We start from the raw sequence: 70,519 nt of genomic DNA, 5'->3' as shown, positions 1-70,519 counted from the left end.
CTGGTGGTACAGTAGATAAGAATCTGCCTGCCAATGCAGGGAACACAGGTTCGATCCCTGGTGGGGGAAGATCCCACACACCAAGGAGCAACTAAGCCTGTAGGCCACCGCTACTGAAGCCCATGAGCCTAGACCCTGTGCTTTGCAACAAGAAGAACCACCGCAATGAGGAGCCCATGAATCAAAACTGCAGAGAAGCCCCTTCTCGCTGCAACTAGAGAAAGCCCTCGAACATCATTGAAGACTTAGCACACACACACAAAGATAATAATCTTTGCTTACTGTGATTAATGTCTTAACTTTTGAAGGTGAACTAAAAGTTATCCTGAGTGTAAAATGTTTTTCCAGTGTGTATCAGTGTTATTCGCATGTTACCCGTATTATAATTGACTTAATCTAACAAATGTCCAGAACTTAGGTTATTTTTTAAATGTCAGTGTAATGCACAGAGAAAATGAAGTACAGTTGAGCCTTGAACAGCATGGGGGTTAGAAGCAGCAGCCACCCTCCACTCAGCGGAAAACCCATGTATAACTTATAGTCAGTCCTTCCAAGTTCACAATGAGGATTCAACCAACTGCAGATCATGTAGTGCTATTGAAAAAAAAAAATTCCCATATAAGTGGACCCACACAGTTCAAACCCATACTGTTCAAGGATAAACTGTACCTCTTTTTGCATGTACTTAAGCTAATGAGGTAAAACGCTGGCTGGAGACCTTCCTACACAAACAATATAGCATAGACATTCATGCCTGCTCAGTATGTGTGCTCAGTGCTCAATCATATCTGACTATTTGCAACCCCATAGACTGCCAGGCTCCTCTGTCCATGGAATGTTCCAGGCAAGAATACTGGAGTGGGTTGCCATTTCCTACTCCATTGTCATTTCCTACTCCACAGGATCTTCTCGAGCCAAGGATCGAACGTGTGTCTCCTACATTGGCAGGCAGATTCTTTACCACTGAGCCACCTGGGAAGCCATAGGATAGGCACAACACATCAAATATATTTCATTGCCTGACTAGAATATATATACCTGTCAGAAGGAGGATGACAATACTCTAGGGCAAGATCAGATAAGGAAAAAGTCTGACAAGGCTGTAAAATCACTGTTGCTTAATAAAACCCATTCTATTGTTTAGTATGCCAATCAGCTGATGCTTTATCAATTTGACCCAGGAGTTCACTTTAGATCAGAGTTCTTCAGTTTTTTTTGTTATATTAAGAAGATATCTTCTTTTTTGTTGTTCAGTCACTAACTCATGTCAGACCGTCTTTGCAACCCCATGAACTGCAGCACACCAGGCTTCTCTGTCCTTCATTATCTCCCTGAGTTTGCTCAAACTCATGTCCTTTGAGTCAGTTATGCCATCCAACCATCTCATCCTCTGTCAGCCCCTTCTCCTCTTAACCTCAGTCTTTCCCAGCATCAGGGTCTTTTCCATTAAATCAGCTCTTCACATCGGAGAAGGCGATGGCACCCCACTCCAGTACTCTTGCCTGGAAACTCCCATGGATGGAGGGGCCTGGTAGGCTGCAGTCCATGGGGTCGCGAAGAGTCAGACACGACTGAGCGACTTCACTTTCACTTTTCACTTTCATGCATTGGAGAAGGAAATGGCAACCCACTCCAGTGTTCTTGCCTGGAGAATCCCAGGGACGGGGGAGCCTGTTGGGCTGCCGTCTATGGGGTCGCACAGAGTTGGATACGACTGAAGCGACTTAGCAGCAGCAGCTCTTCACATCAGGTGGCCAAAGTATTGGAGCTTCAGCTTCATCATCAGTCCTTCCAAAGAATATTCAGGTTGGTTTCCTTTAGGATGGACTGGTTTGATCTCCTTGTATTCTAAGGGACTTTCAAGCATCTTCTCCAGCACCACAGTTCGAAAGCATCAATTCTTGGACACACGGCCTACTTTATGGTCCAACTCTCACATTCTTACATGACTGCTAGAAAAACCATAGCTTTGACTGTATGGACCTTTGTCAGCAAGGTGATAGCTCTGCTTTTTAATATGCTGTCTAGGTTTGTCATAGTTTTTCTTCCAAGGAGCAAGCGTCTTTTAATTTTTTTCTTAATTATCTTTTATTTATGTATTTATTTTTTAGCCATACCACATGGCTTGTGGGATCTCAGTTCCCCGACCAAGTACTGAACAGGAACCCAGGACACTGCTTCAGAATCTTAACTGCTAGACCACCAGGGAACTCCCACAGGAAGATATCTTCATGCTTCAGGGACCTAGGACCAGGAATTCCCTGACAGACCTAGGGAATAAAGGACCCAGAACCAATGTGCATACAGTTGGAAAATTAGTACAACACATACTTTTTTAATGTTTTAAAGTTAACAGACACTTACATATCACTTTCTGCTGCGCATGGTTCTAACCCAGTTTACAGAAGTGGGCTATGCCATGTGCTCAGTTGTGTTCGCCTCTTGGTGATGCTGTGGACTGCAGGCTGCCAGGCTCCTCTGTCCATGGGATTCTCCAGGCAAAATACTGGAGTGGGTTGCCATGCCCTCCTCCAGGGGATCTTCCCGACTCAGGGCTCAAACCCGTGTCTCCTTTGTCTCCTGCATTGCAGGTGGGTTCTTGACCCACTGAGTCATCCAGGAAGCCCAAAGGAGGGCTGAGGCACAGCTTGATATTGCATGGCCAATAAGTGGCAGACTTCGGATTCAAACTCAAGTAGCTGTTCCAGAGTTCTTGCTCCTTAAGCTCTATGCTTTCTTCCCTCTCCCTGGTAGCTATTCTGATTTGAAGTTACAGGAACAAGACCTTTTTTGATATATTAGCCACATCACTTGTAGAATCTCTCTACAAGAATGTCACTGAGAAGAGGCTAGTGGAAGGCTCTTAGCCATACTCCAAAGTCATGATTATGTCTTGAAAGATATACTTTGGAAATCCAGTGGCCATAAACTATAATCACAGGCTATCTGGCAATGTTTTTAGAAATCATTGTTATATCAATTCTATAATTTTTATTTTCTTAATTTAGTTGTGTTTACTTCTCTTATTTTGGAACCACTGGTGATGATTCCTTCAAATTGAGTAAGGGCTGTATCACTTCTAAGTAAAATTGTGAATATTGACCTCCTGTAGCTATTTTCATACACATTCCTTACCTGTGCTATCGATAAACAACATAAGGAAAGACCACGTAAGGTATCAAAATAGTCTTCAACAATGTTTCTGCTGCTGCTGCTGCTGCTAAGTCGCTTCAGTTGTGTCCGACTCTATGTGACCCCATAGACGGCAGCCCATCAGGCTCCCCTGTCCCTGGGATTCTCCAGGCAAGAACACTGGAGTGGGTTGCCATTTCCTTCTCCAATGCATGAAAGTGAAAAGTGAAAGTGAAGTCACTCAGTCTTGTCCGACTTAGCGACCCCACGGACTGCAGCCTACCAGGCTCCTCTATCCATGGGATTTTCCAGGCAAGAGTACTGGAGTGGGGTGCCATTGCCTTCTCTGAATGTGTTTCTAGTACCTATGATTTAAGTTACTTTGAAAAACTATCTTAAGGCATACCTTTGTAGTATACATGACTTCTATATGTATAGATGTTGTGATAACTAGTCTTTTTGCTTTTAGTTTTTAACATTAAAGAAACCAGATGACCTCATTTTGAACTGATTCTGAAAGATTTTCTTTAAAAAGATCAATATATTTTGGTTTAAAATAAGAAAGGGGGCTTTCCCAGTGGCTCAGTGGTAAAAAATCCACCTGCCAGAGCAGGAGACACGGGTTTGATCCCTACTCCGGGAAGATCCCACATGCCGTGGAGCAACTAAGCCCATGTGCCACAACTACTGAGCCCGTGCTCTAGAGCCTGGAAGCCACGACTGCTGAAGCCTGAACCCATGCTGTGCAGCAAGAGAAGCTGGCGCACTGCAGCTGGAAATAACCCCCAACTGCCACAAGCAGAGAAAAGCCTGAGCAGCACTGAAGACCCAGCACTGCCAAAAGGAGATAAATTAAAATTATTTAAAATTAGTGGTTACATTTTAGAAGGATAAGCTATTATGGAGGAGCTTATATTCCCTTTATTGTTTTTTGTGCATATGTGTATGTTTTATTTTAGGCCATGCTCTGCAGCATGTGGGATCTTAGTTCCCTGACCAGAGATTGAAACCATGCTCCTTGAATTGAGAGCACAGAGTCTTAACCACTGGACCTCCAGGGAAGTTGCATATATTCCCTTTATTGTTGCTATTCATTTTGAACACGTTTAAACTGCACAATAAACAAAAGCCCACTTAAAAAATAGCTCAGAAGAGTTTCTGTAATTTCTATATGTATTAAATCTTGTTATACTAAAGGCCTAGTATTTTGATTTGGGGTTAAATTTAATTGGACCAAATATTGCTGAACCATTAGATGGGCTTATGGAGGTTTAGATTGGGCTAAAAGTCTTGTCAGTAATGGTATTTGACTTGTGAATAGTGAAACCTCTACTAACCATTTCTCAATGTTTGAGTTTTAAGATTTATATTTAAGAAGACTTGCTTTATACATATAATCTATAAGTGAAGCTTTGAGATCATCTTATAATTAGGCAAAGCTTAGAAAAAAGGACATTGGGAAGCAGCTCATGTCTGGAGGCAATTGAAAATTATGAGTCTAGTTCCTTTCTTAAGCATATTAAGAAATTTGACTCAGATGGCTCAATTTCTTCATCTGCAAAGTAAGTACAGTGATATCAATACACTTCCCCAGAGAATTATGAGGAAATAATCACCTTCTGTCAGGAATTGTAATGCATTCTTGGAAACCACGAGGTCCAGAATTTTATTCATATTTGTTGTGTTGCCCCTTGAAAGCAAGAATGTAAATTAAAACCATAACTGTCTTTATTCAACATTTTGTTGTCCAGTCTATTATTTGCATCAACAGAGAATTAAAATTCTACAGTAATATCCCAAAAGCTATTTTATCCATGTTTCCATAACAAATACCACTGAGTTTGTATTTCTAGTTTTGAGTCGCTGATAGGGAAACCCGTGTTTCAGCATTCTTTTTTATACAATCAGCAAGTTGATTTAAACCTAATGTACAAGTTGGCATTCCCTTTTGGGAGCAGTCAAAAATGTTTGCTGAAGTGTCCACACTGTTGTGAAAAGTAATGAAGTGGTTGATCCTAAAGAAACAGGAAGAGTTAAAATGTAGCTTTGAGGGTAGATGGGTCATGTGGATAATGTCTCTAGCTTTATTTTAGTGCAGGTAGAAAAGAAGAGGAGGTTTGCTTTACAGAAGGGAAAAACATTGAGGACTTGGAAGGAAAAGCACATTCCTCATCTGGCATTATGAGTACTTTACTTCACTGATAAAGTATGACCAGTGTGCAGAACAGAGAACAGGTGTAAAATATTTTTAGACAAATCTTGGCATATGCTGTAGGTCGCACCCCTTCTGTCTATACACTCAAGTGTTTCAAAAATAATGTGGAAAAACCACATTAGCAAAATAAGATATTGCTTTTGTGGGTTTTTTTTGTACAAAATGTTAAAGTCAAACATAAGCTTCTATCCCAGCCATCAGGTTGCAGCTATTTTTAAACACTAGCTCTCCACTGCCCTTTGACAGCTTTTGAGTCTCCTTTTCCTTCCTTAGTGCTGTTGAGAGAGCCGGGAGAATATGGTTTCATAGCCTCTTTTGGAGCATGAAAGCTAGGTTGTGATATTTCCCCAAACCAGATTAGTCTCAACCACTAATTCAAAACAATTTTGAACGTCCTTTAGCCTAGAAAGGTAAGACAAGCATGGACATGGCATTGTCTAGCTGGGTTTCTAGCAGGTGAGTATAAGTTGATGACTTCTGGATACTGATAGACAGGAATACTGATATTCCTTCTATCAGTATGGTTTAAGAAATGGAATCATAGGACCCTACAACTGTCTCTTTTAGTCCAGAGTTCAGAGGTTCTGTGACACGAATTCAGTAGTTCTAGGGACAATTCCTTTTTCTGTTTTGAACTGAATGCAAGCACTCCTTTCAGATGGCTTTTCCTGGCCACCTCTCCAAACAAACATGGATTCATTTCTAGTAAGGATGAAGGCTGGATTTTTATTTGTTTTGTAATAAGTATGTCTGCTGTTTCTTCACTGATTCTTCAGATCTGCCTACTGATCTCAGAGCTCTTTTTTTTTTTTTTTTTAAAGAACAAGCACCTTCCTTGTTTTGTACACTACCTGCCATCATTTTTTTTTTTTTTTTTTTGGCTGCACCTTGCATGAACCTACACCCCCTCCAGTGGAAGTGTGGAGTCTTAGCCACAGGGCTGCCGGGAAGCCCCAATTCATTTTCAAGTTCTATAGAGTTCTGTGACTGACTTTCTGCTAATTCCTTTCTATTTCCAGGAAACATGATGGGTATCCCTAAACCATTTCAATCCAATGCTTAAGACAGCTGCAATCCCTGGACAGCCTTTCTAGAAACTAAGGTGTCACCAGGGGCCATTTAACTAAAGACTGAGAACAACCCAGTTTCCATAAAGATATAAAGGGTTTTGAACCCGAGGCTCCTGCATTGCAGGCAGATTCTTTACTGTCTGAGCCACATAAAGAGATTTAGCTGGAGAAATTTCATGGTTTTGAATCTTACAATAGATTGGAAAATAGATTGGAAGAAAGGGAGGACCATTTTTTTTTTTTTTAACTTAGGAAGAAATATTTTTTGGAAGGAGACTTATTTAGTTCAAAGAACTTTTGGGGTTCTGTATAAAAGGAATAGAGAAATAAGACCTCATCTCCCCAGGAGCTTCTGCCAGAGGAAAAGAGTCCAACAGCAGATAGAAAAGGGTTAACAAATGTCCCTTCCATCTGCCCTTCCTTCAGGTGTGGGAAAGGTGAAAGAACAGTAAAAGAGCCTGTGTGTGTGCAGCTGCGGGACTCCTCCTGAAGACCATTTCCCTTGATGGATATTTTGCAGAAGTTTGGAGACCCCGGACAAGTCCCCTAGTGCAGGTACACCACACTCACCTGACGATTACAAGTTTTCTTTAACAATCAGTGGGTAGCGGCACCGGTACTTTGCATGCTACCTACTTGAATGATTTTGATACTATCAAAAGTCTTGTGGAATTGAAGTGATAACCAACCTCAGAAGGTCAGTAATAATCATCAACATTTTATAGTATTTACTGTGTGCAGAATATTGTTCTAAGCAGTTGTACCTTTTAGCTCACTAAATTTCATAAGAAGCCTCTGAAGGTTATGCTATATCCTCATTTAGGGAGGGAAGTGGAGTTTGGGACATAGTTACTGCCAGTAGAGTCAGGATTCGAACTGTGGGAGTCTATTTCCAAAAGTCCACGATCCTTAACCACTATACTATACTACTCCTTTGACCCCCATAGGCAGGCTTTATGAAAGAACCACACTAGATTACGTGGGAGACAGTATCTAAACTATGCTTTGTGTCATTTCCCTCCCCAAACACCTGGCCTGGTCCTTTAAGTGGTCGTTTGCTCAGCAACCCTAAACTTGTGTTAATATTAGCCTTTGCCAGGCATAGTTGGGGAAAGAAAATCTGCTGCAGAAATACAGCGGGGAGTGGGTTGTAAGAGTTTGCATGTCATGGGCTAGTTTTCAGTATCCACATCCTGCTGCTGTCCGGGTGCTCAGATTCTCTTTGAGGCACTTCACATACCTGAAGTCTTTGGTCCTGGGCTTTACTAGTCCTTACAATAGATAGCAAAATGGTCAGGCTGACTTAACAGTCAGAATCCATTCAAGTTTTAAATTGTATCAACGTGCTGCTGCTGCTAAGTCGCTTCAGTCGTGTCCGACTCTGTGCGACCCCATAGACGGCAGCCCACCAGACTCCCCCATCCCTGGGATTCTCCAGGCAAGAACACTGGAGTGGGTTGCCATTTCCTTCTCCAATGCATGAAAGTGAAAAGTGAAAGTGAAGTTGCTCAGTCGTGCCCGACTCTTAGCGACCCCATGGACTGCACCCCACCAGGCTCCTCCGTCCATGGGATTTTCCAGGCAAGAGTACTGGAGTGGGGTGCCATTGCCTTCTCCTGTATCAAAGTGAGGTAGCATTAAAAGAGCCCCTACGTTCACCCAATCAACACATTTATCGAGCATCTGCTGGGTTAGGAGCTGGTGATACATATATAAGCCTGGAGAATCCCAGAGACAGAGGAGCCTGGTAGGTTGCTATCTATGGGGTCACACAGAGTCGGACATGACTAAAGCGACTTAGCAGCAGCAGCAGCAAGGGCTTATACTCTAGCAAATAATTACACACACACCAAAATAATCATACACAGGAGAATGTGGAGGTATGAAAAAAACAGAGAGAGATGACATCTGTCTGAGGGATTCTAGCCTGGGAAGGAGTAATCAAGTTATGAAGAATGGGTCACCTGGGGAAGCATGGGCTCTCTCAAATCCCCAGCCCCAGTGGAGGAAAAATTTGGTCCTGGTTCTTTTGCTTTATCTGATGTGTCCATAGTGGGAGAATTTGTGCTAACTCTTAGGGAAAAGAGCGGAGGCATCTGAACTAGAAGGCTTGCTACCAGCCCCGCACTCCTAGGAAAAGCTGCTTTTAACTTTGGGTATTGTCATTTTTTTTCATTGTTCCAAGCTTTGAACAGAAGTACTGTGAAAGAGAGGTGGTTCGGAATTTATTTACTTGTGAGACCCAGGGGTGACATAGGGTGGTGAAGGAAGAAGTCCAGGGTAGAAGTGGCGGTAGTGAGGAAAGAAAGCGCAGGAAGGGAAACTATCCTGGTTTCAGCTTTAAATGCTCATCCTAAAAACCACGTCAGGCTAGAAGCTCCCTCTAGGGGTCACCTCATTTGTTTTCCCACCTTTCGAGACAAAATTTCTTGTTTTTTGTAATTATCAGGGTTCAGAGCAGGCAGCGCCCTTCCAGAAGCTGGAGTGGGTAGAATGTGTGTGCTCACTGCACAAATCCAGACACCCCCAGCTCACACCCGCTCACTGTTCCCATCACCACATTGTACTCCTGGCCAAGGTAGCTTGTGTTTTCAGAGCTCAGCTGTTTCACTTTCCAGCTTGGCTTTTTGGTTGCTTATAATATCTTCCAGTTTGAGCATAAATCATAGAAAGAGGCTTTGGTGAGGAAGCTTTATAATTTCTAAGCAAGAGATTAATAGCCGCAAATAACTTTTCCCCTGGGTCACTTTCCCTGAGCAATGCCTTTGCCAAGTCTCTCCTAAGTTCCCTTTATGGCTAAGCACTCTCTCATCCTCTGAAAATACAACACACGCTGGCCAAACCCCTTCACGTGACGTGGGACTGTCCAGAGAATGTTACTGCTCTGTACGAAGTTTGGCTCTTGCTTTGGAACAGAAAACACCAGTCTCACCCCAACATCACCAGTATGAAGAGAGAGGTCTAGGCCCCACAGGTTTCCCTCCAGACTCCTTGGTAACTGTTAAGAGCTAAGTAATTTTCTACAGGAGTGTAGGGACTTCATTAAGCCTCCAAATAAAATGACTCCTAGTAACCCTGTCACTAGGCTTAGACAGCCCTAGGGTCCAGACTTCCAACTGAATCCCAAACTCACCTTGGAATAGTTGTGCCCCATGAATCTTTTTCAGCTTCAGATTTCCTATCTGAGAAAGCCTACTTGTTACAGTTAGTGTGAGGGCCACTAAGGCATATGAAGCATTGACCGTAATCCTCTTCCCCACAGGGAATGACCTGAATACTCTCTACTCTTCTGTGAGAGGGGCTTACATCCTCTCCTCTTTTAAACATGACTTTTCATGAGAATTCTACACAGTGAAACTTCCTAGTGGATTAGCAGGGAGACGGGAGGAAGCAAAAGAGAAAACGAACGTACTTCACTATTCTTGACTCTGTGGTGAAATATACATGTGGTTAAATGCATGGGCTTTGGAGTCACAGAGACTGACCTAAGCTTGGTTTCGCGCTTGGCCAGGGGCCTTCAGCAAATTAATCAATCTCTCTGAGCCTCAGTTTCATCATCTCAGAAATGGATGACATGCACACCAGAGGGTTGTAAATATTTAATGAGATAGTGTGTGTTGAGCACGTACTAGGTACTGCAGGCTATTAATAATGGAAACTACTAACCCTGTTCTCACGGCATCTAGGAGGTAAAGAGCAGGGGTACCTTCCATGAGGCCTGAGGTGGGGACGGGTCACCACCTGTCTCACTGAAGCTGCATTCTGCTCATCCACGAGCACTGGCCTTTCCTCTTATTAGGGTCATAGGTGAAATAGTTGGTTGTGATGATTGAGAAGATTACTTGGAGTCTGAATTACTGGTTATACCAAGACTCTGAGGCTGTTTCCCCTTTTATTCTTTTGTCCTTTTTGGTGCATTGAGAAGGCGAGTGGTGCTTGAAATAAAGGACCAGTAAGAACTCAGCTCCACGCTTGAAGGTATTAGAGCTGGGAATGGTAGGGAGATGCTCTTAGGGCCTTCTTGGAGGTCCCAGATGTTCCCCATCTCTACCCCATTGCTACACTTATCTCTCACTGCTTCCAGTACAACTCAGGATGTGTGTCTCTCTCTCCTCTCCTCTCTGGCTACCCATATCCTAGACTCTTCCTTTGTCAGCAAAGGAGACTGTATGTGTTCTTACTTTGCTATCCAAGGACAGCTTTGGAGAGAAGGGCCTGTTCTCATCTCCTGGTTCTTTCCAGCCATGAGTGGGAACATGCAACAGCAATTATCTCCAACCAGCTGGAGCTACCAGGCCCAGGGCGACTCCTACTAGAGAGGCACTGTGGGAACAGTTATTATTCATTACTTACAGATGAAGATACTGAGGCATGAGAGCTTAACTTACCCAAAGTCACAGAGCCAGTGTTTGAGCCCAGAGAGTTTGACTCAAGAGCCCATGCTCTGTCTGCCATGACTCTGGCCTTCCGTCACGGCCACTCACCCTGTATACCACGGAAATTGGAGGGCTTAAGGCCTAAAACATCTGATGCCTCTTTTATTAATAAAAGTCTTATGCAATTCAGTTCTAACAGCAATGACCATAACAAAATAATTCTTAGACCTTTAGTCAGCACTTCCATGGCATCGCTGAAGACCTGTGGAGTACCTGGCCCACCAGTGGGAGCACTTCACCATTGTCATGGGCGCCGTGCCATGCCATGAGCATATTTAGTCGATAGCCCCTGCTGTCTGCCTCCTATCAGCAGCCCTTCTCCACCATATTTAGCCAAAGTTTTGGTAAATTCATCTTCTCCTGAGCGCCACACTGCTGGGGCTTGGTGTGTATGGACTCCCTTGTGTGCCTGTTTTGTGTACCTATTCTGGGATTACTTTGGCGGGTGGGGGTCTTCACTGCAGTACACAGGCTTTCTCTAGTTTTGGTGCCTGGGGACTTCTCTCCAGCTGTAGTGCATGGGCTTCTCTTGTTTCAGAGCACAGGCTCTAGAGCACGTGGGCTTCAATCATTGTGGCCCACAGATTCAGTTGCCTAGCAGCATGTGGGATCTTAATTCCCCCGACCAGGCTCAAACCCGTGTCCCCTGTGTTAGAAGGCGGATTCTTAACTGCTGGAGCACCAGGGAAATTCCAGGGAAATTCAGGAACTTCATTTGCAAGAAGGCTTACAGGAGACTTCTGTGAGAAAAGATGAGGGGTTTTTTTTGAGGTTGAGATCAGAGTCCAGAGACAGTGGGGTAATTCCACAAGCCCCTGTGGGACTAGGACCCATGAGACTAAAACCAGGAGCTGCCTAAGGAAGCAGGAATCCCGGAGTCCTTGGCAGGACGGGAGCCTAGAGTCAGGACCCCCACCCCTACACAAGATTTCTGAGAAAACAAGAATTACAGTTTAATCCTTTGTAACAGTCCTATCCAACAGAATTTTCTGTGATGACTGTCCAATATGGTAGCCACCAAACACATGACATGTGACACTTGGACTATAGATGGGAGGCTGAGGAACTGAATTTTTAAATTTTATCATTATTTCCTATGAAGTCATTTACATGAACTCAATACTGTTGAAGGGTGCAGTTTTATAACTTTCTGTACAGCCTTGGCACTCCTGGAGGAGTAGAAGTGGTGGTTATGGATGTTCAGGAGGGGCTTGGCCATTAGGGGCCCTCAGCCTTAAGCCAAATGGTTAAAATATATATGTCACTCTGGAAAGAATATGGGCACTAAAGTCAGACAGACCCAAGATCCACACAGATCCTGGCTCTTGGGTAAGTTTCCTTTAAACATTAAAGGATTAAGGATTAAACTGGACAACAAATGTGAAGTGCCGATCAGAGTTGTTCGCACTTGGGGACTCCCTGGTGGTCCAGTGGTTAGCAGTGCGTTCACTGCTGGGGTCCCAGGTTCAATCTGTGGTAGGGCACTGAGATCCCACAAGTCCCATGATGCAGCAAAAAAAAAAAAAAAGGACTTCCCTGGTGGCGCAGTGGATAAGAATCCTCCTGCTAATGCAGGGGACACAGGTTCAATTCCTGGCCCAGGAAGATCCCACATGCTGCAGGGCAACTACGGCCGCGCGCCACAACTTCTGAACCCGCATTCTAGGGCCTGCGGAGCCACAACTAACAAGCCTGGGTGCTGCCACTACTGAAGCCTGTGCACCCAGAGCCTGTGCTCCACAGAGCAGACCCCGCAACGAGAAGCCCACGCACCAATGAAGAGTAGCCTGTGCGCGCCACGACCAGAGAAACCCACTCACAGCAGCAAAACCCCAGTGCAACCAAAACAATAAAGAAGAAAAAAAAATTTTTTTAAAGGGGTCCCTGAAGAGCAGCATTAGCAGCCCTTGAAATCTTAAAAAAAAAAAAAAAAATTGTTCCTGCTCAAATGCCCACCTCTTCTCTTCTAGCACCATGCTCCCCCACTGCTGGAGGTCCTCACTTCTACCCCAGGCCTTGTCTCTACTTCCTGGGTGTTCACACAGAAAGAAGACAAAACAGTCACCTTCCTCTGCCAGATCTGGGTGTGTGCCTCACACCAAGACAGAAAACAAATGATTGGGGTGGGTATATCATCATCCTGTCAGGTCTCTGGCGGCATCCTGAAGACTTGAAAAGGACAGGAAACACCCAGATACCTCATCTCACCTCAACAGATGCGCTGGGAAGAGGCCCTACCAATGGGAGGGTCCAGTCCTCAAAGTGTTGGGGATGAGGCCTGTTTTCCCCTTGTCTGGGAGGCCAGGGTGTGACTGGAGACCTGGATGCCAGAGCTCCACATCCTAGGGTAAGCTGGGGTAGAACACAGAGACTTCATCACAGCCCTAGAATAGGAGCTAGAGAGAGGGTGGTGGGCTGCCCACCTGCCACCCCTACCCTCTCCCTTGGGCATTGCCAGCTGGAGGGTTAAGCTTCCTTCCTCCTGACACACCGCTTGAGTGAGGAGTGTCGCTTGACCTCAGGGCACATTCCAGAATGAGGTCACAGCCAAGAATAGGACAGGGGAACCCTGCCCTCCATCCTGCCTGTATTAATCACTCCCAGAGCCAGAGGGAGACTTCAGACTCCTTGGAGAGGTGGGAGGAGGAGGAGGGGACAGTATCAGGAAGCAGAGCTGGGAAAAAGGAGGGAAGACCCCAGAGGAGCCCTTTACACTCTCGCGGTTGTCTGGTGCACCGCCTGGCCCTTGGTCCCAGGGCCATTTGTTCATCCAGTGAGTCCTTCTGGAACTCTGTGAGCTGGGCCCACGGGCCTCCCAGAGCCCTAAGCCGTGACTCTGGCCAGGGAACAGTGCAAGTGTAAAGGGAGACAGAAACTCGGAGAAGAGTGTTTGTGCAGCCTGGGGACAATGGAGGCACCCAAGGAGCTGAGTCCTGAAGGATGAGTAGGCTCAGGAATCTAGGCCATGACTGCTCTTGCGTGTGATAGAAATACCACGTGACGCGTAGGATCATACGCATGGGGTGGTGTGCATGAGGCTGACGATAGGCAGGCTCTTTGGAGACATTTGAGTTCCTGATGGGATTCCACACTGCCCAGCCCAGAGCTGTGTGTGTGTGTGTGTGTGAGAAACAGCATAGCGTGAGCACAAGAGCCTAGAAATCAGACTGCCTTGGTTCAAGTTTTGGCTCTGTCCCTTAATGGCTGGGTGATCTTGGGCAAGTTTCTTATCCTCTCTCACCTCAGCTTTCCCACCTACAAAACAGCATTCTGTCTCCCACGTTTGTGATGGAGATGACAAGAGAAGACACCCAGTGCCTGTACTGTGTAACCACCCACTCGATGCTGAAGTTACAGAAGGACAGCTGGACACAGGGCATCCTCCTCAGCCTGAGGAAATTGCGATGTGGCTGTGTGTTTATTCTCCCCCTTTCTTCATCAGGTTCTGCCCCTACTCCCCGCTCTCTGGCCCCACTATCCAGGGGATGACATCAGACTATGGAGCAGCTGGGCAGACAATGGAACGGAGTGTCCTAGGAGATCAGAGGTGCTGGGGGAGGCAGAGGGTGGAAAAAGCCAAGCTGCCATGCCCCAGAGGCCTCAGAGCTGGTCTGGAGACAGCCAGCACCAGAACAAGCCTCTGAAGAGGCAAATGGAGAGACCAGAGGAGGATTGCAGGGGGTGGGGGGGTGCGGGGCAGACAACAGATGCTAGGAGGGGAGGAATGAATGTCCATGTAGACAGGAAAGCAGGTGAATCTGACTTCAGACCTGAAGGAGGGCTCAATCCCCCTATGTCCTGGGGCCAAATCTCCCAGTGGGGCAGCCTCTCGAGGTCACTTGGCAACCAGGCCCTGGGACTTCAGTTCTTCCTGCACTGAGCACCTTTCAGAAGTCAGTTCCTGTGTAAGCAAGACACACAGACTGGTTTCAAGGACAAAACAAATGCCATGTGGTAGGTCCACAAGGATGACTGACTCTATACCACCCTTTCCCCAAGTACCTATGTTTTACAAATCCCAAACCAGCCTGTGTGGAGCAGTCAGTTCTGAGCAGCAGAATACAATATTTGAAACGCTATGGTCTCTGAGCCTGCAAAAGTCACGATCTGGGTGGAAAAGCAAGGGGAGGGCTCAGGTCTTGGGGGCCTGCTCTCAGCCAGGGAGCTGCTGAGGGTGTGGAGGGGCCCAGGGGCAGCATCTGTGCCAGGTTCTGTTTTCTAGGCTTTGCAGTTTGACACATAATAGGGTCGAACTCCCCAAGTCTCTGTGGTGTTCTGTCCTACAGATGAGGAAACTGAGGCTCAGAGAGATGGCAGATATGTGTCAGAGCCCAGATTCAGCCTTAGGTGGGTCTGACTCCACAGGCTGGGCCTTCTCACCCTGCCAAGGTGGGGCTGGAGTGTGACAGGGACCCTAAGTCTGTGGCTATGTGTCAGCAGCGAGCCTGTGAGAGGAAGCCTGAGATTGGACCCCTGAATCTCACACCTCTACCACATAGTCACGGGGCTCAGCCCCACATCTATGCAAGTGGAGGTGACAGATGCTGGCATGTGGGTGCTTGCCCCCTCAGACTCGAAGGTGATGTGCTATTATTAGGGCACCTCGACCTAGAAGCAGGTACAATAGAGTGTCCTCACTCTGAGGGAGGGTGAGGAGCCAAGTCCTCACCCAGGTTTCAAGACCTGCATGGGTGGGTCCTGAGCCTGTGCTCACACCTTCTTGGTTAAGTTCTATGCTCAGCATTTTCTTGGTGGTGACTTGAGAAGCTCCCATTCCTCTGGCCTCTCTTCTCTCTCAGGGAGCAGCTTGTCTTCTTGATCCCAACCCCTCCTCATTGCCGGGAATTATCTCTACAAAGGGATTGGCCTGACTGGGCTGAACTGAGCCTGAATTCTTCCTTTGGGCTGTGGCCCAGAAAGACCAGAGAAATGCAAAGGGATCAGGTGTCCCTCGTGCTGAGCTGGCTTCCAGCCTTGGGGACAGACAAGCTGGGGTCATGCCCTGGCTGCAGGCTCCTGAGCACATCTCTGGGAAGGGGAGCAGCCAGGAGCCCCTGAGACCAAAGGTGCTGCTGCTGCAGACTGGAAACCTGATCACATGCTCTGAGCACCCAAGGCTTTGGGATCAGGCCTTACCCAGAGACCCCCTAGGGAGTCACAGCCAGACAGAAAGGTCCTCCTGCCCACTCCTGTCTCCTCCACTTTCACGGCCCTAAATTCATCAACAGTGGGGTCTGGAATCCACCATGACCCACTGTGCTATTGTGAGGGGGCGGGGGACTGAACTGAGTACAAAGCAGAACACCTGGGCTTCCACCCCATGCCTTCCTGCCCAAGTTCCTGGCTGAGTCACCTGGCCTCAGCTCCCCTGTGCCTAATGCACAAAGCTTCAGTGAGCACCACAGTCAGGAGTCATGGAGCTGCAAAATGGGCCAAGTGTTAGCAGTGTCTCTCCATCACTCAAATGGGATCCACTTGGCTGGATTCCCCCTGTGCTCCCCCCAAGGTAGGTCACCAAAGCAAATGACACTGCCCACCACTCCCCTCTCCCACCTACACATTAGCCCAAGTGACTCACACAGGAAGGGCTGTCGATACTATGGGCTTTTAATTGGTGTCTTCCCCCTACATTTGAGGAAGAAATGAGAATGCCCCACAATGATCTTCTTCAGCTTTGGAGGAGCATGGACATAATGAAGGCTGAGGAGGATTGAAGAGGAGTAGATGAAGAGCTGACAGTGGCTTTCTCAAATCCTATATCTAGTAGTGGGGTAGCGGACTTGTCCTGGAAGTCCCGAAACAGAAATCAACAAGCTGCCACATCCTCAGACTGGCCCTCCCAGTCCTCACCTCGAGTCTCCCTCCAGGTCCCTGCAGCTCCAAAGACCACCACCAGATGGGAGCATCGAGCGGCATTCATTTCCCTTCCCAAGCCTACCTCCCGGTCTTCCCTCTTCTTTCACCAACCCACTTCCCTGCCTTGCTTTTCCTCTTCCTTTATTTCTCTTCCCATCAGAACAGATCCTGGGGCTTCTACTGACTTTATGTCTGAGGAAGCGAGGGGCAACTGAGAGCTCACTATCTGTTGAAGGGATCTTTTGCCAGCTGGGAGCTCCAGCCATTAATCTGCTGCTGGGAGAGCCCTGGGATCTAGACATTCGTGTTCAATCACTGTGAGCTGGGCAGTAGCTAACATCTCTCTGTGGTCCTGGCACCTGGCACCCAGTAAGTGTTCAGAAAACATCCATTGACTTGGACTGAATAAAACTGAATCAATAAATCAATAATCAATAAACCAATCAATAAACCCAGGGAGAAGAAGCATGACAAACATGTTCTGCTTATGCTGTGGTGGCCTCAGAGACCGCTAGGCCAACATGATCAAAGCACAGGCTGGCCACCACCCAAATGACTTGCCTGGCAGCCTCCACTTAAGGCAAGCTGTGTACTGGGCTGGATCATGCCTCCTGCTTCCTGCTTTCCACAACCCTCACCATGAGGTGGTCTCTGTTCATAGTGCTCTGGAGGGCTGTGGGGAGTTTATCCAATTAGTTCCTGGGCCCTCCTTTCTATCCCCACCTACCTTTTTAGCAAACCAATTCATTCAATTTTTCCTGTTACCATCCTGCAGCCAGCCGCCATCTCTAGAATCCTGCCTGGGAGTCTGGCTATGGGCAGGGAGTCTGGGAGAGCCAGGGGAGGGAGTAGTCAGCCATAAGAAGATAACAAAGTCAGAGGAGACTGGTCATCAGGAATAACCTGCAAATGTTGGTTGGCTTCTTTTGTTCCCCCCAGCGCCCCCACCCCATTATCAAGCCCAAAGAATAGAAGCTGATTTAAGATCCTCTGGTGACTTTTTTCTGATGCATTGACCTCTATTCCCCTGTTGGCCTAAGACTGTCTAATCTGACCTTGCCCATTTTGCTGACTGAGGGGCACCAGGAATGGGTAAATAGAAGAGGATCAGAAAGAGGGCTGGGGAGGAGCAGAGGGCTTCACTGCAATCCTGGGAAGTCCTTAAGGACATCGCAGGTTTTCTTGTGCATGACCTCACGCAGCTTCCGAGCCCGCCGGGTGCTCGAGGCTCCCACAAAGCTGTCGGGCCGCAGCATGGCCATGCCGCCGTCCACCTCGCCCATGATGATGAGCGGCATCTCGCCCACTGTCACGTTGGGGCAGGGGCAGGTCCAGTCCATGTGGAGCAGAGTGACCTCCAACGGCTCCTGACCCAGGAACTTGAGGCCCATCTTCTCATCCTTTAGGACCTCGTCCACAGTCACCAGGGCACGGCCTGAATCGGGCTCCTCGGTCAGCTCAGAGATTCGGCCCAAGATAACAAAGTCACTCCGACAGAAGCTGGTGACAAGCTTCTGCCTTGGCTTGCAGGCCCGGCAGCGCTGGTTCCCCCGAGGGAACGGGCAGGACTCCTCGCAGTCCTCACGGCTCTCAAAGTTGTTGCCGTTGCCCTCGCAGCCGCCATAGACAAAGGACTGGCACTGGCCTGTCTGGCTGTTGTAGGCCCAGCGGGGCGCATAGGCCTTGCAGGGCCCCTGCAAGGCAGGCAGGCTGCACACGGCCAGCGACCCACTCATGCAGGCCAGCATGCAGGCCTCATAGGTCTCAAAGTGGTTGCGGTTGCGGTGGCAATGGCCAAAGGTGAAGGTCAGGCAGTTGTTGGCTTGGGCGTCGAAGTACCAGCGGGTCTGCTCCTCACCGCAATCATCGCTGTCAGGGGGCTTCAGGCACTCAGCTGTGGGGAAGGCCGTGCCATTGGGGCTACTCTCTGCGGTGGCTGAAGCCTGACCCCCACTGACCACCGACAGTGGGAAGTCAGCACGCAGGACGCCAGCAGCGTTGCGGGCTGTGCAGGTGTAGATGCCAGCGTCCTGGGGCTGGGCGTTGTAGATGACCAGCTGGCCGATGTTGGTGACCACCACGTTGCCGCGCACGTGGTTGGGTCTCATGACCACATTCTCCCGGTCCTCCAGCTGTTTCTCCCAGGTGATCTCAGGCCGGGGCCGGCCCACCACATCACAGAGAAAGCTCACCGTCTCACCCACAGTGACTGACTGGTGCGCAGGGTGGTTGAGCAGAGCTGGGGCCGTGGCGTCCAGCCCAGGGGTCTCTGGAGGAGCCGTGGTGGGGTGCACAGTGGTCTCAGGGGGTGAGGGGCTGGTGTTGGGCCAGGTGAAGTGATAGCGGCAGGTGACGACAGCCAGCGTGATGCCCTTGGAGCAAGCTTCAGCGTCCATGTAGCAGCGGTTATAGTAGGTGAGGCCATCGGAAGCGCAGGTAAAGCTGGGCTCCTTCTCACAGCGATCTCTGCATTTGCACACTGGCTGGCCATCCCAGATGTCACATTCAGAGCCCTGCTGCAGACACATGAAGTGGTCGCATGTGGCCTCCTTGGGCATGCCCACAGGGCCCTTCTTCCCCTTCACATCCATGTAGCGGGCTGCCACGCAGCTCTTGGTCCCACACACGTTGGGGCAGCACTTCTCATAGGTCTCACACTCCTGGGGAGAGCCAGATGGAGAGGTCTGAGCAAAGAGGAGAAGGAAGAGAGCACAGGCTTCCCCCAACTTCCCCCATGGTTTACAGGGAAGGGAACTGATATGTGCTCACCTATCATGAGAAAATCATTTTGATATAATAACTAATGTATTCGTAGCACCCACTTTTTGCCAGGCCTTCTTCTAAAAATGTTTACAACTATCAACTTATCTCATGCTCATTACAATGGGTATAACCATCATTCTCACTTCACAGGCAATGATAACTGAGGCACCGAGGGATAAGGTAACTTGCCCAGGGTCACACAGCTAGCAGTGTGGGAAGAGGCAGATCACATACTCCATGAGGAAAAGTCTTCCTACTACCATGAGATGAAATGAGAATGTGAAGACTAAGCGAGGTGACATTCAAGCCCTCAGAGCTGGGAACTGGTGGGAAAGGACTTCAAGCTCCAGGTGGTGGGATTCAGAAATGAGAGTTTTTTGTCTGCAACTTATCATTCCCACAGTGAGGTGTCACCTGGAACAATTGAGCCCGCCTTTGTGTCTTTTCCATTGGGAATGCCCTGGCCAAATGCTAAGAAGGAAAAGGCAGACACTGCTGGGACAGCTGTTCAAAGCTGTGCATGTGCACAAGACATGCACGTGTACACACCAGGCAGCCCTCATGCTGGCCCCTGTTCATCCAAAGCCTAGAGGAAGGGCAGGCAAGACAGGCCCAGGACATCAGGTCTCACCACTGTGGGCTGTGCTACTTCCAACATGTGAGACTTTGCATGGGGAAATCAATAGCAAAAAAAAAAGTCCCCTTGTGTGGCAAAGGTCAGCCAGGCCGTCATCGAGGACTTGCCAGGCTGTAATTCCTTCTGATTCTCTGTGGAGCCATGCAAGGCATTAGTCTAATTCCTCAAAATTAGCAACATGCTCTGGGGCTGACACAAACAAGGATTTCACGTGGTGTTTTCTCCAGGATGTGGGCAATGCCCCTAATCCTGAGCCCTGGTCATGGCTCTGTGAGCCGCTCCCCACCAGGGCCGGCCTCATGCAGCCGCATCAGCTGAGGGCTGCATGGAGCCTGCCTACTAGACTTGTTTACTGTTTTTCCCTCTCGGCTCAGAATGGGGACTTTGTTTTGCAGCCCTTGCTTGGCATAGGCTTCTAGGCCACACCAGGGAGGCTCTAGGGCAGGGATGGACAGATTTCAGAGCCGGGTTCTGAGGGAGAGGGACCTAGTGGAGGTGAGGGCAGGAGGGGGCTGAGCAGCAGGAGAACCTGCTCCTTGCCGGAGCATCCCTCGGTTCCTTGAAGACTCTGGCCTAGGAATCTCCTTCCGGACTTGGAGGTCCATGAAAGACCAGGTGCTTGGGGAAAGGGAAAGGTACTTCTGGGCACAGAAAACCTGGAGGGAATTTTCAGAACAGTTTTTGCTTAAGGGCTCAGAGTGTATCCATAGGCTAAATCCCCAGCCTCACAGAGGAGCTTCTCCCCAAGACATAAAATCAGCCAGAATCTCACTGTCTCCAAGCCCCACCTGATTTATCAGGCCAGGCTGTGCCCCTGAAACAGACTTGCCTACAAATGTAGCCAACTAACCACCTGACCTCAGCCGGATAGGAACACTTTTCCACCCCTACCCAGGCTTTATCTTCCTTTTCCTCGGCTCCCTCATTGCTCATGAACAGCGAAAGGCTGGGATTGTCCCCTGGGCTCTCTGAGGGACAGGCCACTCTCTCTAGGACCAGTCTGTGCTCTCATAGGTTATGCACATTTGGCAGAGGGAGCACCCTGGTGATGCCCAGACTGGCCCGAGCCCAGCAGCTGCCAGACTGTCAGGAATTACCTCTGCCTAGGCAGGTGCCAGGTACTAGCATGCACTTCACCCTGGGAGAAGTAACAGGAACAACCCTTGAATGCAGGAGCAGGGAGAGAATTGTCCTAGAACCAGGTAGAGCCAGGCCTGCCCTGAGCACTGGGAGGATTGAGGGATCACCCAGGTTGAAACCTAGTCCACTTCCCTCTCGCAGACACCCAGAGAGTCTATTCAGACCCACTCCTGCCCACCCTCCCCATCAGCCTGCACTGATCTCAGGGTCAGGGTTCTAACCCCAGAGGTGGCCCAGAGGCTGGATGAAGCATCAGCTCTGTGGTCAGATGGATGCGGATCTGACCTCCCTGGCCCTGGAGCCTTGTGCTTGTCCTGAGTTTCTCTCTCACCTGTTGACAGGGTGCGGGTGGGTTGTGCCAGTCTCTCTGATGTGCCTGGCATAGCGCTGGCTCAGAGCAGCCCTCAGCAGACCTGAGACCAGGAATCTGAGGATTTCCAGTCCCTGAGAAATTCCCACATCACGCCCATCTCTTCTTCCAGGCCTCGAAGTTAAGACATCACACCCTGTTTATGTCCGTGTGGCCCAGGGGCCAGGTTCTTTCCCGTTTTCTCACCACCCAGCTCCCACTCTGCCTCGCCAACAAGACTGCTTGGCCTGGCTCAGGCCTCGGGGTTCACACTCACCTGGTCCGTCTCACACTCCCGCTTGCAGGTGCTCTGGGCATCCACCCAGAGGTTGGGATTCATGTCGTTGGGACAGATGCCGGCGTGAGAGTATCGGAGGGGCGGCAGGGCCAGGCCTCGAGGGGGCACCCCAAGCAGCAGCAACAGCAGGGCTGCCCCCTGCCCCCAGCGGGACCAGGAACGGCAGCCCCGCAGGGCCCACATGCTGAGGTCTGCAGCGGCCAAAGACCTCCCCTGAGAGGACGCCAGGGCTGGGCCCCTGGGCCTTCTGCTCCTCAGGGCTGCAGACACCTGCCCTGCCGACCCCAGTGGGCCTCCGTGGGCTGCTGCGGCTGCTGCGGCTGCCTCCACCGAGTCTGTGGAGTCCGCCGGGCTGCAGAGCCTCAGATAAAGGGAGCTCCCTCTCCGGAGTGTGCCGGGAGAGGAGCCGCACCGGGGCCAGAGCCTGGATTTATGTCCTGGGCGCGCCACCCAAGTGGGAGCGAGCTAACCTGACGCCTGTCACAGGCAGGCTGCCGGCTCCTCTGTCCTGTGGCTGATCACAGACTTGTTGCAGAAAAAAAAAAAGCTGGAAGCAGTTTAGGCGGCGTATCTGGCACGGTGGGACACCTGCTTGTTTTTGACTCCAGGAGGCCTTTAACCCCTTCAGGGGCCAGAAATGGCATGTGCTTTGGGGGGAGCCGGCTCCAGGACACGCCAGCTCACTGTACTACATGAAGAGGCTTGCTTCCCTTCCCCCCACCTCTCGGCCGGGCCCCCTCCTCCCGTTGGCCACCTCCGAAGAACACACACTCACTTGTTACAAGGAGGGACCTGCAGCCGCAGGGTTAGCATCGCCGGCCCGATGGTACATCTGAGAGCAAATGACGTGGAAAAACAACAAGTTCACGGCCATTCCAGGGCGGGCCTGAGCAGCCTGTGCTGTGTAAGCCGACTCCCACCGCAGCACCAGGTCCCAGGGTGGGGGGGGGGGGCGTGCGGACAGCCCCCTATCTCTCTATCCTGGGCAGTTTGCGTCTCAAGTTCCAACTTCAGTGAATTTTCCCCAAATCATTCCAGAGACACATACCAGCTATGCTCCAGCTCCCCCAGCTCCGGGACGTATCACATTCCTGCTCCTCGACTGACACACTCCCCGCTCCAAGAGAAGCTACGTGGTCACAGTGTCTCAGGACGGTGCTGGGCAGCCGAGCCGCCTCGCTGACGACCATGAAGCCTTTGCCCAGGAAGAGCCAGTTGGCTGTCATCTCCCCACTTTATGAAGGAGAAGGTCACCCCTGGTGAGCAGCAGTAGGATATTTCCTGGGGTCATAACGTGGGCCAGACTGTGTGCATTGTCTCATTTAATCCTCACAACAAACTGTGCCTTCGTTCTAGATTTGAGGAAAAGATAGGGTAAGCAACTTGCCCTGTGTCACACAGCTATGTGACCCCACCATTAATGCAGGGACCCTAGTTTGCAGGGCCTTTGAAATCAACCCTCCCCACCAAGCCGTCAAACTGCTGTCAAGGGGGCAACCCGACTCTAGTCTCTACAAGCTGGACAAGAAGTTTGTGAAACATCAAGGACAGTATTGAAGGAGGAGCCAGGAAAAGAGCCAGAAGCTGCCAGGGGGTGGGGAAGAGAGAGGTTACTTTTTCAAGGCCGACTGCAAAGGATTTGGGGAGCAGTAACCAAGCTGCTGTGTCCCAGGGGCAGCAGATAGTGGTGCGACCCCAATCTTTTCACAGATGGGGATACTGAGTGCCAAGCCCGGGGCCACTCTCCCCTCAGGCCAGACCTCAACCTCTAGCTGCTCTGTAGAAGGGCGTGCCCCTCCCTCCACCCTGCAGATTTTGCTTCTTCCTCTGGAGCAGGGTATTGCCTCCTCCCCTGAGCCAATTCTTTCCTGTCTGTGGGTCATTCTGCAAGATCTGTCTTTTCTGCTTATGTCAAAGAGCTAATGAAGGGTGTCAGATCCTAATCCCCTAAATTATTGGAATAAACTTCCCTCCAAGGCTGGTCCCAGTAATGAAGCCAGACAGCAGGCGACGCCGGCTGCTTTGAATTCCCTGTAATTTCATAAACCCGTGTTCCAGCTGCTCCAAGTTGGGCCTCAGCACAGCCCTTGATGAACGTGGTTTGTGCTGCCTCCTTTGATACCACAAAGGGAAATGGACAGTGACACATTTCTGAGCAGGACTTGGAAAACCTGTCAGAGCCCCATTACATGAGACAGGTATCTAGGCAAAGGAGGCTGATTTCTTGGGAGTCACTCGAGACCATTAGGAGGGAGGTGAGTGGGGAGGGGCACAGGCCAGAGGTGGGGGAGGAGAGGGGAAGTCCCCGCCCAGCCTGGTCCTATTGAGAGCTGTGGGCCTCCCCTGCCCAGGCCCCACTCCTGGCCATTCTGCTCTGAGAACTCTCAAAACAGCACTGGGGAAGAAGGGGCCCTAGTACACTCGGCTCTCCCTCTTAGCCCTTCCAAGTCTCCCACCAAAACACAGCTCAGAATAATAAATAACATCTGATCAGGGCTTGGCGCCCACACAGCACTTTCACCTACATCGTCACGCTGACCCTCACGCCAGTCCCGGAGGGAACCCAGGTGTGGCTGTGAGCTCAGTTTTATGAGAGAAGAAAGCCAGCCACAGAGAGGGGAGGTGGGCCTGGCTGGGGTCTCCAGGCTCTTGCTTCGCCTCTCTGACCCCTCCTGTCCTCTGCTCTTCACACAACCCCATGCACGCTTCCAGCCCCTCCAGAAGGGCCCCTGCTGGCCGCCTCACCAGCTCAGCTTGTTTATAAGCTGCTCAGGGAGTGCTTTGAAGTCCTCTCTCCCTGAGCATTCTCTCGCACGGTCCCTGGGCAGCCGAGCCGCCTCGCTGACGACCATGAAGCCTTTGCCCAGGAAGAGCCAGTTGGCTGTCATCTCCCCACTTTATGAAGGAGAAGGTCACCCCTGGTGAGCACCCCTGGGTCTGGCTCCCTCTGGCTCTGCTCCCTTCATGCCCTTCTCTGGAGGGTGGTGTGGAAGCCATGCTCACCAACTCCCCGGGACAGCTGAGGGCTTGGTTGTCTGTTCCCACCCCCCTAGGCCTCTGGGGAGTGGAGACGGGGTGGGGCAGCCTGAGCAGGGCCCTGAACTGGCGGGTGTCCTCTGCCTTTCACCCTCCCCAAGGAATCAGGCGCAGATCTGCCTGGAAGGGGCTTGCTCTTGACCTTGGCTCAGAAGAGCCCCACCACTGTGGGAAGGCAGAGGGCCCATGGACCCTTCATACCTTCTAGGACGGGTTCAAAGCCTACCTACTCCAGGTGCAGCCAGTAGCAAGTCACCCAGGACAGTGAATTCTGGATGACCCTTGACCTCAAGATCACCCTTAGCAGAACAATTCCCAGACCACTAGAGTGTTGACTACACACTGACACTGCTTTCTAAATGGGCCAGAGACTTCAGCTATAAACACGGTGGGGACACCTGGAGACCCACAGGGACACCAAGCAGCATCCCAGATGCCATGTCCCTCATGCACAGCCCAAACCTTCACCTCTTGAAGCATCTCCTCCCACTCCCTTCTTGATGTTTTCTAAAGTGCCTACTATGGGCTAATTTGTGGGTACACAGGGATAGATGGCCATCCTCATCCACAGAGAGGACACAGTCTTGGCCAGAAAACAAACATGCAAAAGCATAAGAATCGTATTCAGTCTTGGGGGTCCTTACAAGTGCCGAGGCACAGGCAGGAGGGAGAAGCCTGGGGTGGCTGTTGGGCCCATGATGTGGGCTGGGTCTTGAAGCCTGAGCAGGAGCCTATTTCCTATACTTCTTCTTGGATGCCTCCTCAGCTAAGACCCTCCTTCCGGGGGCATAGGCCTCCAGAAACAGAGGTGAGAGGGAAGTACAAGGATTTAGGAAAGGCGGTGGGGTGGGAGCTGCAGGTCGGCTTCTGCTTGAGGTGGCCCCAGCAGAGTCAGAGCAGCAGCCCATTCTGGTCCATCCTGCTTGGGCTCCCAGACCTGAGGCAGTCACACTTTCTCCCAGATGGATGCCAACCCCCTGGGAGCCTCCCTGCCCTGATCCTGGTTATTTAAACATATCTGAGGAGGAGGAAAGATTTGAGGCACAGGAATTGGGGTGCTGGGGAGAAGGAAGTCCTCAGCAATGGTACTCAAATGGATTCTCAGAAGGCCAGGCAGTCTTGGTTAAAGGCGGTGATTAGTCAGAGCCAAGCCAAGGAGTTCAATAAAGCCGGCGGCTCATTACGCAGCTGGGGACCCCCTGCCTGAGCAGCCCAGGGCCTGGGTTACATTACAGGGCTGTGTGAACTCTCCCCTCAGAGTGAGACTGTACTGGCCTTGCAATAATTATGGGGCCTCAGCAGATGGTGGAGGCAGACAGGAGAGACCTTCAGCTGTGGGACACGTGGCCTGTCAGCGTCTGTGCAAAGCAGGACATGGGAGGGTCCACCCTGGGGCTCGGGGGAGGCAGCACTGAATCCAGATCTGAGAATGACGAGCTTGGCTGTTGGCGTGGCCTGGCCAGTGCTCTGGGCCAGCCAGGCCCCTTTACAGCCTGTCCAGTCCAGGGGGGCCTGCTAGTGGGGCCAAGTCCCTGGAAGCTTGAGTGCCAGAGTCTGAATAGATCTGCGGGTCATACCACAAGAGCAGGAGACCCTTCTGGCAACTATGAGTCCTTGAATGCCTTCCTGGAGCAAGTGGGCATCAAGGAGCTTGGGGATTTCAGACACCTCACTGCGAGGCCCCATGGTGCTGAGGCTGAGCACCATGCAAGGAGTCAGAGGACCCCCTGAACAAACCGCTCAGGCCCCTTCCCTCTCCCTCCTCTGTGATCCTTCGTCCTGACTCCTCCAGCCCTGCCTTGACAGAACAGGCTTCAAATATCCTCAGGCAGCTCTCAGCCAAGATAAACACAGGAGGGAAGGAGCCAGAAGGCTGTGGGGCTCCACCTCTCCACTCTGCTGAGGGGAGAGTGAGGGCCTGGGGCTCCAGCAATGAGACTAAAATGGGGCATGGCCCCCATTCCATTCAGGCCTCACCTACCCAAAAACCTTCCCTGACTGCTCCACTCTCCTCACTCCCAAGCTCTCTGCTTCACTGTTTCCTCCTTTCGGATGAGAGAGAAGAAAGGACGGCTCAGATTCTGTTCTCTCTGCTCACCCTCACGCTGCTGAGCCAAGGGGCACATATTCTTTAGGACCAAACACAGCCCTAGTTCCCTTTCCAACAGCACAAAACGTACAGTGACTGAGAAACAGGCCCCTTTCCTGAATGATCATTATTTCATGACCTCTGGCTTAAAGACGGCTTCTCCACTTTCATTTAGCCTGTACTACCATGAACTTCCACCTCCGTTTGCTTCTCCATCTTATGGTTCTCCCTTCTCTCTTAAACCCTGGAAGCTGCCACGTTGCTCTTTCAATCTTTAAAAGTTCCACACAGAATTTCCCTTTAACCTATGTGAATGCTGTCTTCCCCATGGAAGACGTTCCTTCCCTGACCCATTCCGTCTGATCCTGGCCAACTGCTTCCCAACCCATCTCAGAAGCTGCACCTTCTAAGGAAGCCTTCCTGACCTCAGAAGCTGAGGGAGGCCAAAATCACCCTGGGGGTTCCAGGTAAAGTTTTTAAAACAAAAAAGCAAAACAAACAAAAACAAAAACTGGTATACAAAATCTGTTGCAATTAAACATTCAACCCTGTCAGGATGTATGTCTGTGCCTGTGTAAATGGTAAATAGGTTTAAATGATAATGTCAAAAATCCACAATAGATGGAGGGGAGGAATAAATGAGGAATATGGGATTAACAGATATGTATTACCACACAGAAGATAGATACACAAGGACTTACTATATAGCCCAGGGAACTACATTCAATATCTTATAATAACCTATAAGAGAAAATAATTTTGAAAAATAATATAGCAGGAGCTGGCAAGATTGAACATCAACATCTTTAGGAATTAGTGAACTAAAATGGACAGGAATGGGTGAATTTAATTCAGATGACCATTATATCTTCTACTGTGGGCAAGAATCCCTTAGAAGAAATGGAGTAGCTCATAGTCAGTAAGAATCTGAAATGCAGTACTTGGGTGAAACCTCAAAAATGACAGAATGATCTCAGTTCATTTCCAAGGCAAACCATTCAATATCACAGTAATCCAAGTCTATGCCCCAACCACTAATGCCGAAGAAGCTGAAGTTGACCAGTTCTATGAAGAATAATCACAAAAAATGATGTCCTTTTCATCCTAGGGGATTGGAAGGCAAAAGTAGGAAGTCAAGAGATACTTGGAATAAAAGACAAATTTGGCCTTAGAGTACAAAATGAAGCAGTGCAAAAGCTAACAGAGTTTTATCAAAAGAACATGCTGATCATGTTGTTCAGTCACCAAGTCATGTCTGACTCTTTGCTACCCCATGGACTGCAGCACACCAGGCCTCTCTGTTCCTCACCATCTCCTAGAGTTTGCCCAAGTTCATGTCCATTGAATCGGTGGTGATATTCAACCATCTCATTCTCTGCTACCCTCTTCTCCTTTTGCTGGTCATAGCAAACACCCTTTTCCAACAACTCTACACATGGACATCACCAGATGGTCAATAGCAAACTCAGATTTTTTGTAGCTGAAGATAAAGCTCTATACAGTCAGCAAAAACAAGACTTGGAGCTGACTGTGGCTCAGATCATGAACTCCTTATTACAAAATTTAGGCTTAACTTGAAGAAAATAAAGAAAACTACTAGGCCATTTAGATGTGACCTAAATCAAATCTCTTATGATTATACAGTGGAGGTAACAAATAGACTCAAGAGATTAGATCTGGTAGACAGAGTACCTGAAGAACTATGGACAGAAGCTTGTAACATTGTACAGGAGGCGGTGACCAAAACCATCCCAAGAAAAAGAAATGCAAAAAGGCAAAGTAGTTGTCTGAGGAGGCTTTACAAATAGCTAAGGAAGAGATGCAAAAGGCAGGGGAGAAAGGGAGAGATATACCCAACTGAATGCAGAGTTTCAGAGAATAGCAAGGAGAGATAAGAAGGCCTTCTTAAATGAACAATGCAAATAAATAGAGGAAAACAATAGAATGGGAAACACTAGAGATCTCTTCAAGAAAATTGAAGATATCAGGAAATATTTCATGCAAGGATAGGCACAATAAAGGACAGAAACAGCAAGGACCTAACAGAAACAGAGGAGATTAAGAAGTGGCAGGCTTACACAGAAGAACTATATAAGAAAGGTCTTAATGACCCAGATAACCATGATGGTGTGTTCACTCACCTACAACCAGACATCCTGGAATATGAAGTCAAATGGGCCTTAGGAAGTATTTGTGGCTCAGCTGGTAAAGAATCCGCCTGCAATGAGGGAGACTTGGTTAGATCCCTCAGTTGGGCAGATTCCCTGGAGAAGGGAGAGGGTAACCCACTCCAGTATTCAGACCTAGAGAATTCCTTGGACAGTCCATGGGGTTGCAAAGAGTAGGACACGACTGACCGACTTTCACTTCCCTACAAACAAAGCCAGTGGAGGTGACAGAATTTCAACTGCGCTATTTTAAATCCTAAAAGATGATGCTGTGAAAGTGCTGTACTCAATATGTCAGCAAATTTGGAAAACTCAGCAGTGGCCACAGGATTGGAAAAGGTCCGTTTTTATTCCAGTTCCAAAGAAGGACAATGCCAAAGAATGTTCAAACTACCATCCAATTGCATTTATTTCATGCTAGCAAAGTTATGCTCAAAATCCTTCAAGCTAGGCTTCAGCAATACATGAGCCAAGAACTTCCAGATGTACATGCTGGGTTTAGAAAAGGCAGAGGAATCAGAGATCAATGCCAACATTTGTTGGGTCATGGAGAAAGCAAGGGAATTTCAGGAAAAAAAAAGTCTATTTCTGCTTTATGCTAAAGTGTGTGACTGTGTGGATCACACCAAACTGCAGGAAATTCTTAAAGAGATGGGAGTACCAGACCACCTTACCAAACTCCTGAGAAACCTGTATGCAGGTCAGGAAGCAATAGTTAGAACCAGACATGGAACAACGGACTGGTTCAAAATTGGGAAAGGAGTATGTCAAGGCTGTAAACTGTCACCCTGCTTATTTAACTTATATGCAGAGTACATCATGTAAAATGCCAGGCTGGATGAATCATAAGCTGGAATCAAGATTGAGGGGAGAAATATCATCAACCTCAGATATGTAGATGCTACCACTCTAATGGCAGAAAGTGAAGAGGAACTAAAGAGTCTCTTGATGAGGGTAAAAGAGGAGAGGAGAAAGCTGACTTAAAATTCAGCATTCAAAAAACTAAGATCATGGCATCTGGTCCATCACTTCGTGGCAAATAGAAGGGGGAAAAGTGGAAGCAGTGACAAATTTTATTTCTTGGCCTCCAAAATCACTGTGGACAGTGAGTGCAACCATTAAATTAAAAGATACTTGTTCGCTGGAAGGAAAGCTATGACAAACCTAGACAGCATATTAAAAAGCAGAGACATCACTTTGCTGACAAAGGTTGTTGGTTGTTCAGTCGCTCAGTCATATCTGACTCTGTGACCCTATGGACTGCAACATGCCAGGCTTCCCTGTCCTTCACTAACTCCTGTAGTTTGCTCAAACTCATTTCCATTAAGTCAATGATGCCATCCAACCGTCTCATCCTCTGTCATCCCCCTCTCCTCCTGCCCTCAATCTTTCCCAGCATCAGAGTCTTTTCCAATGAGTTGGCTCTTAGCATTAGGTGGACAAAGTATTGGAGCTTCAGCTTCAGCATCAGTCCTTCCAGTGAATATTCAGGACTGATTTCCTTTAGGATTGACTGGTTTGATCTCCTTGCTGTCCAAGGGACTCTCAAGAGTCTTCTCCAGCACCACAGATTGAAAGCATCAATTCTTCAGTGCTCAGCCTTCTTTATGGTCCAACTCTCACATTCGTTCATGACTACTGGAAAAACCATAGCTTTGACTATACGGACATTTGTTGGCAAAGTGATGTCTCTACTTTTCAATACACTGCTTAGTTTTATGGAGAAGGCAATGGCAACCCACTCCAGTACTCTTGCCTGGAAAATCCCATGGATGGAGGAGCCTGGTAGGCTGCAGTCCATGGGGTTGCTAAGAGTCTGACATGACTGAGCGACTTCACTTTCACTTTTCACTTTCATGCATTGGAGAAGGAAATGGCAACCCACTCCAGTGTTCTTGCCTGGAGAATCCCAGGGACGGTGGGGCCTGGTGGGCTGCCGTCTATGGGGTCGCACAGAGTCGGACACGACTGAAGCGACTTAGCAGCAGCAGCAGCAGCTTAGTTTTATCATAGCTTTTCTTCTGAGGAGCAAGCATCTTTTAATTTCATGGCTGCACACTGATTTTGGAGCCCAACAAGATAAAATCTGTCATCTGTCACTGTTTCCATTTTTTCCCATCTATTTGCCATGAAGTGATGGGACCAGATGCCATGATATTAGCTTTTTGAATGTTGAGTTTTAAGCCAGCTTTTTCACTCTCCTCCTTTACCTTCATCAAGAGGCTCTTTAGCTCCTCTTCACTTTCTGCCATTAGCGTGGTGTCATCTGCAAATCTGAGGTTATTGATATTTCTCCCTGAAATCTTGATTCCAGCTGTATTTCATCCAGCTTGGAATTTTGCATAATGTACTCTACATATGAGTTAAATAAATAAGGTGACAATATACAGACTTGATGTAATCCTTTCTCAATTTTGAACCAGTCTGTTGTTCCATGTCTGGTTCTAATTGTTGCTTCTTGGCCTGTATACAGGTTTCTCAGGAGGCAGGTAAGGCCTGCCTCCTGACTCCTTGCTGACAAAGATCCTACAGTCAAAGCTATGTTTTTTCCAGTAGTCATGTATGAATGTGAGAGTTGAATCACAAAGAAGGCTGAGCACCAAAGAACTGATGCTTTCAAACTGTGGTGCTGGAGAAGACTCTTGAGAGTCCCTTGGACACCAAGGAGATCAAACCAATCAATGCTAAAGGAAATCAACCCTGAAAGTTCATTGGAAGGGCTGATGCTGAAGCTGAAGCTCCAATACTTTGGCCACCTGATGTGAAGAGCCAACTCATTGGAAAAGACTCTGATACTGGGAGAGATGGACGGCAAAAGGAGAAGAGGGTGGCAGAGGATGAGATGCTTACTCATCCAACTCAATGGACATGAATCACCAACTCAATGGACATGAATTTGAGCAAACTCTGGGAGACAGTGGAGGGCAGAGGAACTTGGTATACTGTAGCCCATGGAGTCACAAAGAGTTGAACACAACTTAGTGACTAAACAACAAAATGTATGTATGTATACATACATACACACACACACACACACACACACACATATATGAATTACTTTGCTGTGCCCCTGAAACTAATGCAATATTGTGAATGAACTTTGCTTTGATTTTTTTAAAAAAATCCATACAATGAAATGTTACTCAGCTTAGCCTCCAATTAAAATAAATAAATTTAAATTAAAAATAAAATCAAATCCTCCAGCATTTCAGAGAAAAAAAAAAAGAACAAAATAGTGCCATTTGCAGAGATGTGGAAGGAACTAGAGGTTGTCATACAGAGTGAGTTAAGTTGGAAAGAGAAAAACTAATAAAATGTGGCTTGTATGTGGGATCTAGAGAATGGTGGAGATGAACTTATTTGCAAAATAGAAATAGAGTCACAGACATAGAGAACAAGCTTAGGGTTACCAAGTGGGGAAGGAAGGGTTGGGATGAATTGGAAGACTGGGATTGAAGTTTATACCCTATTGATACCATGTATAAGATAGATAGCTAGTGAAAACCTACTGTATAGCACAGGGAACGATACTCAATGCTCTGTGGTGACATAAATGGGAAGGAAATCCAAAAAAGAGGATTTGTACACTTTGCTGTACAGCAAGAAACAGAATATTATAAAGCAACTACTGTTGTTTAGTTGCTAAGTCATATCCAACTGTTTTGCGACCCTATGGACTGTTTGTAGCCCACCAGGATCCTCTGTCCATGGAATTTCTCAGGCAAGAATACTGGAGTGAGGTGCCATATCCTTCTCCAGGACATCTTCCTGACTCAGGGATAGAACCCACTTCTTTTGCATCACAGGTATATTCTTTACCACTGAGCCATCAGGGAAGCCAAAAGCAACTATACTCCAATAAAAATTAATTTTTAAAAGTCCACATTTGAGGCCCTTTTTGAGTACACCCTGGCCCAGTGACCCTCCTGGGATTGCCTGTGATACACCCGGGCATAGTTTGTGTAGTGATGAAATTACTTTCCCATCTATCATCCAGACTGGCCTAGAAACTCCTGGCAAGCAGGGACTGTGTCTAGTGCATGGTTCCAGCAGAGAGCCCACACTGAACGGATGTACACTGGAGGAATGAGTAGATGGTCCCATGAATGAATGGATTCGCCAAGCAGACCATGTGCTTACAGGACAGGAGCGAGCATTCCTGGTGTCTGTCACCCCTGAGAGAGACTAGGTAGTGCTAGGGCTATAAGTCAGGACTCCAGAGACCAGCTGTAAGTCAGGCCAGGTAGGGTACAGCCATCCCTGGGCCCATCAGCCAATTCTAGGCAAAAAGGTACTGGAGTCTGCAAGGAGCAGCTGGACAGTGGGGTCAGAGAAAGTTTGGGCATCACATGGGCAGCCCTAGGGGTAGAAGGAAGGTACCCAATGGGACCCACCACAGCTCCCACACTGCTTTTCACATATGCATCCCTTCACTTCTCTCCAGACCTCTACGATTTCATATTTAACAGCAAAGAGCCCCCCTTCAACCATATTCTTCTCTGCTTCCAGAGTTACCTTTTTAATTCCAAAATTGAACATGTTGTTTCCCTGTTGTAGTGGGTTGAATGGCGTGTGTGTGTGTGTGTGTGTGTGTGTGTGTGTGCACATGCTCAGTTGCTCAGTCTTGTCTCTTTGCTACCCTACAGACTGTAGCCCACCAGGCTCCTCTGTCCATGGGATTTTCCAGGCAAGAATACTGGAGTGGGTTGTGATTTCCTCCTCCCGAGGATCTTCCTGACCCAGGGATCTAACTCTTGTCTCCTGTGTCTCCTGGATTGCAGGTAGATTTCTTTACCGCTGAGCCATCAGGGAAGTCCAAGTTGAACGGTAGCCCCACCAACAAAGATATGTCCATGTCCTAACATCTGAAATCATGAATGTGAACTTATTTAGGAAAAAGGTCTTTGCAGATAGGATTAAGTTAAGGATCTTGAAAAAAGACCTTTCTGGATTATCCAAGAGGGTCCTGAAAACAGTGACAGGTGTCCTTAAAAGAGAAAGGAAGAAGAAGGCTGAGATACAGAAGAAGGGTAGGCCATTAAAGATGGAAGCAGAGATTGCTAACTGCTACTGCGAAGTCACTTCAGTCGTGTCTGGCTCTAGGGACCCCATGGACTGCAGCCTACCAGGCTCCTCCATCCATGGGATTTTCTAGGCAAAAGTACTGGAGTGGGGTGCCATTGCCTTCTCCGGAAGCAGAGATTAGAGCAATGTTATCATAAGCCCAGAGATGCCTGAGCCGTCAGCAGCTAGAATAGGCAAGAAAATGATTCTGCTCTGGAGCCCTTGGAGGAAATGCAGCCCCGCTGACACCTTGGTTTAGGGCTTCTGGCCTCCAGAAAATAAATTTGTGCTTTCTTGAGCCACCAAGTTTGTGGTCATTTATTATGGCAGCCCTAGGAAACTTACACACCTGCCTCAAAGTCTTCAGTGGCCCCTCCTGGTCAGGATTAAATGGCCCAGGGAGCCTGCTGAGAGCTGATCCTGCCACCTCTCCAGCCTCGTTGCTCACCCTGCATGTTCCAGCTGTACAGAATTACTGATGGTCTCTGAGCATCCCACCAGGGTGATCAGGCATCCTGGTTTGCCTGGAACTGGCCTGTTTTTGGCACTGAAACTCCTGCATCCCAGGCAAGTCCTCGGTCTTGGGCAAACCAGAATGTTTTTTTCCCTTTCTGCCATGCTGTCTAAATCTTAATTCAGGCCATTCCCTCTGCCTAAATTGTTCAAAAAACTCCACTTTGGGACAAGACCAAAATAAGAGTCAACAGGGGCCGTCCAGAGGTGAGGGGTGGGCCACCTACACCTTGGGGAGCCCAAGCCTGGATCACGCTATGAACCATAAAGACAACATTTATCCTGCCGGGGACCCAGAGTCAGCTGGCAACAGAGCCTCAGGCATCAGCAGCCGTGAGGGGTTGACAACCTGGGTGTGGGTCTAGCCCCATAGGAAGCATCACAGTTGGCACTGGTGTGGGTGAACTAAGGCAGTGGCCCAGAGGAAGTGGCTATGGATGGGAGTCACTGCATGGCTGCTGGATAAGGAGGAGACACAGGCAAGGGCTTTTTTGGCAGGAGGAATCCAATGATCCTGAGGGTTAGAGACAAGCAGTCAAAATAACAGTTAGGAATGCATTTGGCAGCATGTAACAAAGCCTGAGCAGCTGTGGCTTAAATAATTAGAAGTTAAAGTTTCTCACAGAATAAGAAGTTCAAGACCGCTTGGCTAATTTATCAGGGCTGTGGTTCTTATCTTTTCTCTCACCTTCAGCATGTGGCTTTTCCCTTAATGTCTGATGATGGCTGCTCCCATAGATACGTCTTCCTTCTGGACCCAGATTAGGGGGAAAAGCCAAAACCCCTGGAACCATATCTGTTTATTCAGGGAGGGAAGTCTTCTTGCTCTTTTTTTTTTTTTTCTTTTAATGCAATAGCTCTACATACTTTTAAATTTATTTGTTGTGTTTTTTTGCCTGTGCTGGGTCTTTGTTGCTCCAAGTGGGCTTTCCCTAGTTGCAGCAAATGGGGCTACTCTCTCGTTGCAGTGTGAGGCTTCTATTGTGGTGACTTCTCTTGGTGCAGAGCGCAGGCTTTAGGGCACATGGGCTTCAGTAGCTGTGGTGTGTGGGCTTAGATGCCGGGCTGTATGTGGAATCTTCTTAGATCAGGGATCAACCCCACATCCCCTGCATTGGCAGGTGGATTTTTAACCACCAGACCACCGGGGAATTCTGGAAGACCTCTAAGAACCTCAGGCCACAGCACTTCAGCAAGGAAGTGTGTCACATGACTCTAACTGCAAGGGAGCCTGGAAAGGTGATGGTTCCCACTTTGCAACAAGGGAGAATGGAGTTGTGCTTGGCTTTTGGGTAGGCAATCCACAATATCTGCCACAGGGGACCATTCCTAGGACCCACTGGCTGGTGAGGTGTTTCATTTTCACAACCCTTGGTCTTGTCTCCGCTGTAAAGTAGTTTCTGCTTCTAGGATTGAAGTCAATTGACATGCAGGACAATGTGATGTTAGGTAAAGATGGATGAGGATTCTCAGAGATGCCTGCAGTTCTGTAGGATACCAGTGAGCTATGATAAAGCTGGACTGAGGCAGCCCCACAAGGCCCTAGAAGCTGTCAGGGTGCTCTGCACAGCAGTGGGTGTGATCAGCTTTGTCATGTAGGGCTTACTGATGACTGCAGTCTCAAGGGAGAAGCTGGGCAAAGGGATTGCCTGGAGAAGGGACCTTTAACTCAACTCTTTTGACAGTGAACATCTCACAAACTGAGCCCTAAGGAAGGAACAGAGACTGTTGTCGGGTGATGCCAGAGCTTTAAGGATGAGTTCAAGTTCACTGCCCCAAATCTGGATGAAGACTGAACCCAGACACTGAGACAAGTAGTGGGAAAAGTGGTTTAGGTGGGAGGGTGAATTGTTGTACTATTCACAACATAACAAATATTGAGATGATTTTGGGGGGCTGCTGGACCAGTCCCAGGGAAAGGAAGTTATCATTCAATAGTCATTCACTCAGTAAAATCTGACTTTATGCCTGCTGTGTGTCAGGCTTTGTATGAAGCAGTAGAGATACAAACCAGGAATATAGTCTTTGACCTCAGGAGGTATACAGTCTAGGTAGAGAGAAAGGTGTAAAACAGCTCATTATACAGTCAAGAATCCAATTATAGCTGAAGCATGCTAGGAAGGAGTCCAGGAGGCAGGGGACATCCAAGGAGGGGAAGAATGGGTCAGTCAGAAGAAACAGGATCTAACTGAAGTGAAGAAAGCCTTAGGCAGATCAATGGCAAGTCTGCTATGGCTGGAGCCCAGAGAGAGAGAGAAGTAGCTGGTGGCCCCAGTCTGCCAAGGAAGGCAGGGATTAGATCCTAATGGGCGTTAGACTGTAACGAGGGGTTTGGACTTAATTTTAAGGCTGGACTAGGCCCCTGTGACTCTGAAAGGTGGCAAGTATCGGATGTTGAAAAGAGGCAATGGGCAGGAGCCCATACTTCTCATGTGGGCCCCGGGTTACCATCAAACAGAACAGAAAGAGTCAGGCTCTGCTCCCAGACCAAACTTAGGACGTGCAAGCTGTGCCTGGTTCCTGGAAGTGACAGCTGGCTGGCAGAGAAACAGCTCCATGGAAGCTCGGACTGACAGGCTAAGGATCGCCCTCTGCCTTCTTTCAGTAATGAAATTTACGTAGGAAGGAGCAGAGATGGGAAGGGAAAGAGAGAGGAGGAACAGGTGCTGCCCCAGAAAGTGAAAAAGAAATTTTCCTCATAGGAAGCTTGCTGAGAAAATTGTTAGGTTTCATCACAGCTTCCTTCAATCAAGCTGAGGCTGGTAAAGGGCCACAAGTTTTAAGTGACTCAGATGCCAGACACCTGCTGGACCTCACTGAAGCCTCTGATGCCCAGTGAACAATAGGACTTGTTATAGTCAACTATAGAGTTATACAGAGTTGTGCAAACCTGTGAACTCTCTCTACCTGATCCCAAAGGCCAGAGGTCAATGCCTAATTCACACAACTGCCATGACCTGGCCCTTTTAGTTCCTCCTAAACTACTCTGTCCAACTCTTTGAGACCCCATGGACTGCAGCATGCCAGGCTTGATAATGGACAGGGAAGCCTGGTCTGCTGCAGTCCTTGGGGTTGCAAATAGTTGGACACGACTGAGTGACTGAACTGAAACTACTCTTGGTTGCTTCCCAGGAGTGTATTCTCTTTGTTGATTTACTCTTTTACAGAGCCTCATGGTCTAGATGGTCTCAAAATAAAGACATCCAACAGGCTTTGAGGGGCCAGAGCAGTTGAAAACTGAACCCAGTAGCAAAAGCCTTGCTCTACCCTGTAAGGCAAGACAGCGGATAGCATTGAACAAGTTTTCGGGAAGCAGGTGCTGAAGAAGGGGCTGAGCTGAACCAAGCCCAGTTTTAATCTGTAATCCTTGGGCTTTCACATGTTTTGACTGAAACACATAGTAAGAAATCGTCTTTTTTTGTGTGATGCAGAATTCACATTCCTATACACAATTGAAACAAAAGTTTTACAAAATAATAGTTACTTTTTCTACATGTGATGCACTCTTCAGTATTTCAAAAGTTGAAGATTACTTGGGAAGGTTGAGAAGAACAAAAGGACTGGGATTTGAGGACTTTGGTTGTCTCCATCAGCAAGCTCAAGGCTTCAGGAAACCAAGTTCATGTACACAAGTCAATTATTTTCCTTTATTCCATCAATGAACATTTAGAATTTGAAATTGAACAGCCGCTAACCACTTGGAGAGAAACATGTGGAGACATGGAGAAGCATCATAGTGAATGTCTTTCTTGGACCTTCCAGCCCAGCCCAGACACCATCCGAATGTGGTTGAGTGAATACCCCAGACAACGCCGCACTGAACAGAACAGCCCCACTGAGCCCTGCCCAAAGTTCTAAGCCACAGAACCATAAGAAAATAAAATGTTTACACCCCCTAACTTTAGGGATAGTTTTTAGAGCAAATTATAAGTGGGATAAGTGTGCAGAGATACTGTGGAGGCCAGCTTCAGCTGCTCAGCTCATGACAAGTCAGGAGTTAGAAACAAGGATGCTGTCAGAGTGCCCTATGGAGTCTGAGATGGAACACTTGAATCTGTCCCTGCAGCCATGTCTCAAGGAGCTGTTGTGTGTCCTGTGTTATATTTTAAACTGGGGAGATGGTGGGAAATGAGTTGCAGCCTCCATTTTCAAAGATTTGAAATTTAGGTGTAGGTTACAGAAACTAGACAACTGCACAAATGAATATCAACAACAGATGATGGAAGGTGCTTAAAGGAAACACACAGGATACCTTTCAGCAGGCAACAGGGCTTGCGCCCTCCCTCACTGGTCCATGTACTCCACCTGTGAAGGGTGAGAAGTCAGCTGGAGGAGCTCTGAACACCTGGCCAGGCAGATTCAAAGGGAGAGAAGTAAGAGCAGGAGCCCTGTTTCCAATGTAGAGTAGGGGTCAGGGAAGGACTTCCAGAGGAAGCAGTGCTGATGCTGAACCCTGAAGGATAGATCACACATAGCTAGGCAAAGAGGGAATAGCACATGCAAAGGCTGCATGGAACATCTGAGGCGCTGGAAGACAGCCAGGGTGGCTGGAGAGGAGCAAGGCCACACAAGTCCTAGAGGGATTTGATTCGGAGTGGGGAATCTCTGGCCCATGCTTATACCACCACCAAGAAGGAGGCCCTTATTTTATCATCCATTTAAAAATGTTTCCTTTGCACTTTGGAGTCTGTTTTGGGCAGGTATTGGGTGAGGAATTTGAGAAAACAAACGTATAAAACAAACCCAGGCTGCAGCTAATTAAGAGGAGGTTGCAGAAGAGCCGTTGGCAAGGCACCGCTTGCAGCAGACAGAAAACATATGGAGTATTTGGACATCTCCTAGGAGCGTGCAAGAGGTTAGTGGGGGAACGCTACTTCCCACTTCCTGGCAGAACAGATAAGGACACAGCCAGACACAGACCAGGGGCAGAAAATGGGTCAAGCCCATTTGTCAGGAGTCACTAGGACTTCCTGCCAGTGAGGGATACAAAGACAGGTGCCTCTCTAACATGGAGCCAGCTGGGTGGGCATCATGACTGAGGACAGAGGAGGCTGTTTCCAATGCCAGGGCAGCACAGGGAAATGGGGTGAGCAGGAAGGTGGAGAGGGGGAAGGACATACCTGTTCAGTGGTCAGCCCTACACACCTTCCGGTTTCAACCCATAGGCAGTGGTCTTGAGCCTGCCTGCTGTCCAGTGTAGCCTCAGATAGCAAGGATCCAGGAGAGGCAAAGAGCCCACCACTAGGGGCAGAGAGCGTGAGGGTGTTGGGATGAAGGCTCGATACCTGAACCCTGTGACTAAGCCACCCCCTGATTGTTTCTCAAAGAAGGGGTGGGCACACACAAAAGACAAGGGCCAATGGGACCAGGGTATTCATCAATCTTAGTCTTAGGGGCTTAGTGTCTGAGACACTGCGGAGACTCTCCAGTACGACAGATCCTGACTGAGAAGAGGGCCTGGGTCAAGGACCTCAGGGATTCATCTCCCAGCTTCCCTCTCCAGGGTTCAGGCTGTGGGGTTAAAGCTGGTTTACCAGCTAGACACCTAGTTACACATGGAGAAAGTGGACCAGGAAGAGAGGACAGCCAGACCTCTACCAGGCCACCCATCACTGGGACAGTGGCTCCAGGTCTGGCTGCCATGAAGAGAATTCGGAAGAAAGGAAAAGAAGCAGACTGCTCTCGTGGGAAAGATGACATGGACAGAGCGCATGGAGCCCCATCAATGAGTAAACTACTGGTGAGTATGTGTTCTTGGAAGCGCGCAGTGAGATGACCCCTGCCCTTGCCCTCATCCTCGCCATCATGCATCCTATCACAACAACACTGTTTGTGTCGGGTCCCCACCCTTCTCTCCCCTTCCACCTTCTTAGGAACTTGCTGCCATCAATTACACCTTTTATTTTCCAAACATCCACCAGCTCTTCTTAACTGGGTCATTTCTATCAGCATCTGGACACTCCCAAGTCTCTCCCATCCTCAACAAATGACTAAATCATTCCCTTGACCCCCACATGTTAGGGAACTGTTGACTAAAACTGCCTGCCTTGGCCAGGCATGATGATAACCACTTGCCTGAGTTGTCTTGCAACAGGAAGTCTGATAAAAAAAGTGGAGTTTCTAACCGGGAGAATTTGGGAGGGGACAAAGAGAAGGGAGGAGACCATACATCCTACCAACCTCCCAGAAACCCTCACGCTGGAATCCAACTGGGCTGAGAGATGTGTGCACAACCAGGGAGGGCCCTGAGTCAGACCAAATATGGGCCCAGCAAGATGACCGGCTAGAGAAAACCAGAAAAGTAACCCCATTACAACAAAACCTGGGACTGTGAACCACAGGGCAGAGCAGTTCTCCTGGGTTCCCTTACCTAGCTGCTTTCCACCTGGGTGCCCGTTCCCAATAAAGGCTTTTGCTTTGTCAGCACTTGTGTCTCCTCGGACAATTCATTTCCAAGTGTTAGACAAGAGCCTATTCTCAGGTCCCGGAAGGTGCTCCCCTTCCTGTAATGTACATACCCTCTCCATGGACAGCACTCATCTCCAAAGTCAGTCTACATTTTCTGTGTCCATTTTCTCACCTTCCAAGTCCTGACTCGCTTCTCTTCTGGGCACTCTGATCTGGCTTTGCTTTCATCGTTCTGCTGACAAACCTGCCGCTAAATCCACCAGTGGCGGCATGGCCCTAAACGGCACACGCAGCCCTGCCCCTCTCCATCTCTGCAGCATGCGGCCTGTTGACCACTGCGCCTTTGCTAGGACCCTCCGGCTTTTCACCCACTTCCCTGGTAGCTTCTTCCCTATCTCCTTTCCCCAGACTGTGTGCTGCCTCCACAGCCCCTCCTCCCATAGACAGGGGTTTTCAGCACTGGCTGCATATTAGAGTCACCTGGGGACCTTTTGGAGAAGGCAATGGCACCCCCCCACTCCTGCACTCTTGCCTGGAAAATCCCATGGACGGAGGAGCCTGGATGGCTGCAGTCCGTGGGGTCGCTAGGAGTCGGACACGACTGAGCGACTTCACTTTTACTTTTCACTTTCGTGCATTGGCGAAGGAAATGGCAACCCACTCCAGTGTTCTTGCCTGGAGAATCCCAGGGATGGGGGAGCCTGGTGGGCTGCCGTCTATGGGGTCACACAGAGTCGGACATGACTGAAGTGACTTAGCAGCAGCAGCAGGGGACATTTTACAAAGTACCAGCACCTGACTGCTCCTAATTAAAGCAGAGTCATAGAGAGGTCAGATGTGGTAGCTTTAACAACTCCAAAGTGATTCTGAAGGTGCAGCCAGGGTTTCAAGTCATTGCCCTGTGTGATTTCTTTCATGCCTCAAACTTTGTGGCCATCTGGGTACTAGTAGTCAGGCCCTATCTGCAGGCTCTGAGATGTCCAGAAATACCTTTGCTTCCCCAAAGGCAACAGGCCAGATGTCATCTTATACCGGAAATTGATTCCTCTCAGCTTTTGCAGAAACCATTCCAGAGTCTAATACACTTATGTAATGCTAAAGTCATTTATCTATATATAATCTACCTTCACATTTCCATAATGAATTAATTGGGAAGACATTTTCCTTCTGGCCTAAGGAAGACTTTAGTAGCATATCCAGAAGCAGGTTTATTATTTTTATCTCTTGAATTATGAATGAAAAAAATCTAGAATGCTAAAATACCTATGACTAAATCATGACGCTTTGTTTTGGTTCTCTGTCTCTCTCTCTCACACACAAGGGAAAAAAAGTCGCTGCTTTCTGCTTCCTGGTGCCCTGACCCTGATCCTGCCCCTCCTACGAGTCTATTCATCACACTGGAATGTGATTACCTGTCTCCCCAGCCAGACTCCAAGGCCTTTGAGGGAAGGGACCATGTCTTAGTCATCACTGCATCATCCATGCCTACCATTGTGCCTAGCAAAGGGTAAGAGTTTGTTGAATGAATGAATAGAATTTTACAGAATAAGCCACCACTCTGGTTACTTCTCCTAAATTGATTCATAAGGAGGAGACATAAGCTCTCAGCTTAGAAGCCATAATTGGAAGGCAGACTTGTATTGTCTGCAGATAGGATACGCTCCTCCTCTGGGCATAAACTTGAATGAGGGTCTTGTAGAGAATCCCAAGCCTGGCACACATGAGAGTCACTTGGATGGCTGGTGAAACTTATCCTGATCTCACTGGGATAAGGAACCTGTCTTTTCACACACTCCCACTGGCTGCAGACCAGAAATGGAGGACAGTCTGGCACTCCTCAAAGGCAAAGTTTCCTTTACTCAAATATTTGGGAAATAAACTGAGGGGAAAAACACTGAAACAAGGAAATTCACAAGTAACCCAGGTAGGAGACAATTTTCTGCAGTGAGACTTGTCCCAGCACCACTTGCTGGGGTGGAAAGCAAAAACTGGGCACAGAAGTGATGCTATAGACGGTGTACAGGGGCTCACCAGTCTGGCAGCCTCCCTTATGAGACAAGGAGACCCCATGTCTCCCCGGGGAGATAAACTTAAGGGGTTCCCACAACCCCCTCCTCAGTTTTGATAGTTTGCTAGAAGAGCTCCCAGAATTCAGGAAAACAGTTTATTTACTATTTATTGCCAGTGCAGATGACCACCCCATGGCAGAAAGCAAAGAACTGAAGAGCCTCTTGATGAAAGTGAAAGAGAAGAGTGGAAAAGCTGGCTTACAACTCAACATTCAAAAAAGTAAGATCATGGCATCTGGTCCCATTACTTCATGGCAAATAGATAGGGAAACAGTAGAAACAGTGACAGACTTTATTTTGGGGGCTCCAAAATCACTGCAGATGGTGACTTCAGCCATGAAATGAAAAGATGCTTGCTCCTTGGAAGAAAAGCTATGACTAACCTAGACAGCATATTAAAAAGCAGAGACATTACTCTGCCAACAAAGGTCCATATAGTCAAAGCTATGATTTTTCCAGTAGTCATCTATGGATGTGAGAGTTGGACTGTAAAAAAAAAAAACTGAGTGCCGAAGAATTGATGCTTTTAAATTGTGGTACTGGAGAAAACTCTTGGACTGCAAGGATATCAAACCAGGTCCTAAAGGAAATCAGTCCTGAATATTCATTGGAAGGACTGATGCTGAAGCTGAAGCTCCGATACCTTGGCCACCTGATACGAAGAACCGACTCATTGGAAAAAAGCCTGATGCTGGTAAAGATTGAGGGCAGGAGGAGAAGGGGATGACAGAGGATGAGATGGTTAGATGGCATCACTGACTCAATGGACATGAATTTGAGCAAGCTCCAGGAGTTGGTAATGGACAGGGAAGCCTGGCATGCTGCAGTCCATGAGGTCGCAAAAAGTTGAACATGACTGAGCAACTGAACTGAACTATTATAAAAGATACAACTCAGGAACAATCAAACAGAAAGATCATAGAGCAAGGTGTGAGGGGCTTGCATACCACTCCCAGCACTTTGATAAGCCAGAAGCTCTCAGAAACTCCACCCCACCCCCACCATAGTTTTTTATGATTTCTTTATGCAGGCGTGATTGATTAGATCATTGGCCATTGCTGATTAACTTGATCTCCAGCCCCTCTTTCCTCCTGGGTGATCAGGTTGGGGCTAAAAGTCCAATCTTCTAGTCATTTCTTGGTCTTTCAAGGGCCCCCAGCCCCTATCCTGAAGCCATCTGGAAACTATCCCTCACTGATGCTATCCTGAAGCTAGTCCCACTCCTCTGGCCCCTCACCCCAACCCCTCTATCCCATCATCTTATCAGCCAACAAAAGACACTCATCACTGGAGATTCCAAGGAACTAGGGACTAAGACCAAATATAATAAAAGATGCTTCTATCAGTCAGGAAATTATAAGTGTTTTAGGAGCTCTATGTCAGGAACGGGGGACAAAGCTCTAGAGGAAGAAACATGGTGGGGGTACCTTTCGAAGTAGAGACACCCCAAAGTGTTTCTAAGCCCTCAGGCCCCACTTCCTCACCTCTCCTACCGGCATGTCACAGGCCACCAAGGGCCTCCCTGTCACTTATCTCATAGGTCCAATTTGACCATTCCACAGGCATCTATGAAGCACCTGCTGGGTGCGAGGTGCTGTGTTAAGTGCCCGTGACACTTGTGGACCCAGCAGAGAAGGGGCAGAGGAAGTGGAGGCTGGCAAAAGAGCCAGAAGAAGGCAGCCCAAAGACCACAGGGGGAGCAGGCTGAGGGGTGGTTCAGCGGGTATGGGAAGAGTGTTCCAGGCAAGGGGCCCGACAGGCTGAGGGTAGAGCTCAGAGGAACCTTTGAGAAAGCAGAAGTTTAACACAACTGGCCAGATTTTAGAGACCACAGTGGTTGAGGGGGAAAGAAGCTTCCAGAGACATGAGCAGGAGACATGGCTGACCGAGCTGTGTGATCTATGGTGAGGAGGAAAATCTGAGTCCTCCCTTCTTCACCCTCTCTGTCCAACTGACACCGAGTTGCCTCCAAGATAGCTGTTGCCTATTCAGTTCTCTCTGTCCTCCTTGTTCCAAATCTGGCTTATGAGATCATTGACCTAATTCCTGGAACTTCCAAATAGTACCTTACACAGCAAAAGGGAATACCATCTTTTGCCATATAAGGTATGTAATTAAGTTAAGGATCTTGAGAGGAGGACCTTCTCTTGGATTTTCTGGATGGGCCTTAATGCAGTCATGGGTATCCTTAGAGAGATGTGGATGAGAAGATAGAGACAGTGGAGAAGGCAGAGATTAGGATGATGTGCCTTAAACCAAAGAATGTCAACAGCCACCAGAAGCTGGAAGCAGCAGGAAACAGATTCTCCCCTGAGGCCTCCAGGAAGGGGGCTTGACTTCAACACCTTGATCTCAGATTTCTGGCCTCCAGAACTGTAAGAGAATACATACCTCTTGTTTTAAGCTACCAGATTTGAGTTGATTTGTTACAGCAGCCATAGGAAACCAATGCAGTGAGAATCTGTTCTTGCCTTCAGGGTCTAGAGGCCGTCTACATTCCTTGACTCATGTCCCCCTCCTCTATCTCAGAGCTAGCGGTGCCGCATCTTCTGGGCCCACCTGATAATCCAGGACTTCTCAAGATCCTTAACTTGATCTCATCTGCAAAGTCCTCTTTACCATATAAATTTATATATCACAGGATCCAGGGATCAGGACGCAAACATCTCAGGGCGTCAGTAGTGGGAGGAGTGTTATTCTGTGAACCACACTCAGGTACCCAGTGTCAAGGTGCTTTCTGAGTGCTTGTCTCCAGAAGTCTCCAGAACTGTGCTTAAGTTCCCTTCCCACCAGAAGACTCAGTCCTCTCCTCCAGTTCCTGCTCTGGAGGCACCTGGGGCCCCTTTGAGGTTGGTGGCAGAGATGTTCATGTGTCTTCAAACCCTCCAGCTGCTCCCCAGTCCCTGGAACTCGCGGCCCTGAGAGCCGCCCCTCCCCTTGGCTGCCTCTCTTCTACCTTTCCTTGGCATGCTCACTACAAAACCCTAATTTCCCACAATCTCCAGCCACCTCTGGGTCTACACACCTTGGCCTCCCGCTTTACTAGGGTCTTGGCCATTCTTCCACAAAGCTCACGCAGAACCATGTCCAGGGGTGGCACTTAGAGGGGGTGTAAGTGTTCCACTGTTGGTGGAATCACCCGGGTCAGGACTGTCAACATGGCCCTGTCACCTTAGCCCAAGGCCAGCTGGGGTCAAAGGAATGCTGAGCGAACGAGGGATTCTGCCTCAGTTTCCAGTGTCATCCTTTGGAGCAGCTATGTTGTTCCTCAACACCCAGGCCTCCTCTTTCTCTCTACGGCAGGAGCTGTTGCCTGACCAACGCCTCCGCCCCCCACATCATTCTGATGGTTGAACCCCAATTTTGTTCACTTTCTCTTCAAGGAAGAACCCCTGCCAAGCCCCAGAGGCATGAACTTTAATTGCTCCAAAGCAATCCTGGTGACTCAGATCTTTGGCCAAGTGATTGGTTAGGCATGGCAGGGAGGTGAAGAAATTCCAGCCAGTGAAACATGAGAAGTTAGCTTTGGGGAGTTTCATTTTTAAAAGGAAGCAAAGATAAAGAAGTTGCATCACTCTGCCTCCGAGTCTAGGCAGGTGCCTAGACCTACAGGGTCTGCCTTAGGAGTCCAGAAGAGCCAGGCAAAGGGGTGGACAGAAAAGACAAGCCACCAATCTGTGTCCCTGAGGAGGATGCCCAGCGAAGCACTGTGGCTTTACCAGCCCCAGGCCTGCCCTCCTGCCAGGGCTCCCTCTCTGTGTCCCCTCCTGTGTCAGCTCCCCACTGACTCCAGTGCTGCAGGTGGTTTCTGCTCCTTTTTGCTCATCACCCCCCATCCGTGGCCTCTGTGCATCCTTGCAGCAGCTGCTGGTCCTTGTTTAAAGCCACACCCCGTGTTGGTTTTGGCATCACAGTCTACCCTCTGTCCTTCAACTCCAAGGTTGGGGATAGGAGGATGGCCACAAATGAAGCTCCTCAGAACAGAGTTGCCAGGTGTGTACTCTGGCATGAAGTGACTAAGCTTGGACTGCTGCTGGGTGGGGTGGGAGAGAGATTAATTGGGAGTTGATGGCGCACTGGGGAGACCTTTTTAATTGTCCCTTGACTGGAAGATTGTTCTTCTGCTGAAAGCCAGGGTGGTCCATATAGCCCTTCTGTGACTGGAGGTGGTACAGAGAGAACCCCAGACTCCCAAGTCACTGGAAGCCACAGCAGGGCCTAGAGGCTGAGTCCACCCAGTTGGGTTAAGAGGAGAGACGCAGCAGCATCAGAAGTGCAGTGGTGGGACTCCGTGGATGGGCAATCAGGGTTGTAAAACATTGATGCCAGGAAGCTGAGTGTCTGCTCTGTGCTTACTGTGACCAGCTGGGGACAGAGGGAAGGGTCTGTGAGTAGCCCAGGACCATGACCTATCCCCAACCTTGGAGTTGAAGGACAGAGGGTAGACTGTGATGCCAAAACCAACACGGGGTGTGGCTTTAAACAAGGACCAGCAGCTGCTGCAAGGATGCACAGAGGCCACGGATGGGGGGTGATGAGCAACTCCCAATTAATCTCTCTCCCACCCCACCCAGCAGCAGTCCAAGCTTAGTCACTTCATGCCAGAGTACACACCTGGCAACTCTGTTCTGAGGAGCTTCATTTGTGGCCATCCTCCTATCCCCAACCTTGGAGTTGAAGGACAGAGGGTAGACTGTGATGCCAAAACCAACACGGGGTGTGGCTTTAAAAAGGGCCCCAAAGAGGGCCCCAAAGGCCAGGACTGGACGAGGCACTGCTCTTGAACTCCCTTGCTGGTGCCACAACAGTCCCTTCCTTGGAACAGTTTGAAGGCAAGCCCCAATCTTCCCTCCTGTTTTTTTGGAGCTGGGTGATCACCTCAGGGTGCATGTCTCTGTGAGTGCAAATCAGTCACTCTCCTGGAATCACGGGCACCAAGTCTCCAGGCGAGAATCCTCAGCTATCCCTGAGCATGCTCTCCTCTCCACCTTCCACGAAGTCACTGGCTCCTTAAGAGTCCACCTGGGAAGACATACAAACACACTTAAACACAAACACACGTACATATATGTGCTTAAATATCCAGTTCCATGTACGTACATATATGCACATATACACAAATACACACAGCGCATGTGCGCTAGAACCTGCGGTGCTCAGCAGAAATGCTGCAACTCACCTGCCCCGCCTGGGGGACTGAGAAGCCCCAAGCAGGCACAGCCTGCAGACAGGGCCCTGGAGGACCTGGCATTTCTATTTTCCATTCTGAAAAACCAGTCTTGACTCACCTTCCAGCTTTCCAAATTCCTACTAGAACCCGAGCCTTGGCCTTGTTTAACTGGAATCTCTGGTCTTTCCTCTTCTCCCACAGTTCAGACTGGAGCTCTGGCTCTGGCTGCTTTTGGCTACTGGAGAGGCATGAGCCTAGAGTGTGTCACCCGGGCCATGCTTACACCCTCACAAGCAGATCTGACCCCTCTTGGAAACTACCAAAGTCATCTGCCAGAGGAAAGGGGAGAGTGGTAGGTGCTCCCAGCCATCAGTGACCTCTCTAGGCCATTCCACAGGCTGTCGTGCCCTTGGACAGCTTCTCTGGATGTGACAATTCACTGGTTGCCACGAATACCCAAGGCAGAGATTCTCACTCCTGAGTGTGTAAGAGGTTGCCTGCACCTTTCCAGATACCCAGCACACCAGGGCAGATGACAGAGATGGAGCTGGAGGGGTAGGCCAGTGGTGGTTGAGGGGTGTGGTGGCTGAAGGGGTGTGGTGGCCGAGGGACTGTGGTGGGTGAGGATGTGAGGTGGCTGAGGAACTATAGTGGGTGAGGGTATGTGGTTGTTGAGGGTGTGTAGTTGTTGAGGGTGTGTGGTAGGTGAGGGTGTGTGGTGATAAGGATGTGTAGAGGGTGAGTTAGTGTGGTAGGTGAAAAATGTATGGGGTGTGTGGTGGCTGAGAGTGTGGTAGGTGAGCATGTGTTGTGGGTGAGTGTGTATGGTGGCTGAGAGAGAGACGTTAATGAGGCTATGTGGTGGCTGAGGTAGAGCAATGGGGGAGGGTATGTAGTGAGCGAAGGTGTGTGGTGGGTGAGGGTGTGTGTGGCTGAGGGAGTGTAGTAGGTGAAGGTATGTGGTGAGTGAAGGTGTGTGGTGGGTGAGGGTGTGTGGTGGGCGAGGGTGTGTGGTGGCTGAGGGAGAGTGGTACGTGAGGGTGTGTGGTGGGTGAGGGTGTGTGGTGGGTGAGGGTGTGTGGTGGCTGAGGGAGTGTGGTACGTGAGGGTGTGTGGTGGGCGAGGGTGTGTGGTGGCTGAGGGAGTGTGGTACGTGAGGGTGTGTGGTGGCTGAGGGAGTGTGGTACGTGAGGGTGTGTGGTGGGCGAGGGTGTGTGGTGGCTGAGGGAGTGTGGTACGTGAGGGTGTGTGGTGGGCGAGGGTGTGTGGTGGCTGAGGGAGTGTGGTACGTGAGGGTGTGTGGTGGGTGAGGGTGTGTGTGCCTGAGGGAGTGTGGTACGTGAGGGTGTGTGGTGGGCGAGGGTGTGTGGTGGCTGAGGGAGTGTGGTACGTGAGGGTGTGTGGTGGCTGAGGGAGTGTGGTGGGCGAGGTTGTGTGGTGGGCGAGGGTGTGTGGTGGCTGAGGGAGTGTGGTACGTGAGGGTGTGTGGTGGGCGAGGGTGTTTGGTAGGCGAGGGTGTGTGGTGGCTGAGGGAGTGTGGTACGTGAGGGTGTGTGGTGGGCAAGGGTGTGTGGTGGGCGAGGGTGTGTGGTGGCTGAGGGAGTGTGGTACGTGAGGGTGTGTGGTGGCTGAAGGAGTGTGGTACGTGAGGGTGTGTGGTGGGCGAGGGTGTGTGGTGGCTGAGGGAGTGTGGTACGTGAGGGTGTGTGGTGGCTGAGGGAGTGTGGTGGGCGAGGTTGTGTGGTGGGCGAGGGTGTGTGGTGGCTGAGGGAGTGTGGTACGTGAGGGTGTGTGGTGGGCGAGGGTGTTTGGTAGGCGAGGGTGTGTGGTGGCTGAGGGAGTGTGGTACGTGAGGGTGTGTGGTGGGCAAGGGTGTGTGGTGGGCGAGGGTGTGTGGTGGCTGAGGGAGTGTGGTACGTGAGGGTGTGTGGTGGGCGAGGGTGTGTGGTGGGCGAGGGTGTGTGGTGGCTGAGGGAGTGTGGTACGTGAGGGTGTGTGGTGGGTGAGGGAGTGTGGTATGTGAGGGTGTGTGGTGGGCGAGGGTGTGTGGTGGCTGAGGGAGGTTGGTACGTGAGGGTGTGTGGTGGCTGAGGGAGTGTGGTACGTGAGGGTGTGTGGTGGGCGAGGGTGTGTGGTGGCTGAGGGAGTGTGGTACGTGAGGGTGTGTGGTGGGTGAGGGAGTGTGTGGCTGAGGGAGTGTAGTAGGTGAAGGTATGTGGTGAGTGAAGGTGTGTGGTGGGCGAGGGTGTGTGGTGGGCGAGGGTGTGTGGTGGGCGAGGGTGTGTGGTGGGCGAGGGTGTGTGGTGGCTGAGGGAGTGTAGTACGTGAGGGTCTGTGGTGGGTGAGGGTGTGTGGTGGGCGAGGGTGTGTGGTGGCTGAGGGAGTGTGGTACGTGAGGGTGTGTGGTGGCTGAGGGAGTGTGGTACGTGAGGGTGTGTGGTGGCTGAGGGAGTGTGGTACGTGAGGGTGTGTGGTGGGCGAGGGTGTGTGGTGGCTGAGGGAGTGTGGTACGTGAGGGTGTGTGGTGGGCGAGGGTGTGTGGTGGGCGAGGGTGTGTGGTACGTGAGGGTGTGTGGTGGCTGAGGGAGTGTGGTACGTGAGGGTGTGTGGTGGCTGAGGGAGTGTGGTACGTGAGGGTGTGTGGTGGGCGAGGGTGTGTGGTGGCTGAGGGAGTGTGGTACGTGAGGGTGTGTGGTGGCTGAGAGAGTGTGGTACGTGAGGGTGTGTGGTGGGCGAGGGTGTGTGTGGCTGAGGGAGTGTAGTAGGTGAAGGTATGTGGTGAGTGAAGGTGTGTGGTGGGTGAGGGTGTGTGGTGGGTGAGGGTGTGTGGTGGGCGAGGGTGTGTGGTGGGCGAGGGTGTGTGGTGGCTGAGGGAGTGTGGTACGTAAGGGTGTGTGGTGGGCGAGGGTGTGTGGTAGGCGAGGGTGTGGTGGCTGAGGGAGTGCGGTACGTGAGGGTGTGTGGTGGGCGAGGGTGTGTGGTGGGCGAGGGTGTGTGGTGGCTGAGGGAGTGTGGTACGTGAGGGTGTGTGGTGGGCGAGGGTGTGTGGTGGGCGAGGGTGTGTGGTGGCTGAGGGAGTGTGGTACGTGAGGGTGTGTGGTGGGTGAGGGAGTGTGGTACGTGAGGGTGTGTGGTGGGCGAGGGTGTGTGGTGGCTGAGGGAGTTTGGTACGTGAGGGTGTGTGGTGGCTGAGGGAGTGTGGTACGTGAGGGTGTGTGGTGGGCGAGGGAGTGTGGTGGCTGAGGGAGTGAGGTACGTGAGGGTGTGTGGTGGGTGAGGGTATGTGTGGCTGAGGGAGTGTAGTAGGTGAAGGTATGTGGTGAGTGAAGGTGTGTGGTGGGTGAGGGTGTGTGGTGGGTGAGGGTGTGTGGTGGGCGAGGGTGTGTGGTGGGCGAGGGTGTGTGGTGGGCGAGGGTGTGTGGTGGCTGAGGGAGTGTGGTACGTGAGGGTGTGTGGTGGCTGAGGGAGTGTGGTACGTGAGGGTGTGTGGTGGGCGAGGGTGTGTGGTGGCTGAGGGAGTGTGGTACGTGAGGGTGTGTGGTGGGCGAGGGTGTGTGGTGGCTGAGGGAGTGTGGTACGTGAGGGTGTGTGGTGGGTGAGGGTGTGTGTGCCTGAGGGAGTGTGGTACGTGAGGGTGTGTGGTGGGCGAGGGTGTGTGGTGGCTGAGGGAGTGTGGTACGTGAGGGTGTGTGGTGGGTGAGGGTGTGTGGTGGGCGAGGTTGTGTGGTGGGCGAGGGTGTGTGGTGGCTGAGGGAGTGTGGTACGTGAGGGTGTGTGGTGGGCGAGGGTGTTTGGTAGGCGAGGGTGTGTGGTGGCTGAGGGAGTGTGGTACGTGAGGGTGTGTGGTGGGCAAGGGTGTGTGGTGGGCGAGGGTGTGTGGTGGCTGAGGGAGTGTGGTACGTGAGGGTGTGTGGTGGGCGAGGGTGTGTGGTGGGCGAGGGTGTGTGGTGGCTGAGGGAGTGTGGTACGTGAGGGTGTGTGGTGGGTGAGGGAGTGTGGTACGTGAGGGTGTGTGGTGGGCGAGGGTGTGTGGTGGCTGAGGGAGGTTGGTACGTGAGGGTGTGTGGTGGCTGAGGGGTGTGGTACGTGAGGGTGTGTGGTGGGCGAGGGTGTGTGGTGGCTGAGGGAGTGTGGTACGTGAGGGTGTGTGGTGGGTGAGGGTGTGTGTGGCTGAGGGAGTGTAGTAGGTGAAGGTATGTGGTGAGTGAAGGTGTGTGGTGGGTGAGGGTGTGTGGTGGGCGAGGGTGTGTGGTGGGCGAGGGTGTGTGGTAGGCGAGGGTGTGTGGTGGCTGAGGGAGTGTGGTACGTGAGGGTGTGTGGTGGGCGAGGGTGTGTGGTGGGCGAGGGTGTGTGGTGGCTGAGGGAGTGTGGTACGTGAGGGTGTGTGGTGGCTGAGGGAGTGTGGTACGTGAGGGTGTGTGGTGGCTGAGGGAGTGTGGTACGTGAGGGTGTGTGGTGGGCGAGGGTGTGTGGTGGCTGAGGGAGTGTGGTACGTGAGGGTGTGTGGTGGGCGAGGGTGTGTGGTGGGCGAGGGTGTGTGGTACGTGAGGGTGTGTGGTGGCTGAAGGAGTGTGGTACGTGAGGGTGTGTGGTGGCTGAGGGAGTGTGGTACGTGAGGGTGTGTGGTGGCTGAGGGAGTGTGGTACGTGAGGGTGTGTGGTGGCTGAGGGAGTGTGGTACGTGAGGGTGTGTGGTGGCTGAGGGAGTGTGGTACGTGAGGGTGTGTGGTGGCTGAGGGAGTGTGGTACGTGAGGGTGTGTGGTGGGCGAGGGTGTGTGGTGGGCGAGGGTGTGTGGTACGTGAGGGTGTGTGGTGGCTGAGGGAGTGTGGTACGTGAGGGTGTGTGGTGGCTGAGGGAGTGTGGTACGTGAGGGTGTGTGGTGGCTGAGGGAGTGTGGTACGTGAGGGTGTGTGGTGGCTGAGGGAGTGTGGTACGTGAGGGTGTGTGGTGGGCGAGGGTGTGTGGTGGCTGAGGGAGTGTGGTACGTGAGGGTGTGTGGTGGGCGAGGGTGTGTGGTGGCTGAGGGAGTGTGGTACGTGAGGGTGTGTGGTGGGCGAGGGTGTGTGGTGGCTGAGGGAGTGTGGTACGTGAGGGTGTGTGGTGGGCGAGGGTGTGTGGTGGCTGAGGGAGTGTGGTACGTGAGGGTGTGTGGTGGGCAAGGGTGTGTGGTGGCTGAGGGAGTGTGGTACGTGAGGGTGTGTGGTGGGTGAGGGTGTGTGTGGCTGAGGGAGTGTAGTAGGTGAAGGTATGTGGTGAGTGAAGGTGTGTGGTGGGTGAGGGTGTGTGGTGGGTGAGGGTGTGTGATGGGCAAGGGTATGTGGTTGGTGAGAGCATGTGTCAGTGAGGGTTTGTGGTGGGCGAGGGTTTGTGGAGGGCAAGGGTGTGTGGTGGGCAAGGGTGTGTGGTGGGTGAGAGTGTGTGGTACGTGAGGGTGTGTGGTGAATTAGGGTGGGTGGTGCATGAGGGTGTGTGGTGGGTGAGGGTGTGTGGTGCCTGAGGGAGTGTGGTAAGTGAGGGTGTGTGGTGGGTGAGGGTGTGTGGTGTGAGGATGTGTGGTGAGTGAGGGTGTGTGGTGGGTGAGGGTGTGTGGTGGGCAAGGGTGTGTGGTTGGTGAGAGTGTGTGTCAAGTGAGGGTGGGTGGTGGCTGAGGGAGTGTGATAAGTGAGGGTGTGTGGTGGGTGAGGGTGTGTGTGGCTGAGGGAGTGTAGTAGGTGAAGGTATGTGGTGAGTGAAGGTGTGTGGTGGGTGAGGGTGTGTGGTGGGCGAGGGTGTGTGGTGGGCGAGGGTGTGTGGTGGGCGAGGGTGTGTGGTGGCTGAGGGAGTGTGGTACGTGAGGGTGTGTGGTGGGCGAGGGTGTGTGGTGGGCGAGGGTGTTTGGTGGCTGAGGGAGTGTGGTACGTGAGGGTGTGTGGTGGCTGAGGGAGTGTGGTACGTGAGGGTGTGTGGTGGGAGAGGGTGTGTGGTGGCTGAGGGAGTGTGGTACGTGAGGGTGTGTGGTGGGCGAGGGTGTGTGGTGGCTGAGGGAGTGTGGTACGTGAGGGTGTGTGGTGGCTGAGGGAGTGTGGTACGTGAGGGTGTGTGGTGGCTGAGGGAGCGTGGTACGTGAGGGTGTGTGGTGGGCGAGGGTGTGTGGTGGCTGAGGGAGTGTGGTACGTGAGGGTGTGTGGTGGGCGAGGGTGTGTGGTGGCTGAGGGAGTGTGGTACGTGAGGGTGTGTGGTGGGCGAGGGTGTGTGGTGGCTGAGGGAGTGTGGTACGTGAGGGTGTGTGGTGGGTGAGGGTGTGTGGTGGGCGAGGGTGTGTGGTGGGCGAGGGTGTGTGGTGGCTGAGGGAGTGTGGTATGTGAGGGTGTGTGGTGGGCGAGGGTGTGTGGTGGCTGAGGAAGTGTGGTACGTGAGGGTGTGTGGTGGGTGAGGGTGTGTGTGGCTGAGGGAGTGTAGTAGGTGAAGGTATGTGGTGAGTGAAGGTGTGTGGTGGGTGAGGGTGTGTGGTGGGTGAGGGTGTGTGATGGGCAAGGGTATGTGGTTGGTGAGAGCATGTGTCAGTGAGGGTTTGTGGTGGGCGAGGGTTTGTGGTGGGCAAGGGTGTGTGGTGGGCAAGGGTGTGTGGTGTTTGAGAGTGTGTGGTACGTGAGGGTGTGTGGTGAATTAGGGTGGGTGCTGCATGAGGGTGTGTGGTGGGTGAGGGTGTGTGGTGCCTGAGGGAGTGTGGTAAGTGAGGGTGTGTGGTGGGTGAGGGTGTGTGGTGTGAGGATGTGTGGTGAGTGAGGGTGTGTGGTGGGTGAGGGTGTGTGGTGGGCAAGGGTGTGTGGTTGGTGAGAGTGTGTGTCAAGTGAGGGTGGGTGGTGGCTGAGGGAGTGTGATAAGTGAGGGTGTGTGGTGGGTGAGGGTGTGTGTGGCTGAGGGAGTGTAGTAGGTGAAGGTATGTGGTGAGTGAAGGTGTGTGGTGGGTGAGGGTGTGTGGTGGGTGAGGGTGTGTGATGGGCGAGGGTATGTGGTTGGTAAGAGCATGTGTCAGTGAGGGTTTGTGGTGGGCGAGGGTGTGTGGTGGGCAAGGGTGTGTGGTGGGTGAGAGTGTGTGGTACGTGAGGGTGTGTGGTGAGTTAGGGTGGGTGGTGCATGAGGGTGTGTGGTGGGTGAGGGTGTGTGGTGCCTGAGGGAGTGTGGTAAGTGAGGGTGTGTGGTAGGTGAGGGTGTGTGGTGTGAGGATGTGTGGTGAGTGAGGGTGTGTGGTGGGTGAGGGTGTGTGGTGGGCAAGGGTGTGTGGTTGGTGAGAGTGTGTGTCAAGTGAGGGTGGGTGGTGGCTGAGGGAGTGTGATAAGTGAGGGTGTGTGGTGGGCGAGGGTGTGTGGTTGCTGAGGGAGTGTGGTAGGTGAGGGTATGTGGTGGGTGAGGATGTTCGGTGCCTGAGGGAGTGTGGTGAGTGAGGGTGTGTGGTGCCTGAGGGTGTGTGGTGGGCGAGGGTGTGTGGTGGGTCAGGATGTGTGGAGGTTGAGTTAGTGTGGTGGGTGAAAATGTGTGGTGGGTGAGGCTGTTTGGTGGGTAAGAGAGAGTGGTGAGTGAGTATGTGTGGTGACTAAAGGAGAGTAGTGGGAGAGGGCATGTGGTGGGCTAAAGTGTGTGGTGGGCTAGGGTGTGTGGTGGTGAGGGTATGTGGTTTGTGAGAGTGTATGATTGGTGAGGATATGTGGTGAGCAAGGGTGCTTGGTGGGTGATGGAGCATGGTGGGTGAGGGTGTGTGGTGGTTGAGGGAGTGCAATGGGTGAAGGTTAGTGGTAGCTGAGTGTATTTGGTGAGTGAGGATGTGTGATGGCGGACATAATGTAGAGGGGGAGTGTATGCATTGGGTGAGGGTGTGTGGTGGCTGAGGGAGTTTGGTGGGTGTGGATATGTTGTGGTTTAGGGTGTGTAGTGGCTGAGGGATGGTGGTGAGTGAGGAGGTGTGGTGGGTGAGGCAGTGTACTGGGTGAGGGTGTGTGGTGGGTGAGATTATGTTGTGGCTGACAGAGTATGATGGGTGAAGGTAGGTGGGGGTATGTGGTGGGTGAAGGTGTGTGGTGGGTGAGGATGTGTGAGTGAGTGTGAGGATGTGTGAGTGTGAGGATGTGTGAGTATGAGGATGTGTGAGTGTGTGTGTGTGGTGGGTGAGTGTGGTGGGTGAGGAATGAGAGGGTGAGAGAGGACAAGAAGGTCGGTGGCTTCTGTGGTTGGAAGAGAGCCCCGAGGCGGTCTATACTGTGCAGCTGGTGCAGACACGGTGGGAGGAGCCCACCCAGGCCCTGTGCGGCACAGGACCCCTGTGTCAAATAGAGGGATGAGGGGCCAAGACCATGTCCCTTCTCTGAGGCTCCCAGCATGTTTTTTTTTCAACAAGAAATACCAAAATAGGCTTTCTAAGACCGTGTCATATTTTAAATATTGTATTCATTAAATTAATACTTTTGATACACACACAAGCAATTAAATATTTTATTTCTCTGTTCCTAAAAGTAAACAAATTGATGTAGTTTTGAGTGATATAAAATGTCAGAACCTTTGCAGTAAAACCACACTAATTTTGCATTTTGAAGAAGACAGAATATTCTACCAATTATAGTTTAATGATAATTCTGTGTCCCTTTGTGTTGGTTTCCCGAGGCTACTGTGGTAAATTACCACAAGCTTTGTGGCTTAAAACAACAGAAATTCATTCTCTCACACACTCTGGAGGCCAGAGGTCTGAAATCAGTTTTTACTGGGAGAATCCATCCCTCACCTCTTCCAGCTCTGTTGGCTTCTAACTTCCTGGCGGCACCACTCTGATCCCTTTTTCTCTTCGGTGGAAACAGCTCCTGAAACTTGGTTGCTCAGTCATTTCTGACTCTTTGCAACCCCACAGACTGTAGCTCGCCAGGCTCCTCTGTCCATGGGATTTCCCAGGCAAGAACACTGGAGTGGATAGCCATTTCCTTCTCTAGGGGAACTTTGTGATCTAGATATTGAATCCATGTCTGTTGCATTGGCAGGCAGATTCTTTACCACTAAGTCACCTGGGAAACCCATCAGTTTCAGTTCAGTGGCTCAGTCATGTCCGACTCTGAGACCCCATGGACTGCAGCACGCCAGGTCTCCCTGTCTGTTACCAACAACTGAAGCTTGCTCCAACTCATGTCCTTCGAGTCGGTGATGCCATCCAACCATCTCATCCTCTGTCGTCCCCTTCTGCCTTCAGTCTTTCCCAGCATCAGGCTCATTTCCAATGAGTCATTTCTTCGCATCAGGTGGCCAAAGTATTGGAACGTCAGCTTTAGCATTAGTCCTTCCAATGAATATTCAGGACTGATTTCCTTTAGGATTGACTGGTTTGATCTCCTTGCTGTCCAAGGGACTCTCAAGAGTCTTCTCCAGCACCACAGATTGAAAGCATCAATGGAAACAGTGACAGACTTTATTTTCTTGGGCTCCAAAATCACTGCAGATGGTGACTGCAGCCATGAAATTAAAAGACGCCTGCTCCTTGAAAGAAAAGCTATGACCAACCCAGACAGCATATTAAAAAGCAGAGACATTACTTTGCCAACCAAGGTCCGTCTAGTCAAAGCTATGGTTTTTCCAGTAGTCATGTATGGATGTGAAAGAGTTGGACCATAAAGAAAGCTGAGCACCTAAGAATTGATGCTTTTGAACTGTGGTGTTGTAGAATCGTGGATATGGAGGCCCAATGATAAGATTTTCAACTTCTCATAGGCTTGGAGCCTCAACTCAGCAGCCCCCATTGTTCAGGAATCTAGCAGAAAAGTAATTCAGTCTGCTTTTCTCTGCAGATACTGGTTTAAGGATAAAGTTGCCTCTGGCTGCTTCTGAATTTTAATGAAAGCTAAGCTTTTCTACTCAACTCCTGCCCCAGGCTGCAGAGTCAGCTGTGACTCAGGCTGAACACTATTCTCCTGGCAACGTGATTGCCAAGCCAGACCCATGAGAGCCATTTCTAGGGCTTCTCTGCTGAGACATTCCCCTCTTCTCTGATGAGGCTGAAAGATATGGATGCTGCTGCTGAAGGATGGACAACCAAGGCGGGTTATATCCCGAACTGACTGCACCCCAGCTTCTGAGGTAACAGACAAACCACAGTTGCTGACATTCCCTGGGGCTTTCCTCAGTGTCCTTCCAATAGAGGTTCCTTGTTTCATTTTAACTAGTTTAAGTAGGTGGTGGTTTAGTTGCTAAGTCATGTCCAACTCTTGCGATCCCATGGACTGTAGCCTGCTAGGCTCCTCTGTCCATGGGATTCTCCAGGCAAGAATACTGGAGTGGGTAGCCATTTCCTTCTCCAGAGGATCTTCCTGACCCAGGAATTGAACCCGGGTCTTCTGCATTGCAGGCAGATTCTTTACCGACTGAGCTATGAGGGAAGCCCATTTTGAGTAGACTTTCTGCCAAAGACATTCAATGTTCCTAGGGTTCACCAGAGAAACTCCATCACCGTTTTCTCACCCCTATCACCACAACAGCCAGCCCCTCAACAAGGAGAAAGGTTCAGCCTTAAATGATAGCCCGAGGCCTTCAGGAGCTGAGAAATCCATTCATTTGGCCTCCTTGGTCTTCTCTGAGCCAGCTTCACCTAGGGTGCTGCCTTTTGTGTATTGATGGGGACCCAGGATTACCATAGGATATAAACACAGATGTACCACCTCTTTGGCAAAATCTGGTCCTAGCTGAGATCAACAATGCAAGTGGAAGCAATTAAGACTACCTTCAAGGGTGGACAAACTACTTTTCAGAAGACTGGCTCCCCAAGGTGGTTCAGACCACCACAGACCAATAATCTGAGGCAAGTGACTTGGTTGTGACCAGTGAGATGGGCACCGTTCTCCAAGAAGTTCAAGTTCCACATCTTATTCTGGCTGAGAACCTAAACTGCTGAACAGGTGTCAGAATAGCTAGACATGAAAACTAAGAGACTGTGGCCTGAAAGCTCTGTGGTCATCTTATTATCAGGGCAAGGTAATGCTGCAGTAAGCAAGCTGGAATGATAATGCATAAATGCAGCTGAGTTCATTTCTCATTCACAGGAACAGTCCCAAGGGGGTTCACTTCTGGTGGCTGGGGATACTGCTCTCATAAACCTCTTTAAATATCTGGGCTCTGTTATCATCAATACATGGCTTCCAAGATCGTTGTAACAAAAGAGGAGAGGTCATGAAGGACCATGCAATGAGGATGTTTTCTACAGTTATATCAGGCCTAGAAAAGTTGTCACATGCCTCATCTCAGTCTCATGGCCTCAACTAACTGCAAAGGAAGCTGAGACTGTGGTACGGGTGTGTGCCCAAATGGAGGAGACAGCCATTTAGAGAGCAGTTAGCCATCCCCATAGTTCTTGTGGACATGAAGTCACCTGTGTGTGCTCTCCATGCTCCTGAGTTCCAGAGCTGCCCTGGCAGCCCCTGTAGGGATGGTTCTGAGGGGCCAGGCTACCAATTAAATCAGCTGGGAAAGCTGCCCCATCAGTGTTCACTCATCAGGGGCAATTCTAAATTCCTCTCATGGATTCTGAATGCTCCACCCTTTGCGTAGGACCCAGTCTAGCACTTGGGACCCTTGACCTTGACCCAAGCCTGATAGCCCTCAGGCTACCATGGCAAAGACTTCCAGATTAGCCCCCACGTGAACTCATGCCTCATGGCTCTACTGCCACTCTGAGAGCAGTGGACCCCTTGTGAGATGGCATCCGCCATTCTCTTCCTGGATCCTTGACCCTACCAACCCCAGCCACTGCCATTCCCTCCACAAATGACCTAGACACCTGAAGTTGCGGTTCCTTTCCCAGGTTGAACAAGCGGTCACCAGTCAACCATTTACTACCCAATAACCAATGACCAAAGACAGCTTCTCACGCATATCCTTCAGGAGTGCTGAAAATGTCTCCAATTCCCTATAGTGATTTTTGGAACCTATGCCACGCCCTTTCCTGTTCCCAGTCATTTTTCTTGTGAGGCGGGCAGGAGCAAAGGCTTAGTGATGAAATTTCTGGGCTGAGGAAAGTCCAGCAGAGCCCAGGCCCTGACCCCTCCTCACTAAGGAGAGGAGCAAACAGGCAGTAGGCACACAGGGAGCAACAGCCTCTCCAAGGCCCCAGGGACGGCCCCACTCCAGCCACGCACACCAGTGACCTGTCGTTGCCTCAGTGTTGCCCGTCCCCCCAGGCTGTGGATGAAGTTGGACCTGAGCTCCGGCATCTGCGCCCTTCCTGAGCAAGGCCTGGCCTGTCTCCAGGCCTTGGGTTTTTCTCCATCTTCTGTGGTGGCAATGCCTCCGGACAGCTGAAGAGATCCTCTGGGTGTTTTGCAGAGAGAACAGGAGGAGATCAGACCAGCCTGACCTCAATCCAGGTGCCAATTCTTCCGGCTGTCTGACTCTGGGCCAGTTCCACCCGGTGTCTCTGTCCCCTCCTTTCAAAGTACAGATTCCTACAGGGCCGAGGGAGTCAGTTAACTGAGGTCACAGCGGGGGTTCTTTCCCCTGGCTCTCAGGCAGCCTTCGGACGTTTACAGAAACTCTGAGCACAGGGCCATATGGTGTGTGCCAGCTGCCTGCGTCGCTCTGAGAAGAGGAGCCTTAGTTTTTGTCTGGTTCTCAGAGGGGCCCATAAGCCCCTCACCTAGAACCCCCACTCTCACCACTTTGGGCTGAGTATCTTTCTGGGCACCCAGCCTCGCCTCTTGCTCTGAGCTGCATTTGCCATATGGCACTGTGGTGACCCGTCTCCCACACCAGGACTCACACAGGGCCATGCTTGTACTCTATGACTGACCCAGGAACTATTTGCAACAGGGTCTTAACAGGTTCTTTCTCCAGCCACCATAGTCCTTTTCATCCAGAAGCCCCGCTACCCTCATCTCTCTACCTGCCCTTCAAGCAGAGCTGCGGTGATCCCCAGAACCCCTCTCTTGCCAGCCCCCAGACCCCTGCTCTGGCTCCTCTGTCCCCATGGCTTCCACTAGGTGCTATGAAGGTGATACCAGCCACTCTGACATGGGAATCCAAGGTTGCAGTGGCTTAATGCAATAGAGGGATGATTCTTCATATGAAATCCAGCTGGCAGTGTGTTCCACAGAGCCACCAAGGGTCCAAGCCCTGCCTTCCTTACCATGTGGCTTCCACGGAGGCCTTGGGCATCCGTCTCCAGCCAGGGACCTGAGAGAACATGGAGAACAGTGTGGAAGTTCTCTTAGGTTTTCACAACAGATGCAGATGCCGCTTCTACCCACTTCCTGTTGGCCAGAACACCACCTTAGTCCACTTGGGCTTCTCACAGCTCTGGAGGCTGGGAAGCCCAAGATCAAGGCACTGGCAGATTGGGTGTGTGGTGATAGCCCACTTCCTGGTTCACAGTTGGGTCATCCTGCTGTGTCCTCACATCAGGGAAGGGTGGAAGAGTTTTGCGGCCTTTTTTTTAATAAGGGCCTTAAGTTCATCCATAAGGACTCTACTTTCATGACCCAATTGCCTTGCTGTTCACACTGTTCGCTGAACTCAGGGTGGGCAAGCTAAGAGGCTGGAAGGAGACTCAAGGAGCTGTAGGAACTGCAGACACGCTTATTCTCTCCTGGCTGACACAGCAGCAGCAGTAGCAGCAGACACTCTATATTCTCCCCTCTCATGGCTGACCCAATGGACACAGCCGTGACGAAGCAGTAAGGCCGCCACTTCCTAGGTGGAGCTTTTATACCCCTACAGCACAAAGTAGCTCGTGACCAAGTGAGTACCTCGTGACGCATAGGTGCAGTGCTATAAATGATCTCAGCTGTTACATAGTCATTATTTACAAAACGTGAAGCAAGAGAGCCTGGATATGCCATCTTGGCTAATTTGCTGTCTCCCCACAGCGCCCCTGTGGTCACTGAAGGAGCGCTGTTCCTCTCCTCCTCTCCCACACGGAACACACTCCCACTCCTGTGCCCTCTCTGCCTTCTGGGACCTCAGCCACACCCTGGGACCCCCAAGAGATACACAGTTCTCTCTCTAGTCCAGTGTAGTTCCTTGTGGTCTAATAGTAGTCGTGTTAGTCGCTCAATTGTGTCCAACTCTTTGCAATCCCACAGACTGTAGCCCATCAGTCTCCTCTGTCCATGGGATTCTCCAGGCAAGAATACTGGAGTGGGTTGCCATTCCCTTCTCCAGAAGACCTTCCCGATCCAGGGATCAAACCTGGGTCTCTTGCAGAGCAGGCAGATTCTTTACCCTTTGAGCTACAGGGAAGTTTTTGTGGTTTGGAAACCAACAAACTAAAAAACAAGTCAGCTGTCTTCATCTGGCCTTCCCTCTCACTGCCTCACACACACACACACACACACACACAGTATCCAGGGGCAGAATATCCACCACACAACACCCTAGTCAGGAGAAGAATGCAAAGTGTCGAGCAGGCTCTAATCACAGCAATTGTGAAATCCAGCCGGATGGACGCTGGAAAAGTGGCTGCCTGGCGAGAGATTCTGCCCTGCCCTGCCCTGCCCGACCTCCACAGCTCCCCTCCCGGTCCAGGGCTCTGCTGCCGCTCTGCTGCGGTGCCTGGTTCAGAGTAGGTATTGGGAAATGCCCTCCTAGGTCACTGCCTCTCTCTTGCAGCCTGCAACTCCCTCTGGTAAACGTTCAAAGGCCTGAGATGGTTCTAAGCCCAAAGAGTCAACATCTTTTTTATTTTAGTTCAGGCTTCTGGCTTAATTGACGGGACAGATCCCTCAGAACCTGAAAGGCTCTTCATTTCTCTGCTCCCAGTCAGCCTCAGGTGTCAGTGACCACACGCAAAATTCATTTTGAGACACCATTCTCCAGACTGGTTTTTGACTTCCTGCCTTTGGGCCGTGTCCCTGGATACACCAGAGGCTCTCAGGCCAGGGGGAAGGACACTCGCTTCCTCTGACCTGGCACAGGGCTGAGGCTTAATGGGCCTTTGCTGCTCAAAAGATTGTTGAATGTGAATTCCTTCTGACTGTCTAGAAGCAGTCACCCTTCCCAGCCAAGGCCCCAGGTTTCTAGGATCTTCCTATTTCATTTTAGTTTTGCTTGCAAATTAGCCAGTTTTTGCCTGGCCTCATCTTTTTATTCTAATACCTTGTTAAATACTGCCTACAAAAACCAAAGCTCTCTATGACAATCTGTTTTACAACCACTTCCCCGAGAACGTCAGCTCAGAGGACAGCTGGCCTGCTCATATATAGCAACCATCCTTCCAAATGTTTTGCCATCACATAGCATGGGTCTCCATCTTTCCAGATCCCCAAAATGGTCTCCTCACCACTTGCCCCCAACTACACAACAATTCCATGCATTTCAGACTTTTCCTGTGGTAAAACCCCACTCCTAGGACCCCTTCATGGATCACCGCCTTGTTGTGGTGAAGGGTCTTGCATAACTCAGTGAAGCTATGAACCATGCCCTGTAGGGTCACTCAAGATGGACGGGTCACAGTCGAGAGTTCTGACAAAACATGATCCATTGGAGGAGGCAATGGCAAACCACCCTAGTATACTTGCCATGAGGACCTCATGAACTGAATAAAAGGACAAAAAGATACGACACCAAAAGGTGAGTCCCCCAGGTCAGAATGTGTCCAATATGCTACTGGGGAAGAGCAGAGGAGAAGTACTAATAGCCCCAGAAAGAATGAAGCGGCTGGGCCAAAGAGGAAATGATGCTCAGCTGTGGATGTGTCTGGTGATGAAAGTAAAATCCGATGTTGCAAAGAACAGTATTGCATAGGAACCTGGAATGTAAGGTCCATGAATCAAGGTAAATTGCACATGGTCAAGCAGGAGATGGTAAAACTAAACATGCACAGGAATGGGCGAATTTAATTCAGATGACCATTGCATCTACGACTGTAGGCTGGAATCCCATAGAGAAATGGAGTAGCCCTCATAATCAACAAGAGTCAGAAATGCAGTACTTGGGCGCAACCTCAAAAACAGAATGATCTCAGTTCGTTTGCAAGGCGAGTCATTCAACATCACAGTAATTCAAGTCTATGCCCCTACCTAAAGCAAAGGAGGAAAGGAAAGATATTCCCATTTGAATGCAGAGTTCCAAAGAATAGTAAGGAGAGATAAGAAAGCCGTCCTCAGCGATCGGTGCAAAGAAATAGAGGAAAACAACAGAATGGGAAGGACTAAAGATCTCTTCGAGAAAATTAGAGATACCAAGGGAACATTTCATGCAAAGATGGGCTCGATAAAGGACAGAAATGGTATGGACCTAACAGAAGCAGAAGATATTAAGAAGAGGTGGCAAGAATACACAGAAGAACTGTACAAAAAAGATCTTCATGACCCAGATAATCACGATGGTGTGATCACTCACCTAGAGCCAGACATCCTGGAATATGAGGTCAAGTGGGCCTTAGAAAGCATCACTACGAACAAAGCTAGTGGAGGTGATGGAATTCCAGTGGAGCTATTTCAAATCCTGAAAGATGATGCTGTGAAAGTGCTGCACTCAATATGCCAGCAAATTTGGAAAACTCAGCAGTGGCCACAGGACTGGAAAAGGTCAGCTTTCATTCTAATCCCAAAGAAAGGCAATGCCAAAGAATACTCAAACTATCGCACAATTGCACTCATCTCACATGCTAGTAAAGTAATGCTCAAAATTCTCCAAGCCAGGCTTCAGCAATACGTGAACCGTGAACTTCCTGATGTTCAAGCTGGTTTTAGAAAAGGCAGAGGAACCAGAGACCAAATTGGCAACATCCACTTGACCATCAAAAAAGCAAGAGAGTTCCAGAAAAACATCTAGTTCTGCTTTATTGACTATGCCAAAGCCTTTGACTGTGTGGATCACAATAAACTGTGGAAAATTCTTCAAGAGATGGGAATACCAGACCACCTGACCTGCCTCTTGAGAAACCTATATGCAGGTCAGGAAGCAACAGTTCGAACTGGACATGGAACAACAGACTGGTTCCAAATAGGAAAAGGAGTACTTCAAGGCTGTATATTGTCACCCTGCTTATTTAATCTATATGCAGAGTACATCATGAGAAACGCTGCGCTGGAAGAAGCACAAGCTGGAATCAGGATTTCTGGGAGAAATATCAATAACCTCAGATATGCAGATGATACCACCCTTATGGCAGAAAGTAAAGACGAACTAAAAAGCCTTTTGATGAAAGTGAAAGAGGAGAGTGAAAAAGTTGGCTTAAAGCTCAACATTCAGAAAACGAAGATCATGGAATCCGGTCCCATCACTTCATGGGAAATAGATGGGGAAACAGTGGAAACAGTGTCAGACTTTATTTTTCTGGGCTCCAAAATCACTGCAGATGGTGACTGCAGCCATGAAATTAAAAGACGTTTACTCCTTGGAAGGAAAGTTATGACCAACCTAGACAGCATATTAAAAAGCAGAGATATTACTTTGCCAACAAAGGTCCATCTAGTCAAGGCTATGGTTTTTCCAGTGGTCATGTATGGATGTGAGAGTTGGACTGTGAAGAAAGCTGAGTGCCGAAGAACTGATGCTTTTGAACTGTGGTGTTGGAGAAGACTCTTGTGAGTCCCTTGGACTGCAAGGAGATTCAACCAGTCCATCCTAAAGGAGACCAGTCCTGGGTGTTCATTGGAAGGACTGATGCTGAGGCTGAATCTCCAGTACTTTGGCCACCTCATGTGAAGAGTTGACTCATTGGAAAAGACCCTAATGTTGGGAGGGATTGGGGGCAGGAGGAGAAGGGGACGACAGAGGATGAGATGGCTGAATGGCATCACCAACTCAATGCACATGAGTTTGGATAAACTCCAGGAGTTGGTGATGGACAGGGAGGCCTGGCATTCTGTGATTCATGGGGTCGCAAAGAGTCGGACACAACTGAGCAACTGAACTGAACTGATGCCCCTACCATCGATGCCAAGGAAGCTGAAGGTGATCTGTTCTAAGAAGACCTAGAAGACCTCCTAGAACTAACACCAAAAAAAAGGATGTTCTATTCATCATTGAGGATTGGAATGCAAAAGTAAGAAGTCAAGAGATACCTGGAGTAACAGGCAAGTTTGGCCTTAGAGAGCAAAACAAAGCAGGCAACAGTTTACTGAATTCTTCCAAGAGAATTCACTGGTCATTGCAAACACCCTTTTTCAACAACACAAGAGATGACTTTACACATGGACATCACCAAATGGTCAATATGCAAATCAAATTGATTACATTCTTTGTAGCCAAAGAAGGAGAAGCTGTATACAGCCTGCAAAAACAAGACCTGGAGCTGACTGTGGCTCAGATCATCAGCTTCTTATCACAAAATTCAGGCTTAAACTCAAGAAAAAGGGGTAAACCACTAAGTCAGCCAGGTACTAATGAAATCAAATCCCCTATAAATATGCATTGGAGGTAACAGATAGATTCAAGGGATTAGATCTAGTTAATAGTATGCCTAAAGAACTATGGATGGAGGTCTGTAATACTGTATAGGAGGCAGTGAACAAAACCATCCCAAAGAAAAAGAAAAGCAAGAAGGCAAAGTGGTTATATGAAGAGGCTTTACAAATAGTTGAAGAAAGAAGAGAAACAAAAAGCAAGGGAGAAAGGGAAAGGTACAGCCAACTAAACACAGAGTTCAAAAGAACAGCAAGGAGAGACAAGAAGGCCTTCTTCAATGAACAGTCCATAAAACTAGCAGAAAATAACAGGAGGGGAAAGACTAGAGATCTCTTCAGGAAAACTGGAAATATCAAGGAAATATTTCACCCAAAAATAGGCACTATAAAGGACAGAAACAGTAGAGATCTAGTAGATGCTGAAGAGATCAAGAAGAGACGGAAAGAATACATGGAAGAACTGTACAAAAAAGACCTTAATGAGCTGGATTACTATGATGCTGTGGTCAGTCACCCAGAGCCAGACATTCTGGAGCATGAAGTCAAGTGGGCCTTAGGAAGCACTGCTGTAAACAAAGCTAGTGGATGCGATGGAATTCCAGTAGAGCTATTCAAAACCGTAAAGGACGATACCATCAAGGTGTTGCTTTCAATAAGTCAGCAAATCTGGAAGACCCAGCAGTAGCCACAGGACTGGAAAAGGTCAATCCTCATCCCAATTCCCAAGAAGGGTAGTACCAAAGAATGTGCTAGCCATCGGACAATTGCACTCATCTCCCATGCTAGTAAGGTCATGTTTAAAATCTTGCATGCTAGGCTTCAGCATTATGTGAACCAAGAGTCTCCAAATGTCCAAGCTGGGTTTAGAAAAGGAAGAGGGGCCAGAGATCAAATTGTCAATATTCGCTGCATCATAGAGAAAGCAAGGGAATTCCAGAAAACCATCTACCTCTGGTTTTCATTGACTATGTTAAAGCCTTTGACTGTGTGGATCATAACAAACTGGAAAGTTTTTAAAGAGATGGGAATAGCAGACCATCTTACCTGTCTCCTGAGGAACCTGTATGCAGGTCAAGAAGCAACAGTTAGGACCCTGTATGGAACAACTGATTGGTTCAAGATTGAGAAAGGAGTACAACAGGGCTGTCTGCTGTCACCCTGTTTGTTTGACCTATATGCTGAGCACATCATGAGAAATTCCTGGCTGGAAGAGTTACAAACTAGAATCAAGAGAAACATCAACAACCTCAGATATGCAGATGATACCACTCTAACTGCAGAAAGTGAAGAGGAACTAAAGAGCCTCTTGATGAGGGTGAAGGAGGAGAGTGGAAGAGCCAGCTTAAAACTAAATATTACAAAAACTAAGATCATGGCATCTGGCCTCATTACTTCATGGCAAATAGAAGGGGGGAAGGTGGAAGTAGTGACAGATTTCCTCTTCTTGGGCGCTAAAATCACCGCGGATGCTGACTGCAGCCATGAAATCAAAAGACAATTGCTTCTTAGGAAAGCAGTGACAAACCTAGACAGTGTGTTGAAAAGCAGAGACATTACTCTGCCGACAAAGGGCCATATAGTCAAGACTGTGGTCTTCCCAGTGGTCACGTACAATTGTGAGAACTGGACTGTAAAGAAGGCAGAACGCCAAAGAATTGATGTCTTCAAACTGTGGTACTGAAGAGGACTCGGCTGAAGCTGGAACTACAGTGATTTGGTCATCTGATACAAAGCGCCGACTCTTTGGAAAAGTCCCTGATGCTAGGAAAGATTGAGGGCAGAAGGAGAAGAGGGAATCAGAGGATGAGATGGCTGGATGGCATCACCAATGCAATGAACATGAACTTGGGCAAACTCTGGGAGATGGTGAGGGAGATAAGGGAGGCCTGGCATGCTGTAGTTCATGGGGTCGCATAGAGTCAGACACGACTGGGTGACTGAACAACAGCAATACCAATTTGTCTTAAAAACATTAACTCATTCAAGAGGTAACTCTCCCCAAATCTCATTTTGCTAAACACATTGTAAGCTTACTTTTCACTTGTATAAAAGGCAGGCTAGGGAGCAAAGGACCAGGGACCTCTGTTCCTTGCAGTCATTCAGTGACTTAGAGTAAGTAAGGCTGTGTCAGTCTCCATACACAGCTTCTGAGGGAGACCTGGACACCAGAACCCAGGCAGCAAATAGAAGAGAGCAGAGCAGGGGTCGGCCTGGTTTTGTAGACATAGTTTTATTGCATCACAGTCAGACCCATTGTTGACATATTGCCACAGCTGTTTTCACACTACAAGGGCAGAGTTGAATTGTTGTAGAGGAGGCTGTGTAGCTCACAAGGCCTAATAAAGTTACCATCTGGCCCTTTGCAGAAAAAAGACTGCCAACCTCTATGGTGGAGGACTGGCAACCGAAACAGGCCAGGCCCAGAAATGACATCATGGGCCAGAACAAAGCCACGTAAATGGCCCCTCAACTGTAAGGGAGGCTGCAATTGTGCTCTCAGTGGGGCCCAAAAAACAAAGAAAAGAGACAGAGTTATCACCTGGCCTGTCTCTGCCACAAACACCCTCCAGGCCCTGGTAACCTTAGACTCAGCATTTATGGGTTCATCTGCTTTGCTAAACTTCAGATCCATATCTCTAGAAGTGTCCAGACTTCCCAAATAGAACTTGATCCTTTTTCTCCGCAGCCCGTACCCCCCCCAAATCTGTTTCTCCTTCTGTGGTTCATAATTCAGTAAATAGTTCATAGTTCACTCAAGCATGAAAACTCTAACCTTCCCAATCCCTCCACCCCATATCCATGCTCTTCCTGTGCATATAAGTTTCTGTCTCCCAAATCTTACCGCCCCTCTGCTCCATATTCTGCAACAACTCTCGTGTATTAGCCTTTTAACTTGCTGCAAGTTAAGCTCCCACAAAGCTTGCACACGATTGTCTGAGTCTGCTTCTTTAAAGTCTGGTCGATCTACATCACTCCCTTGTGTGAGCTTCTTGCTGTCCCCAAAAGTCACAGACAGATCACCTGAAGCCCCCGTCTCTGCCATGGCAGGGCTGAGAGGGGAGTTGTGGTTTAGGAGCCCTCAGAGACTCCATACTCCACTCCCCCATACTTTGCAGGATAAAGCTCCAGGAAGCACAAAGAAAATTCTTTGCATAGCAGAAACTCTCAAACCAGTACAGAGGGAGCAGCCCCCTTTCCACGCTCTCAGAGAAAAATCTTGCAGCAGGCTGAGCAGTTTTGCTCTGCAGGGACGTGGTCGTGTATCTCATCACAGGCTCTCTGCCTCCTTGACTCTCCATTCCAACCTGTTTGTCAGAAATTTCTAATGCCCGAATCTTGAGACCAGGACCTTTCCACAGGGGCTTCTCCTCTGGGACAAAGTCCCTCCCAATGACCTCAGAAGATCACCATGTCCATTACCCCTTTCTCCCCTTCTCATGACATGGCAGCCTCTTTGGGGGACAAAGAGAAGCCAACCAGGGCTGAGGTCTTCCTGGGGATTGTGAGTTTGGTCCCTTGGGCTGCCTGGGTGATGACCCAGGTGATGACCCTGCCCAGGTGTGACTTCCCCAGTCACCCTCCACCACTATCCTGTGTTTCCCTGTAACAATCTTATCTTTGAAACAATCTTATCTTTTACATGTGTTCATGGCCTGTCTCCCCCACTAGAAAGCAAGGCACCAAATCAGAGTGGTGACACCGTCTCTCTTTTCTGTTGTTTCCCCAGCATCTTGAAAAGCGTCTGGCTTAGCCTT

The 70,519-nt window shown here is 49.8% G+C and overlaps 1 protein-coding gene and 1 long non-coding RNA gene across 3 annotated transcripts; one reads left to right on the top strand and one right to left on the bottom strand.

The window, feature by feature from the left end:
• Positions 1–14,536: 14,536 nt before the first annotated feature.
• WFIKKN2 (WAP, follistatin/kazal, immunoglobulin, kunitz and netrin domain containing 2) lies at positions 14,537–22,706 on the bottom strand. 2 transcript variants are annotated; one of them, XM_055576212.1, is made up of 2 exons: positions 21,876–22,660; positions 14,537–19,369 (listed from the first exon to the last, which is right to left on the bottom strand). In XM_055576212.1, the coding sequence occupies exons 1-2, from the start codon at positions 22,077–22,079 to the stop codon at positions 17,849–17,851; spliced, it is 1,725 nt and encodes a 574-aa protein (XP_055432187.1). In that variant the 5' UTR covers positions 22,080–22,660; the 3' UTR covers positions 14,537–17,848. The 2 variants fall into 2 exon arrangements, with proteins under 2 accessions (XP_055432187.1, XP_055432188.1); XM_055576213.1 differs by lacking the exon at positions 21,876–22,660 and adding an exon at positions 22,672–22,706 and having other exon boundaries at positions 16,436–19,369.
• A 16,463-nt stretch (positions 22,707–39,169) lies between these two features.
• On the top strand, positions 39,170–42,649 carry LOC129651291 (uncharacterized). The gene is made up of 3 exons (XR_008714089.1): positions 39,170–39,621; positions 40,270–40,506; positions 42,496–42,649. It is a non-coding gene; the product is annotated as an uncharacterized LOC129651291 (long non-coding RNA).
• Positions 42,650–70,519: the final 27,870 nt, after the last annotated feature.

The sequence above is a fragment of the Bubalus kerabau genome, chromosome 4 (assembly GCF_029407905.1).
Source record: "Bubalus kerabau isolate K-KA32 ecotype Philippines breed swamp buffalo chromosome 4, PCC_UOA_SB_1v2, whole genome shotgun sequence".
Taxonomy (NCBI): Eukaryota; Metazoa; Chordata; class Mammalia; order Artiodactyla; family Bovidae; genus Bubalus; species Bubalus kerabau.
This window is presented reverse-complemented; position numbering and strand designations above follow the sequence as displayed.

Excerpts from the sequence above, each read along its gene's own strand:
- WFIKKN2 (XM_055576212.1), bottom strand. The coding sequence starts at position 22,079 with ATGTGGGCCCTGCGGGGCTGCCGTTCCTGGTCCCGCTGGGGGCAGGGG. Across the intron at positions 19,370-21,875 it reads GGGAGTGTGAGACGGACCAG|GAGTGTGAGACCTATGAGAA; the intron begins GTGAGTGTGAAC and ends GGCTCTCCCCAG.